This window comes from Staurois parvus, unplaced genomic scaffold (genome assembly GCF_062004578.1).
Source record: "Staurois parvus isolate SC_StPar_1 unplaced genomic scaffold, SC_StPar_1.0 ptg001879l, whole genome shotgun sequence".
In the NCBI taxonomy this organism is placed as follows: domain Eukaryota; kingdom Metazoa; phylum Chordata; class Amphibia; order Anura; family Ranidae; genus Staurois; species Staurois parvus.
The window spans coordinates 115,345-176,292 of NW_028319675.1; the positions used below are offsets into that span (position 1 = coordinate 115,345).

Here is a 60,948-nt window from a genome sequence, read left to right on the forward strand (position 1 = left end):
AAATGTTATAATGGAGTAGACCCCCCAATATTGTCCTCCATGTGTAGAGACGGTGATATCTCCATACACAGGATGAGCACAGAATACCACTGACATGACTCGTATTGTGCTATCATCTCCTTGTGTATGGAGCATGAATGGGATCAGCAGACAGTGTGAGGCCGGAATCAGCCTTGCTAGTGATTGGACGGGAGGATTGTATCTGATATTCTATTTATCTCTGCTGATCAGAGTTCTGTACTCATAGGAAGTAATGGGGATCCCGACACTGAATAGTAGATGTGTAGTAATGGGGGGATCCCCTGACACTGAATAGTAGATGTGTAGTAATGGGGGGATCCCTGACACTGAATAGTAGATGTGTAGTAATGGGGGATCTCCTGACACTGAATAGTAGATGTGTAGTAATGGGGGATCCCCTGACACTGAATAGTAGATGTGTAGTAATAGGGAGACCCCCAACACTGAATAGTAGATGTGTAGTAATGGATATCCCTTTGACACTGAATAGTAGATGTGTAGTAATGGGGGACTCCTGACACTGAATTGTAGATGTGTAGTAATGAGGGGATTCCCCCAACACTGAATAGTAGATGTGTTGTAATGAGGGGATTCCCCTGACACTGAATAGTAGATATGTAGTAATGGGGGATCCCCTGACACTGAATAGTAGATATGTAGTAATGGGGGATCCCCTGACACTGAATAGTAGATGTGTAGTGTCAAGTACCAGGAGCGCAGAGAGAGCACGCAGAGACAGATTGCACAGAACACGACATGCGGGCGTTTATTGGGGAGGTTTTTGGGGTACAGTCAATAGTTCTGTTAGTCCAGTAAAATTCTCTGGAAGGCAATATGGGACAACAGGGGGCTGATAATCTACAGGGTTCAGTAGGACAAGGGAGTGGAGGTTTCGTGAGAATTCGGGTTCCTGGGGAGAATTGGGTTAAATCTTTCGGGCAGCAAGGGGTTAGTCCACTTACTAGATGCGGAGGGTCTCTGAGGGGAAAAGAAAATCATTCCTTTCAGCTGGGGGCTCAGCCCGGGATGACCACCCACCTCACTTGGTAAGTAAACCTTTTGTCTTTTTATGACTAAAAGCTCTTTCTTGCCCTGTGTTGAGGGAAGGTCTTGAATCATTCTGTATTGTCTATATAGACCCGTGATAACCTGTAGCTGCTTTTGGTAAGCAGACTTAACTCTTTGGTAGAGTTACAAAATAGTGCACTATAAAAAAAGGTGTTTTTGGTAAACACAGATTGTTCTCTGGTAGAACACACTATTTTTTGGTAAAACAGTGAAGAGATAACTTTTGGGAAGTTATCAAGAGGTTAATAAGTCTGTGGAGCAGATTCTGGTTTATCTGTCTTTTGCTTTTTCTTTCTGTTGCGTAGAAGTATAAGATAATTTGTTGTGTGGAACAAAATAAGATTTGAAGGTAAAATTGTCTTATCCACTGTCTAAATATGGGTCAAGGAGGTAGTTACCCACCAGGTCCCCCAGAAAAGGGAGAAAATTGTAAGGATTATGTTGCTAGAGTTTGTGGAACGGACTATTATTTAATAAATCCCTGGGTGGATTGTATGGCTGGTTGGACAGAAGCTATGGGGAGTACAGACCCATTCCCAAGAAAGGGGGCAAATGATCCTTTTCATACAGACATGGTTAAGGGAGTATGTTTGGGGGACAAACAAGCCTTTCCTTGGTATGAGGGGGACCCACAATGGGACCAAGTTTATATGAAGAAAGGGGGAGAAAACTGGTTAAAATGGTCACCGTATTGGGTTGATAATAGCAAGGGAAGTTCAATTTGATTTTCTCTTTAAAACAAAAGAGGAAGTTGAAATTGGATACATTAAAAATATGCCAGGAAAAGCATCAATCTGAAAAGACATGCAGACCCAAGATTGGACTGACAACAGTTCAGACACCAATCCCACCCCCTCTGTATAATATATATCCTTCATTAAGTGGTTTTAAAAATGCTGCTGATGATGATTTTTTGATTAGTTTGGGGATGATTACTCCCCAGCCTAATGCCCCTCCAGTCCCTGCCCCTGTCCCTGTGCCACTTCCTGTCCCGGACGAGCCCACAGCTGAAAGGAATGATTTTCTTTTCCCCTCAGAGACCCCCGGTCTGTGGAGAGATTCCTGGTTTCACATTGGGACATGAAACTACCCTACACACCACACACCAAGTGTCCTTACTACTGAAAAACATACACACTCAACACATGTCAGCACAAAGGTTGAGCGGATATGAAGTGATTCTTCTATCTGATCCCAACTTGATTATTAAATATTCTTCAGCAAATTCAGGTCCTACTCCAATTTTGAATGCCCTACTGGGGCTAAAGGGGGAACAGGATGAAGTGGCACCAGAACACAATTGTATAACCCACATACAGCAAGACACTTCCCCTAGGTCCGACATGTCAGCTGTGGCTCTTGATGGGGCCCCAGATGTGTTTGTAGATGGCTCATGTTCTAGGCCAAATGATAGTACTTACCATGCAGGATACGGCATTGTGCAACTTCCTGACAAAATACTCGAGGCAAAGCCAATTCCATATCAGTCAGCCCAAGCAGCCGAACTGATTGCCCTTACAAGAGCATGTCAATTATTTGCAGGACAGGATGTCAACATTTACACAGACTCCAAGTACGCCCATGGTGCTGTACACGATTTTGGGGTCATTTGGGAGAGAAGAGGATTCATTGCTGCTGATGGCAAAACCATATCTCACTCTTCTTTGATATCTGATCTACTCAAAGCCATACAGTTACCAAAAACATCAGCCATTCTTCATTGCAGGGCACATACAAATCGCAGAGATCATATTGCTAAAGGAAATGCATTAGCAGATAAGGTAGCAAAGGAAGCCGCATTACAACAGGTGGCCAGTGAGCAGATGCCTTTGCTCACTTCAGGCGTCACAACTACCCCACATGACCAGATGTATGCAGATTTACAAAAATTTGCTACAAAAATCGATTTAGCAGACTGGAATGGTTCTGGAGCACAACTAGATCCAGCTTCTGGTCTAGTGTGCTTAGAGGGGAAACCATGCATTCCCATGTCAAGTGCCCCACTGTTCATTGCACAGTACCACGGTCTAGGACATAGAGGATGGAAAACGACATGTGAAACATTATTGCAGGATTTTTACATTACAGGCTTATCTAGGTTGGTGAAAGAATATGTTTCCAGGTGCATTACATGTATAAGGAACAATCCACAGAACCCAAAGAAATCACAACACCAGCATCTAGTGTACCCAACTACACCTTTCACCCATTTACAAATAGATTTTACCCACATGCCAAAAACAGGACAGAGGCAAGAGTTTTTGTTGGTAATGGTGGATATGTTCAGCAGATGGGTGGAAGGATTTGTCACTAATAAAGAAGACGCACAGACTGTAGTCAGAATTCTTACACAGGAGATAATACCCAGATGGGGATGTCCGCTGCAGATAAATTCTGATAACGGACCAGCTTTTGTGGCCAAGGTATGTCAAGATTTGGTAAAAGTACTTAAGATAGATTGGAAGTTTCATATTCCCTATCATCCTCAAAGTTGGGGTATAGTAGAAAGGATGAACAGGACAATTAAGGATAAGTTGAGGAAGGCCACTGGAGGAACCTATACCCACTGGAAGAAGATGTTACCTGCAATTCTAGCAGAGGTAAGAATGACACCTAATAAGACTGCAGGGTTATTTCCTTTTGAAATATTAATGGGAAGACCGTTCCCCACTCCTTGGGCTAGACAACCACTTATGTTAGAAAGAGGGGACCTTGACCTGGTACAACAAGAATATGTGAGAAAATTGATTCAAACTTTAGATCAGATTGAAAGAAATGTTGCTCGCACCTCTCCTTTATCTTTTCAGGAACCAACACATCTTTTCCAAGTGGGAGATGTCGTAGTGGTCCGCCAACTCGCTAAAGACAAGAAGCAAGGCTACCCCTTTGGACCACCTACTACGGTGATAGCGGTTACCAGAACGGCTGTTCTGGTGGAGAATTCCCAGTCCTGGATCCATGCTAGTTGAGTGAAGGTGAACCAAACACCTGAGAAATACGAAACGGAAAAAGGAGGTGAAGGACAAGTAGAAAATCCTCGAAGAGCGGGTGAAGTCGGTGAGAAAGACCCTGAAGATGACATTCCTTACTGGCCCTCATGGTGCTTTGAAACTCTGGGTCCTATTGGGCACACTGACTGTGATCTTTTTCCTGCCAGTATGGATCCTAACTAACTGTATTTATCACCCTGAGGACTTGGGCCTAATAAAAGGTATCTGTGGTCAAGGACTAGTTTTAAATGAGACCCAGATAACCAAAAGTGAAAGAAAGTCAAAAAGAAGTTTTGAAGAGAACAATCCTTTTTCAGGAAAAATGTTGATGATGCAGTTTAAATATGCTTATGCCCAAAAGTCAGGTTATGATAAATGTTGGATATGTAGTAAGTTACATCCTACCACATATGAAATTCCTCTTCTGGCCGCTCCAGTCAAAATATTTTTGTTAATAAAAGGGAATGTAAGTATTGGTTTGACCAATATTACTTCTAATGCCACCATATCTTTTCCAACTCTGGGAGTCACTCAACTCCCCGATTGGTGTTTTAGACTGGGGAATACTTCCCACAAGGGAAGGGGAATGTGCTCTCAGTCCATATTAAATATATCTGATCCTGGAAGGAGGGATGGAACTTCTGTGAAACTCTGGCAAGTAAATGGTAAAACCCTGAATGAAAGTTTAGAAGGGATACAAGATAATGTGGGGAAAACTATGTTTGGAAAACTTCTTTTTTATTTTACACTTGTTGTCACCCCTGAATTTCGCTCTGCAATACAAAAATTGCCGATCTCCTTGGGAAACAATACCTATATCTGTTGTGGTAAGATCTGTTACCCTTGGATACCGAGTAATGTCCAGGGCTGGTGCTATGTAGCCCAATTAGTGCCAATTATGGCAGCTATAGACCAAAAGGAACACCAGGTAAAAGCCAGTACATACCCAAAATACCAACTAACTCTGAGACAGAGAAGGGAAACCAAACAAGAAAAGGTAGATCTATTCTCTATAGGGGATAAGGTTTGGTCATGGTTCCCTACTTACATGGGATGGGGAATAACACTCATGAACAAAATAAATAATTACACAAACATTATTGATGATATACTGGAGAGGAACTCTAAGGACATAGGGTTGCTAAATACTGAGACCAGAGCTATTAGAAAACAGCTGGAGATGCAAGAATTAGCTATTGAAAGTATGAGTGCTGCTCTGACAGGTCTGTGTGAGATGACAGAGGATTATGAATGTTGTACTTGGATATATAATACCACAATGACTGTTCCAGATTATTATGAAATAATAAAGCAACACAGGGAACAGGTAGATGGTTTGATGGAAGAAGCTAGAGCTATAGGAAAAGATGGATGGACTCCTTTTGATTGGTTAGGATCAGGATTTGGTTCCATCTTTTCATCGATGAAAGGTATCGCTGTAAGCATAGTCATGATATTGTTTTTTGTTTTATCTTTATATCTATGTTTTAAATGCTCATTATATTGCATTGCTAGAGCTACCAAGCCGCAAAATACAAATGAAGGTTATCTGGCTATGTACAAAAAGATGAATGAAGTAAAGAATTGAGATCATGTTCATGATCTCAGAGGGGATTGAAAGGATCTAGATAACTTCCATTTTGTATTATGTACGCCATTTTAAATATTAAGTTAGTTTTTTGCAGATATATTAGAAGTTTAATGAAACTGTTTTTGGTTGTTCAAGGATGTATCAACAGAAGCTAACATGACCCTGACATTGTCTTTGTCTGGCTGTTTTCCAGAAAGTTAGCCAAAACAATTTGTACCAAGAAATGTATATGTTATGTTTCATGTAGTTAGCTCATGATGGAAAGTTACAAGTTACTGTTTTGAAACTCGCTCCCCCCTCCCTTATTATTATCTGTAGTCTATATAATCTTATTAATGTCTAATAAACTTTGAACATAAGCTGCCGTTATTCCCGTGTTCAAGGGGTGTTCCCAGAATTCTGCTGATAAACCAGGAATCTCTCCACAGACCGGGGGTCTCTGAGGGGAAAAGAAAATCATTCCTTTCAACACGGAGGGTTACAGTCCACACAGGGTCAATCCACACAGGCAGCGTTCTCACGGGGAACAAAGGGTTAAGTTTGCCAGGCTCACAGGGAATAAAGGATTAAGTCCACACAGGGAAGAAATCCAGCAGCAGGCTCACGGGGAACAAAGGGTTAAGTCTTCCAGGGGAGAGATCCAGGCAGTGGGCTCACAGGGAACAAAGGGTTAAGTCTGCACAGGGAATAGATTCAGTAGCAGGCTCACCGGGAACAAAGGGTTAACTCCTCCAGGGGAGAGATCCAGCAGCAGGCTCACAGGGGTGGGGGGGCAGCAGAAGGTTCATCCACAGTGAGGAGATCCAGGCAGCAGAGAGTTAGCCCCACACAGGGGAGGAATCCAGCAGCAGACTGGAAGGCAGGTGAGACATTGAGAATAGAGGAGGGCAGGGGGATGGAAACACAGAGGAGGATGTGACAGGAGGGAGCCTGCCTGTGGATTCCCACAGTAGGGGGGGCCAACTTTATGGCATCCAGCCATGGAAACAGGATGCTCCCTCTGCAGGGGGCCAGATTGCCGGCAACAGGGGTGAGGGGTTGCTGGGGGCTGCCTGTGTTAGGGACAAGGAGGACTAGAAGTCCCAGCATGGATGGGATAGAAGACTGAGGGTTGGGGGATGGCAGGCAGCAAACCTGGAGGATGGGGGGGGGAAAGACCAGCTCCATGACAACCAGTAATGGGGAATCCCCTGACACTGAATAGTGGACGGTTGTGTTAGGTGATAGGAAGCTCATATGAGGCTCTAATTGCCAGTGGCAGGAGCGCATAAATTAGTCCCTGGCCAGCGCCTGGGTGACATTGCACGGGCTGCAGAGACCCAAGAGCAGAACACTACTCTCATCATTCAGAGCAGTTCTTGCCGGTGACACAGGCAGCACCTTGGACAGAGTTGGGGGGATATAGGAGGTGGAGGAGGCCATTATCTTTGGAAGTGGAGCAGCTTGTTCCTGGCCATCATCGGGTGAGCAGTACTGAGTAGGTTCGTGCAAATGCAACATACAAATAATGACAGGGGTATAATGGGGGGTGGGGGCAGGGGGTGGGGGCAGGGACCCCACCCAACCCAACCCCATCACCTGTCATAGAGGGATCCAATTCTCCATCCACAGATCCACAGCTATGCCATCCTGGACATCCCAGTACACTGCACAGCAAACCTCCACTACAAGGCAGGTCTCCTCTTCCAAGCCAGGATCCATGCAGGATGAGAAGGTACTCACTTCTGCTCTCCAGTGCAGGCACCCAGAAGAGGGTGCACAATACACACATACATAATACACACATACATGATACACACACAGATGATACACACACGATATACACAACCGCTGCTGATACCACCAGTGAGGTAGCAGATATGCCTCCCAATATGTCTACTGAGGTGGATGGCTCGGGTTCCGGGTTCCTTTCCTTGAACTCTCTGAGCTGCCATCAGTGTGGACTGGTCTAAACACCTGGGCCATTACTGTATCAGACAGGTGTACATTCTCTCATTCTAGTAGAGGATGAATTCCTTTTTTCCATTCTGTCAGTATCAAAACATTTGGAACATCTGCAATACTTCTGATGTAGAGGATTCTCACTCCTTGATCAGGGATGCAGGCTGTCAGCATCTGCTCGACCCGCTCTTCAGTCCAGTCATCTCCAGGGAGGCTCAGCACCACACACTATTCTGGCATTCTGCTCCTGGCACCAGGCAGTGATCTTCATGGGTTCCATCCTTTCTTCCTGGGGTTCACAGACTCTCTGGACAGGGAAATCCCAGACAAGCCCCCACATGTAGCACTACCCCCTTAGGAGTTGCTGAATTGTTTTCTGGTTCCCTGTGGATGTGGACCCCACTCTGAAAGCCCAACCCCCGCTGACATCACAGTACACTCTTAACTGAAATAAATTACCACCAGAAAGTGAATTCTCACACCGATTGAAGTAAACTAGTAAGAGGTTTCTAGCAAATTTCAATATGGCTTGGTTACACAGCATAAACAGAATTAGAATGTGTACAATTAGAGATGAGCGAAGTATTCAAAAATTAGATTCGGCTGATTCGGCGAATTCGAGGAATAAATTTGATTCGAGTCGAATATATTCGCTGCAAATTTAACTTATAAAAAGGGTGTTTCTAGGCTTCAGAGAGCCTTTATATTAGTGCAGAACACTGTACCTTTAATTTAAATGCCCTTGGAGTCTGCTGGGGAAGAGAAATAATACTGTCAGTCAGTATGACATGCAGATGAGTGCCGTCGATCTTAGAATCACCGCACACTTCACTCATTTGGGCAGTCACGGGGCCAAAACCAGAGTGTGGAGCCACAGTGTGGCGGTGGAGGCAGCAGCAATGGGAGGCCATACAGCACCCTATGACAAAATGGAACCCACCAGCAGTGTGAGGAGACCTGAAAGTGGCACATGGCAGAGTCTGGCGATGGAGACAGCAGCAATGGGAGGCCGTACAGGGACCCATGACACACTCTGGACCTGGCAGCAGCATGAGGAGGCGGTACAGGGGCCCATGACAGATTACGGGCCTGGCAGCAGCATGAGGAGGCGGTACGGGGGCCCATGGCAGATTAGGGGCCTGGCAGCAGCAATGGGAGGCCATACAGCACCCTATGACAAAATGGAACCCACCAGCAGTGTGAGGAGACCTGAAAGTGGCACATGGCAGAGTCTGGCGATGGAGCCAGCAGCAATGGGAGGCCGTACAGGGACCCATGACACACTCTGGACCTGGCAGCAGCATGAGGAGGCGGTACAGGGGCCCATGACAGATTATGGGCCTGGCAGCAGCATGAGGAGGCGGTACGGGGGCCCATGGCAGATTAGGGGCCTGGCAGCAGCAATGGGAGGCCATACAGCACCCTATGACAAAATGGAACCCACCAGCAGTGTGAGGAGACCTGAAAGTGGCACATGGCAGAGTCTGGCGATGGAGACAGCAGCAATGGGAGGCCGTACAGGGACCCATGACACACTCTGGACCTGGCAGCAGCATGAGGAGGCGGTACAGGGGCCCATGGCAGATTACGGGCCTGGCAGCAGCATGAGGAGGCGGTACGGGGGCCCATGGCAGATTAGGGGCCTGGCAGCAGCAATGGGAGGCCATACAGCACCCTATGACAAAATGGAACCCACCAGCAGTGTGAGGAGACCTGAAAGTGGCACATGGCAGAGTCTGGCGATAGAGACAGCAGCAATGGGAGGCCGTACAGGGACCCATGACACACTCTGGACCTGGCAGCAGCATGAGGAGGCGGTACAGGGGCCCATGACAGATTACGGGCCTGGCAGCAGCATGAGGAGGCGGTAGGGGGGCCCATGGCAGATTAGGGGCCTGGCAGCAGCAATGGGAGGCCATACAGCACCCTATGACAAAATGGAACCCACCAGCAGTGTGAGGAGACCTGAAAGTGGCACATGGCAGAGTCTGGTGATGGAGACAGCAGCAATGGGTGAGTGTTTCTGCAACCATGGAAGTCCAAAGATGATGGAGCTAGAAGAGTTAGGGAGGATCAGGAGGGAGATTTCCTCATGATGAAGAGTGCCAACATGCATAGTTATAGAGGTGTAAGAAGCGTAGAGGTCCTAAGGCCAAAGTAGAGCCATCAACTGTAGATACTGATTGGGGTGTCATCAAGGGGACAAGAGGAATGAGGTTATCGATTTGGATGCTAACAGCAATCAAGTCATCCAGGGTGGTGGGTATGGTTCTTCCAGCTAGTTCGTCCTTAACCTCCCTGGCGGTATGATTATTTCAGATTTTTGGTGCTGAAAGCGGTACCATTTTTTTGCATGGAAATATGTATTTTTTTTATTGTAGGCTGTAATTTTTAGGAAAAATTCACTGAAATCTGTCCGAACAAGAGTCTAGTAAACATCCCGGGTATGATAAAATTTGAAACACAAAATCATAAATTATAATTTAATAAATAATCATAAAAATAATATAAAAATAATAAAAAATTTAATTCAATAATATAATCAAACCAAAAACACTGAAATGTGAAATAGAGCGCCAAGTTCGCACATTGCTGAGCTCAGTCGCAAAATCGTTTTCAGTGTCTGATGACGAATTTCCCCCACGAATCATTATCACTCAATTCTGCAAGTGGTTCTGATTTACTATCGCTGTTCTCTAGCTGGTCTAAACCGCTTTTGACCTAAAGGGACACTTTTTGGACGCCATGGACGTTTCTCAGTTTCCAGGCAGAAAGAACAGACAAAATGCAGGCAGGGCGCAGGACAAAGCATTAGGGACAATATGTATGTGAAATTGGTTGAGACAGCAATGTTTTACTATGTAAAATGTAAAAAAAAAAAAATGACATTTTTTAAAATTTTTAAATTTCCCGCCGGCGGCGGCGCCCGTACGTCCCGACATCACAGGGACAGGACACAGAAGCCGGATGCCGGCATCGGCCGGAGGAGATGGCCGGGGACGCTGCAGGGGACACATCGTGGGAGCACAGGGTAAGGTAAGTGAAGAATACATGCTGGAGCAGCGCCGCAGGGTAAGCCCGAGTGTAGCTCGGGGTTACCGCTTTTGGTACTGAAGTGTTTCCCCGAGCTACGCTCGGGAAATACCGCCAAGGAGGTTAATACAGTCTGCTAGACCCTGACATAGGATTGCAGAGAGAGCCTCATTATTCCATGCCAGTTCCAAAGCTAAGGTGCGAAACTGAATTGCATATTGTCCAACAGTCATGCTACCTTGACGAAGCCGAAGAAGAGCTCCTGCGGAAGACGAAGTCCTGCCGGGCACATCGAAGGTTTTACAGAAAGCTTGCAGAAAGGCTGGGAGGCTGCAAATAGTTGGATCTTGATGCTTCCACAGTGGCGAGGCCCAAGCCAGTGCTTCACCAGAAAAGAGGGAAATCATGTATGCCACCTTGGAACGGTCAGTAGAAAAATGGTGGCCTGCCAGCTCGAAGTGAATTAAGCACTGATTGATGAAGCCCTGACAATCTTTGGGATCACCAGAGAAGCGAGGCGGAGGAGGCAACTGGAGTTTCGAAGGACTGTGTTCCACTAGAGGAACAGCGGGGGTTGGAGCAGCAGGAACCGGAGCAGAAGCCAAAACAGAGGATAAGGAAGGGGACACAACCTGCAGCTGATCCAGCCGAGAGGAAAGTTCCTGCAGACACTGCATAATACGTTTCTAATAGGCCTGCTGGACATCGAATCTCTGTGCCAAACACTGGAGTTGTTCCAGGATAGGCTGCGGGGTCTCTGAGGAGCTGATGGCCTAAGCAAACTTTCAGCACCTGTGGTAGTGAGTTCTTATTGATCCTCAACTTGATGTACCCGAGGATGTGGAGTCTGGTGAACAGCCTGCTTGTTCACCAGAGCCCCTGACAGTGGGGATGAACTTGCAGCAAGCTGGGACCAGGTCGCAGCAGCTGAGGTTGAGGAGACCGCTTGCGGGAGCAGAGTACAAAGGGAGGAGACAAACGGAATCTGACAGGCAAGCCGAGGTCAGGACAGGCAGAAAACAAAGCAAGGTCAGAGAACAAAGCCGGGGTCAATACACGAGTAGTCAAAGTAGTATTCAGACTGTAATAACACACAGGAGCTCCAACAACTAGGAAGTTTCTCAGGCAAAGTGGGCTAGACTGAGCATGTCTTGAATAGACAAGCAAACTAGGAGGCAGGCCAGGAAGTGATGAAACAGAAGGAAATAAAACCAAGAGGATGGCAGACGATGCCCATAGGTGAGCACAGACAAACACACACCTCAACTCAGCCTAGCTTAGCTAGCAACTCCACAGGGTGTCTCCCTGGAGCAGTAAACCAATTTCCTCATTTGGGGAGGGAGTTGTAGATGGAGACCTCAGGCTATGACCAAAAATCCTCACATTTGATGTCGTGGCGTAGGCTACCTCCCTGGGAAGCAGCTTCCGGCTCAGGTAGAGGATGGGATGTTTCTCTCCTGCACCATCCACCTGGCTCAGGACTGCACCCAATCCATATGCAGAGGCATCCGTCTGCACTAGGAAACGGCAGGTGAAGTCTGGAGCCTGAAGGAAAGGATAGGAGAATAAGGGAAGAAAGGAAGAGATACACTTCGTGACTTATAATGTTAATGGATTAAATAGCCCTGGGAAGAGATTTAGGATATTTAAAGAGATTCAGCATAGATTGTCTTCAGTGTTTTTTTTTTTACAGGAGACACATTTGGTGTGAGAAACAAATGTGAAATTAAATTCTAGATATTATTCATTGTGGTTCTATGCAGATTCCCCAATTAGAAGAGCTAAGGGAGTCCCAATAGGTTTTGCAAAAAAATATAACGTTTACGTTAGAAGACAGATTGGTAGATCCCGTAGGGAGATTTCTGTTTCTGAAGGGAAAACTACAAGAAATAGATTGTACATTAGCAAATATTTATTGCCCGAATAAGAAACTGGAGAAATTCCTAAAAAACACTCTGAAAAAATTAATGGATTTAAAAAAAGGGAGGTCTAATTGTGGCAGGAGATTTCAATCTCTGTATGGACCCTCAGATAGACATGACGTTTCCTGTGCAGAGAGAGGAAAGTAGGTCTTTGAGATCCTTGAAAAAAATTATATTCCAATGCCAACTTGTGGATATATGGAGAATTAAGCATGTGAAGGACAGAGATTATACATTTTACTCCCTTGCACATGAGATGTATTCAAGATTGGATTATATATTGCTGGAACATCGACTTGTTGAGTCTTTGGTCAAAGCAAAAATAGAAGTGATGTCAATATCGGACCATGCTGTCACAATGCAATTATGATGGGGAAATATTATGGTGAGCTGAAAGGGGAAAAAGTATGGAGGTTAAATGAGACACTCCTCCAGGATCAAGAGACGGATCAAAAAATTAAAAAAGAAATAGAGCAATTTTTTGTGGAAAATGAGTCTGGGGTAGTGTCTGTAGCAACAGTGTGAAGCTCATAAGGCCTATATTAGAGGAATCCTGATACCAATTGGAGCAAAGAAGAAGAGGGAAAGAAGAGAAAAAAATGAATGTACTTCTTGGGGAACTCTGTGAGCTTGAGCAGACACATAAATATAGAGTAACAAAAGAGATTATGCAGAGGGTAATAAATAAAAGAGAAGAATTAAATAATTTTCTGGAAGAAGATAAGAGAAGAGTATTTAATAAAATAAGTGAGAGATATAGATGGGGAGACAGGCCAGGAAAGTATTCAATGAGGGCTTAGAGAAAAATAAATCCAGGAACTATATAGAGAAAATAAGAGATCCCAAAGGAGAATTATTGTACTCAACTAAAGATATAGCTAAAGTGTTTAAAGAATACTACAATAATTTCTATAATATTATTCCCCATATTTCTATAAATAAAGATGGAGTAGGAAAAATAGAAAAAAGGCAGTCATACTTAAAAAATGCGGGATTACCGAAAATAAGCGAGGAACAATTAAAATCCCTTGAATTAGCAATAACGCAGGAAGAAATACAACTAGCACTAAAAAGTACTGCAGCTGTCAGGGACTGCGGGTCTCTCCGCGGCGCACAGATCTGCGCATGCGCAGACTGCCTAGGCGCACCAATGTGCAGGCACTAGGACCTGGGCGTCCGCGGCGGCAGTTGTGGCCACGCATGCGCACTCGCGCGCCTGGCACCAATGATGGTGCAGGGAGCACTATTTAAACTGGCCAGGCGGTGATCAGGTTGCCGCAAGGTCTAGTTCCTGTACCTGTGTTTCTGAAGTGCGTCCCTGTTGCCGATCCTGCTTCTCCTGAATTGTGTTGACCTTCTCCTGCTCTGATCCCCGGCTCGTCTCTGAACATTCCTCTGCCTGTTGTTACTATTACTATTGGACCTCCCGTTGCTGAACCTTGCTTCGTGACCCGGTTGCTCTCTGTCTACTGCTGGGTTCCTACCTGCCTCCACCGTTACCGACCTGGCTAGTCGGACCACGCTCACTCCTGACTGTCATCCATCCATCCCGCTCGGGACCTGGACCTGTCAGTCTCTTCACATCAGGCTCACACCTGGCACATACCCTCAGCGGGACCCCTCTACCACAGTTGGGTGCACTCAGGGGTCGTGAGCTGGTTTCAGTCTTGCGCCAAGTCCATCCCCACCATCAGGGGCTCTGGTGAAAAGGCAGACTGGGACTTAGACTCCGCATCCTGGGGAATCCCGTTCTGTGGATCACTAGAGATCCCGCCGGGCGGTGCCTGATAGCAGCTGGGAAAAGTCCAGGTCCAGACGGATATACTGTGAGGTATTATAAAAAATATAAAGAACTATTAGTACCCAAACTGAGGATATATATGAATGCATTGGGGGGAGAGATGGAAATGAGGAGGGAATCCCTACAAGCACATGTAGTTGTCATACATAAGGAAAGTAGGATGTTACTCACTGCTCAAGTTATAGACCGATTTCCTTATTGAACACAGATACTAAATTATATGCAAAAGTTCTGGAAAACAGGTTGAAAGATCTAATGCTGGAATGTATACACATAAATCAAGTAGGCTTTGTCCCAGGGAGAGAAGGTAGAGACAATGGATTGAGATCTCTGTTTCTCATACAAAAAAGTAGGAAAGAGAAAACCCCTGCGGTGGTACTCTCGATTGATGCTGAAAAGGCATTTGATAGAGTAGATTGGGGATATATGATGGATACATTGGAAGTATTGGGGATAGGACATAGAATGAGAGAATGGATAAGGAAATTATATAGCCTCTGCAGCAATCATGGTTAATGGGGAATTATCAGAGTATTTTGGGATGTTAAATGGAACAAGACAGGGATGCCCTCTGTCTCCACTTCTACATGTTTTGTCATTTGAATCTCTATTGGCTACAATAAGGAATAATATAGATATAAAGGGAATATGGATAGGAGACACAGAACATAAGGTGGCAGCTTATGCAGATGATATGCTGTTTTATGTGGGAAACCCAAGGATAACATTGCCAAATTTAATAAAATCATTTAAAGAATATGGGGAGATGTCAAATTTAAAAATGAACCCAATTAAAACAGATCTTAAATATAAATCTTCCAAATAGAGAGAAAAACAGATTACAGGAGTAATTTCCCTTTGTTTGGAGACAAAAAGAAATAAAATATCTAGAGACCAAGGATGAACTAAGGAAATTAGGTGGGGGAAATATATCATGGATCGGTTGTGTAAACTTGATAAAAATGGTGATTGTTCCAAAAATTCTATACAAATTCCAAATGATAACAATTAAATTACTAGAAGCATACTTCAGAACAATTAAAAAATGTTAAATAAATTTATTTGGAGCAATGAAATTTTAAGTAGAAATAAAGAGAAAAGGCGAACTAGGAGTACCAGACTTGGAAAGATATTATAATTCAGTAATATTGGCAAGAATTTTTGACTGGACACATAATGCACATGGGAAAAGCTGGGTAAAAATTGAAAATACACTAAGTTGTACTAATTTAAGTAGAATTGTATGGATACCTCCACAATATAGAGGATTAGAAGATAGCAGAAGTTTGTTCACACTTAATGTTTTAAGAGTTTGGGATGTTTTACACAAACAGATGGAATTATTATTATTATTATTATACAGTATTTATATAGCGCTAAAAGGTTTGCTCAGCGCTGTACATTATAGTGGGGGACAGTACATGAGACAATACAGTAACAAAACAAAATACGAGGGGTTCAAGGGCCCTGCTCTTTCGAGCTTACAATCTAGGAGGGAGGGGATAGTGGTACAGGAGGAAGTGGCTGTGGGGGATGGAGTGGTAGGAGGAGTGGAGGAGATCGGCTGTTAGGTGAGGGCAGGGTAGGCTTCCCTGAAGAGATGGGTTTTCAGGGTGCGCCTAAAGGTGAGGAGGGTAGGTGACAGTCTGATGGATTGGGGTAGTGAGTTCCAGAGGATGGGGGAAGTCCTAGAGAAGTCCTGCAGTCGGGCGTGGGAGGTGGAGACCAGGGAGCTAGAAAGTAGGAGGTCTTGTGAGGAGCCAAGATTACAGGTAGGGTGGTATTTGGGTATCAGGTCGGTGAGGTAGTTTGGGGCAGCGTTATAAATGGCTTTGTATGTCTGTGTTAGTAGTTTGAATTTAATGTGTTGGGCAATCGGGAGCCAGTGGAGGGAATGACAGAGGGGGATGGCAGAAGAGGAGTGGTTGGTAAGGTGGATGAGTCTGGCCGCTGAGTTCAGGATAGACTGAAGCGGGGATAGTCTGTGATGAGGTAGGCCGGTGAAAAGGGAGTTGCAGTAGTTCAGACGTGAGATAATAAGGGAGTGAACAAGTTGTTTAGTAGTAGTGATGAAGGGTTCAGTGAGCGCTAACTAATACAGCAGCTGATACACTAAAAAGGAAAAACCATAAACCTTCAAATTGACAATATAACATAAATAGTGCAGCGCTAGATGATATATGACTGCACCAGTATTTAAGGTGGTGCACAAACCCTTGAATAAATATCAAATAGTGTAGGCCACATATATTGTATGTGACCTTCCCAAAAAGTGAAAAAATGAATGAAGTAATGACGTGTACCCCACATGGCTTCACTTCACAATAGAGACGCACAATATGAATGCACAGTAAAGAGATAGTCCAATGATAGTCTAGTAATCCAAAAAAACCACAGATAAATGTGTTTGGATAAGATCCCTGTGACGTATATAGTCCGGCGTTGTGCAGAAAAAATAAATAAATTGCGCACTCACCGGAAGCACAATTTAATTGTGTGTTTATATCTCATAAGCCAAGGATCATTCCAGCTGTGGATGGAAGGAAGCTCAGAACAGGTGATTCCGTGATGGGGAGTGCCACATCTGGGGGTCCCTTATGGTAGACCTGGCTCCAAACTGGATCAGCTGAATACTACTCTGGGCCCTGGGGTAGTCACCTGGTGGTCCTGAGGGATTAAATGCTCGATGTGCAGCAAAAAGGAATACCCATAGTGTAGTATTTAGATCAAAATTTAAACGAATTTATTGAAGATTAGAGTAAAAAACACTTAACATGAGTATGAAAGTAAAATCAATCCTTGTGCACAAAGGATGTCATGAAATACACACTGACCAGCTGGTATAGAAGAGTGGCCGCCGGACCTCCTTGATCCGGCAGCTTGACGTCACGGCTAGCAGGGGCTCCTCCTTGACGCGCGTTTCGTATCACACGTACATCATCAGAAGGAATAAGAGCCATAGCTGCCGGACGTCACAGGAGCTATATATATAATGTGCTATGTGCCTGTATTCGAGGTAATTAGGTGCCATTTTGCCGAAGTCCCGCATACAGCGCATGCGCGGGCGTTGTTTAGTAGTGTCTGGGGTTAGGAATGTACGTATTTTGGAGATGTTGCAGAGGTGGAGCCTGCACGAGTTTGCCAACGATTGGACATGGGGTTGGAAGGACAGGTTTGAGTCTAGAGTGACACCTAGGACTTTGGCTTGCAGGGTGGGACTGATGGTGGCGTTGTTGGTCGTGATGGATAGGGTGGGGGGAGGTGAGGTGGGGGGAAAATTAAGAGCTCGGTTTTGGAAAGGTTTAATTTGAGGAAATGGAGCGACATCCAGTCTGATATGTCGTTCAGTAGGTGGGTGATACGGGCGGAGACTGAAGGGGTGAGGCTAGGGGTGGAGAGGTAAATTTGCGTGTCATCGGCGTAGAGGTGATAGTTGAGATAGTTGGGAGTGTATCAATTTGCCGAGGGAGGAGCTGTAGATGGAGAAGTGAAAGGGCCCGAGGACAGAGCCTTGGGAGACCCCAACAGAGAGGGGGAGAGAGGGGAGGTGGTAGTGTTATAGGTAACGCTGAAGGAGCATTGGGAAAGATAGGAGGAGAGCCAGGAGAGAGCGGAGGGGGTGGTCAACTGTGTCGAAGGCCGCGGAAAGGTCGAGGAGTAAGAGTAGTGGCTGTTAGCTTTGGCGGTTAGCAGGTCATTAGTGATTTTGAGTAGGGCGGTTTCGGTGGAGTGTAGGAGACAGAATACAGACTGTAGTGTCGAGGAGGTTGTTGTCAGTGAGGTGGGCGCTTAGGCGATTGTAGACTAAGCGCTCAAAGAGCTTAGAAGTGAATGGCAGCAGGGAGATGGGTCTAAGGTTGTTCAGGCCGGTGGGGTCCAGGGAGGGTTTTTTTGAGTATGGGGGTGATGTGCGCGTGCTTTAGGGGGGAGGGGAATGCACTAGTAGAGAGGGAGAGATTGAAGATGTGGGTGAGGGAGCATAGGATGGAGGAGGAGGGTGACCAGAGGAGTTGTGTGGGGACAGGGTCAAGGGGGCAGGTGGTGAGGCGGGCTTCTGAGAAGACCTTAGTGACCTCCTCAGTGGTAGCAAGGCTGAAGGAGCGGAGTGTTTGGGAGGTTATAGTGTGCGGGATGTTAGGTGTGGTTGGGGGTAGGGCGGTTGCGAGGTCAGAGGAGGGGGAGAGTTAAGGGGGTTATAGTGGGAGGGAGGGTAGGTCGGAGGTAGGTTGAGCATTGGCAATGTCCTTACGGATTGTGTCGATCTTATTTTGGAAGTGATTGGCAATCTCGTGGGCGGTGAGTGAGGTACTGGGTGGGGGGGGGGGGAGATTAGGGAGTTGAAAGTGGAGAAGAGCCAGCGAGGACAGGTGGAGAGGGTGTTGATGAGGGTTATGAAGTAGGCTTGTTTGGCGGCGTGGAGGGAGGAGGAGTAGGTGAGGAAGGCGGATTTGTAGAGGGAGAATGCTCGAGGAGACCTGGTTTTGTGCCATAATCATTCCAGCACGCGACTGCGTCGTTTAAGATTTTTAGTGTGGTCGTTCTGCCAGGGTTGACGCGGTCGGGATCTAATGCTACGTGTGGTTAGAGGTGCTAAGGAGTCTAAGGCAGCTGATAGCGAGTCGTTATACGCAGTAGTGGCCGGGAGGCGTTAGAGGACGGGGAGATGGAGAACGTAATGAGGCTGTGGTCAGAGAGAGGGAAAGGGGTGTTTGTAAGGTTGTGGAGGGTGCAGAGATGGGAGAAAACGAGGTCCAGGGTGTTCCCGTCAGTGTGGGTGGAGGACTCTGTGCACTGTGTGAGTGCAAAAGAAGAGGTTAAGAGGAGGAGTTGGGATGTAGCCGGGTTGTTGACATTGATAGGGATATTGAAGTCTCCCAAGGATGATGGGGGTAGCTCAGAGTAGAGGAAGAAGGGCAGCCAGGAGGAAAAGTCGTCAAGGAAGCAGGATACGGGTCCAGGCCGCCGATAGATGACTGCAATCCTCAGAGGGGTGGGGGAGAAGAGTCGGATGCAGTGGGCCTCAAAGGAGGAGAAGAATAGAGAGGGGGGGTTTGGGAGGACCTGCAAGGTGGTCAGCTGTGACAAGAGCACGCCGACCCCACCACCTCTACAACTGCTCGGTCTGGGTGAATGGGACCAGATGAGACCTCCATAGGAGAGTGCCGCAGGGGAGGCGGAGTCAGTGGCTTGGATCCAGGTTTCAGTGACTGCTAGGAGGTTGAGGGAGCGGGAGATAAAGAGGTTATGGATGGCGGTGAACTTGTTGCAAACCGATCGGGCGTTCAGGAGTGCAACCGAGAGTGGAGGGATGGATGCGGGGAGGAGGGGGACAGGTATAAGGTTGAGGGGGTTTCGGCGGTTCGTGAGAGTAGGAGGGTGCCTAATGGGTGAGTGAGGTGGTGAGGGACCAGGGTTTGGGGATATATCCCCAGAGGTTAGGAGAAGAAGAAGGGTGAGAAAGGTGGCATGGGAGCGGGATGTACACGAGCGCACATGCCTTCCAGTCCTGGTGTTTGGGTCAGCAGGAGAGTGAAGTATCAGCAGGAGATGGTAGCAGTAAGGGTGAGATGTACAAGTTTTGGGGTGGAGCAGAGGGGTAAAGAAATGAGATTTTGGGAACGCAAGAAAGTAATATGAAAAGGAGGAGTAGAGGGGGCATATTAAAAAGGTACACAAAGTGGGGCTCAGACTTGAAAAAGATGTTTCCCAGGGTGTTTGCTCGCAGTCTGTCCAGCATGCAGTAGAGTTTCTTGCTGTTGTTGTGTCTTCCTGCTGCTTGAGTTCAACTGCTGTGTTTAACTGCTTCTTCTTAGCACTCCATCAATGCAGTACTCACGCAAAAGCAGCACCCCCACCAGAGACTGTGCCCCCCCCCCATCAGAGATCTCCCCCCATAAGCTGGTCTAAATTTATAGGGAGATGCTCACATGAGCATTCAACTCCACCCCAATTAGAAGTTGATAAGGATCACATGAATAGTGGGGGATGTTTGTCAAGGAGACCAGGAACAGATTACAGGCGTAAAACGGGTGCAGCTAGAGGTGAGAACTGGTCAACATATACACAAATATAAATACACTATTTGTGATGAATTTAACAGGAGTCAATGCATTTTCCTAGTAAGAGTGGAGATAGGAGCATTTACCCAGAGAAAAGTAGCAGGAGTCAATGCGTTTTCCTAGTAAGAGTGGAGATAGGAGATAGGTGCATTTACCTGTGGAAGCAGAGAAGGCATAATTAGTCTGCTGTGTTTAACTGCTTACGTTCTTAGCACTCCATCAACGCTGCACTCACGCAAAAGCAGCACCCCCATCAGAGACTAATTTAATTCACTGTTAATGCCTTTAGGATCCACAGTTTTTTTCCTCCAGGTAAAGAAAGTATCAATGGGAAGTGGATAAAGAAGGAAGATGTACAATTAGGAGACATAATGGTGGGAGAGGAAACACAGATTAAGTGGAGACAATTCACCCTTATGTTGGCGTAGATGTGGGGGTAGAGGTACAATGTATCACATATGGTGGGAGTGTTCTAAAATCCAAGAGTATCGGGGGAAAATAGTATGTTTGATTCAGAAAATTACGGAGGTTAATATCTCAAAAGACCCAGAGATTTGCCTTTTTCGTGGTACCAAGCTTTCAGTTTAAAAAATATAAAAAAAACTGGTTTGTTGTATTAATTGAATGCAGCGAAGGGATTGAGACCCAAATTTTGGAAGGAACAGGAGGCACCAAAAATAAAAGATTGGGTAGATAGGGTAGATCAGATATATAGATTGGAGGAACTTTACCATATGAATGAAGATAAGATGGAGAGTTTCCATATAAAATGGAAAAAATGGGAGGAATTTAAAAAAATCAAACTCAATTCTAGAGATCATGGTTGATTAATATAGGAATCGATATGGCTTTATTTCTTGATTAGGATCTCCAGAAAGAGTAGAAAAAGCAGAAAAGCAGAGCAGAGATAAGGTAGGATTGAAGGGGGGGAGGTATGTGGTTTATTGGTAGGGGGGGCTTTGGGTGGTGGGAAAAGATATAAAATATTAATGTTATTGTTTTGATATGGTGTTAGGTAAATGTGAGCGTATGTTTTGTTTATACAAACCAACCATTTAAAATAAACTGTTAATCTGAAAAATTAATAATAAAATATGTAAATTATAAAAAATCCAATAGAATAATAATAATTTCTCTGGAGAAATTTCAGAACATTTTATTATTCGTAGTTAATATTTACCCCAGACTCTTGATGTTGTGTAGAGCCGGTACAAGTTTTCTCAATCCTTCCCTCTGAATATTACATGAACATAGATTTACTTCTCTCTCTCTGCAGGATTGAAGGATAAAGGACAGCACAGAGCAGTCCAGAGGGCTGAGGGGGACACTGGAAAAGTCAATGTTGTTTGATCCAATACATTGTGACACCAGAGCCTTATTCCTGCTCTCATTGAGATAGTAGAATACATTAAGAAGATCTCTGTTGCCTCTTATGGATGTGTCAGGTCTTTGTTCTAGTAGTTTCTTCTGGATCCAGGTGATGACATGTCTGGCAGGCTGAGTAGACAATTCTCCCATGTGAGACTTTAACATGGATCTAGTAGAAGAGTCTGAGAAACCGCAGAGGAAACGGAGGAATATTTCGGCACGGCCATCTTTGTAATATTCAGCATCATCAAGTGTTTCCTGTAATCTGTCAGCATTATAGTCAATAAAATGGACTAAAGCAGCAAAAAACTCCTGAAGCGTGAGATGTAAGAAGGTGTAATCCACATCAGGGGGCTGACCAGATTCCATCAGGAAAGATGAAAAGAGATGTTTATCATTTCTCACACTGAATGACTCCAGATGACGCTCATCAAATACAATCATATGATTCATGATGCCATGTTCTGCCATCCACCCAATAGATGTCAGCAGTTCCCGGGCAGTGTGAGCACCATCTTTATTCTGGCTGTGATTGGCCAGAATGTTAGAGACAAAAGTCACAAAGAGTTGTGTCACTGTTTTGGGTAATAATGTCATCAGCTGATCGGTGATTGTTGGTTGGGCTCTGAAGCACATTGATAACACTGTACAGATGATCCAGCAGTATGCTGGGATATAACAGAAAGTGTACAGCGTGTCATTCTCCTGCACATAATGAAAAGCCTTCTCTGACCATTCCTCATTTCCAAAGAAATTATTGAAGAAGATCAGTCTGTCTCTATGGAGAAATCCCATGATCTCCGCTATTCTCTGGAAAACATTTGTATTAACTGATGCCAGTCTGGTTGGGCGGCTGGTCATCAGTACAGAGCAACCCTTAAGAAGACTCTGCCTCACCAAACTGACCACAATCTCACCAAAATGTGTTCTCTGTTTTGGATTGGACAGTTTACTTGATCTGAAATCCATTTGGTGAATACTTTCATCTAAGCCATCAAATATAAACAGAAGTCTCTCTGGATCTTGTAAAATATTTCCAATCTGACTCTCCAGATGTGGATATTGTTGAAGAATCATCTCCTCCAAGCTGACCTCTTCCAGTCTATTAAGGTCCCGGAATCTGAAGAAGAACACAAAGGCAAATCTCTGGTAGTGTTTTCCGGTCACCCAGTCATAGACAAACTTCTGCATCAGTGTGGTCTTCCCTATTCCTGGCACTCCGCTCACCATTACTGCATGTGGTACACATTGTGACTGGAGGTTCCATCGGAACAGCTTGTTGGGGGAAATATGTTCCAGTCCAGTTTGTGTATTCTTCAGGCATTCCTCATGTTTTACCCCGGTCTGTATTAGCTCATTCTGGGGACGCTGCCGGAACTGATCAGTGGAGACTACAACCAGCTTCACATAACGCTCATTGATGAGGAATCTTTGTGGTTCCAGGGTAGTTCCTGGGGGTCTATGCTCCACTAGAGTCTCAGTCTTCTTCATCAGATGATGTTTGTGCTTTTCCTGAATATCTGGGAATATAATAGAAATATTTTTTGATTCAGGTTAAAACAGTAGTTGAGAAAGTATAAGCAGTACTCCCAGTGGAAAGGGTGCTGTCAGGGGCTTCCTCTACCACCCTTCAAAGTTCAATGTGTCCCCTTGGTATCCTCCCCACATATTCCCAGTAAGTACTCTATGCTGCCTCTTCTATACTCTGTGGCTAGTGTTGGCATCTCTGGCTCCAGGATGTCTCAGGTGAGATCACACCTGATTGGAGATACTTTACTATGCAGACATTAATCAGAATAGGACCTCCAGCTAATTACAGCTCTTTTTGCAGCTCTGAGATTTCATGTTTGAATACTATAAGCTTCAAAAGAAGATGATGCTGGAAGCTGAAACGTTGTGTCACTAAAAGCCACGTTATTCAGGAACTCCCACCTTTCACCATGCCAACCAACCACAGTACTGCACTTTGTATGGTAGAAGTACAAAAAAAGCACACACCCCCATCCTCTACAATAACCTCAATATAATTTAAATTAATCAAATTAATAAAATAAAATGTGAATATACTGTAATGATATACAATGATCCAGATATATAAAATACATCTTTGACCAAGAATTTCTATGAATATAAAATAATAAAAGCAAGAATGTTGGCCACTTTCCAACTACCTAATGTATATGTGTGCCAGCGAGGAGGGTGGGCCGTATCGTCCATGCGTCACACATATGCATCTATGGTGCACCTCTGTTCTGTGCAGCAAGCACTACCAGAGTGACTGCGCAGTCACTATTTATAAATGGGAGGTGGTGGGGGTTCCTAATCATGTGACTGCTATAACAGCCAATCACAGCGATCACATTACCAGGAACTCAGCTTCTGCTTCCTGTCATTCAGAGCCCAATAAAGAGGTGTTGGTGAAAGGTTAAAGAGAATCAGTGGTCATAGGAGAATGTTGTCTTCTAATTTTTCATTTTAAGTGTATGTTACCCAAACATTTCATATTCCTGATATTTGTCTGTTGTACCATAGGCAGTACTTGTGATAAAGTCTCCTGTTCTCTTTGTATTGCTTCCTTTGTGAGAAATACCTGGTGTTCCCGCCAGTCTCTCTGCTTTATTACTTCAAACCTATTTCTTCCTCCCCAGCATTATCAGTCATAAATACTTATAATTAAAAATTATTTTTTCCTAAGGATACGCGTGTGACATACATGTGACATGAATGTACAGATTTGAGTACATAAGATTTGACCTGTAGCAATATAAAATAAAAACAGGACTATCTTGCTCAACTTGCCAGCCTACCCCAGTCTAATAATGGCTATTGTCAGCAAGGAGCATAGATAGGTATAACTTATCAAAGAGGGGGATAAGAAAGCCAGTTCAAACTGCCAGCCAGTTAGCCAACTATTAAAAACCAAATTGACCTGTCTAAGAACATGCGTTTAAAAACAGGGGTTTACAGGGTTATGTTGATTTTGGAGGTTCAGTGGGTGCATTGGACATCCTGGCTGCCTTTGTGCTACATGCTGGGTGTCAGGTGCGCTCCCATGACCTTAATGAGGGGTGGGCTCCCTCAGGTTCACCTGCCCTTGTTTCTATCCATTTAAATGCATGTGCCGCCATTGTGAGGACTCTCAAGATTTATAGAGTTAGGACCACAGATACTCAGGGTGCCGTGATGTGACTCTGTGGCTTACGTATCCATTTGCAAATGTGTGCTAACTAAACCCATTTTTAAACGCATGTTCTTAGACAGGTCAATTTGGTTTTTGATAGTTGGCTAACTGGCTGGCAGTTTGAACTGGCTTACTTATCCCCCTCTTTGATAAGTTATACCTATCTATGCTCCTTGCTGACAATAGCCATTATTATACTGGGGTAGGCTGGCAAGTTGAGCAGGATAGTCCTATTTTTATTTTATATGTGATTCCTTCCATGTTCACTGTTTAAAAAGCCAGTTATAGACCTGGGTAGGTGACCAGTTTTTTCTTTGTACCTGTAGCAATATGTAATTGTAAATGTAGATTTAGCACTCCATGTTATAATAATATAAGATGTGTTCAGAATTAAGGCAGAGGCATGTGCTCACTCAATTAACATCTGAAAAGCCTAGCTTCCTCTGGAAGTGGCACCTGGGGGCTAATAAGATTTTGTCACCTTCTGGGGAAACTTGTTGAAAGGAAATGGCTGTAGACAGGTTGTCTCCCTGACATTGGGAGCTCTAAAAAAAATATATACATCAAAGGAAATGTTTAATCTCTCATAAAAGCTAAAATATTAGTTGCAGAGAGATGAAAATACTTCCCTCTTATGGGGCACTCTGTGGGTCACACCGACATATAAAAACCATATTTGTGGATTAGGTAGAAAGCCAGGAAAATGCAGGAAATGGTTATGTGGCACAGGATCGCGACAGTCGAACAGTGATTGGTACTGTCGCGATCGGGCTGATGCGCTGGTGTTGGAAATCCAATTCCCGACTTGGTGATCCAAGCCAGTCTTGGTCCAATTGACTTTGGGCAGGTCAGCACCCAGAACATCCTGTGGGTGGGTACAGGAACACCCCCCCCAGCGTCAATTGGCTGAGGACTAATGTCCCGCCTACATCCATATCCCCATAAATTGAGTACCCGGACATTGGGACATTGTAATTCGTATGGAGCTGGTTGATCGACTAACGGATTATGGACTTTTTCTGACTTGCTCCAGTCGCAGGGTAAATCTTGGCAAAAGTTTTATTTCTGTCCTTTATTCCCTTGTGTGTCTTCTTGTATTTTTTGTATTTCTGTAACTTTTTATATTTTGTACATATTTTATGCATTGCACACTTTCGGGATATTAAATCTTAAAATTAATTAGTGACTTCTGTGTATTTAAGCACGGGCTCATATCTTCAGAGACATTAGATTGGAGAGATTAGATTGTATTGTATGTTAGTGCCTTTAAACGCTCGGTCAAGCTCATTGCCAATCTGTATGCAATTGCACTGCGTGTGGGCAGATTGCATGCAGATTGTAAAGGTAACAGATCTGCCAGACGAGAGATCTGTGTGTGTGGGATGTCTCAACAGACCGTTCTGTGGATAAACTGTTGGCTGGTGACAGTCTACCTTTTGTGGTGTGTCTGGTGTGGGGGTGTGTGGACAGTGGAAGAGTGATTAACAATGGGGTTCTAGCTGTAGGATAGCGGGAGGGACTCTAGAAGGGTGTGTGATTGCTACGCTACTCCTCAACTCTAATCAGTGCACCAGATTGTATATAATGTGTGAAATCTTTCTTCAACGACACTCTACCCAATTCTAATATCTACACCTCAAACAATTGATTAAATAAATAAATCAAGTGAATTCATAAATCAATAAATAAACCATCATTTCATAAAAAGTCCCAAAAATGTTTCTGAAATCTCCAAATGTACAAATCACTTTCTTTTCCACCTTCAAATCACATCGTGTTATGCTGTATATGATACTCGAACATGTTGTATTTCAATGTTCTTGTACCTCAAAAAAATATAAACTAAAAATAGCGTATTACCTTTTACAAACAAACGCTTGTGCAAAAATAAATGTGTCATGCACACTGCATATCATGTGTATAAAAAGTGCAAAGAGAAAAAAAAAAAAATATATATATATATATACTGTATATATATACAAAATAAATATACACAAATATGAACACACGTGAACAAAAGTGAACACTCCAAACACAATGACCGTGTTCACAGCTTAATGTGGTAGTAAACTCATTCACTGCAAAAATAAATAAAACCCAATAGTGAACTCCAAAGTGTGCAACTCAAGTGAAAACACTCCAACTGGTGCAGCAATGGGTAATTACCCTATGAAGGTAATGTCAACCTTTTCCCACACAGTAGATGCTGGCACCTCCAGGCTCCTTTATATTCCTGTTAGCGTGTTCCCATATTCCTCATAAGGCAAATCAGATATTTAGAGGCTATAAAGTGTTCAAATATAACATTTTATTCATCAACTTACATCTAAAACTCCAACAAACTGCTTCTAGCATCTGAAATATTCCAATCCGGTCTTATCCTGGCAGAAACAACATGTTCCTTAAACAAAGATGGCCACGATCGCACTTCCAGTAAAAAGTAAGTGCGTCAGACGTGCGTCGGAAGTGCGATCGCAGCCATCTTTGTTTAAGGAACATGCTATGCAGTGTGCATGACACATTTATTTTTGCACAAGCGTTTGTTTGTAAAAGGTAATACACTATTTTTAGTTTATATTTTTTTGAGGTACAAGAACATTGAAATACAACACGTTGGAGTATCATATACAGCATAACACGATGTGATTTGAAGGTGGAAAAGAAAATGATTTGTACATTTGGAGATTTCAGAGACATTTTTGGGACTTTTTATGAATTTATGGTTTATTTATTGATTTATGAATTTATTCACTTGATTTATTTATTTAATCAATTGTTTGAGGTGTAGATATTAGAATTGGGTAGAGTGTCGTTGAAGAAAGATTTCACACATTATATCACTTTCAAGGGTGAAAGTTTTTTCTTTTCTTCTGGGTCAGGAATGTTATAGTTTTAGTTGGGACTGTGCACAGCTATTGGTTTCAGATTGTATATAAGATTTGTATTTGCCAGTGTGTGGTCAGCCAGCTGGATTGGAGTGGAGGCTCCCTCCGGTGGTGGCCAAAAGGTAGTACAGGCTGTGAAAGGATATCACGGTTGATCTTATATACAGTTTTATATATTAAAAGTTAAGTCCTCTTTATTCCCTCTTACCAGGGGCGGACTGACCATTTGGAAACTTGGGCATTGCCCAAAGGCCCGGGGTCAGTAGGGGGCCCCATTAGATGCCCCTGGTACCTTTTTCATAGGCTTTTTTGAGTTTGGGCAAGGACACAGGCCCCATGATCCCCTATTGCCCGGGGGCCCCATGAGTTGTCAGTCCACCCCTGCCTCTTACCCCAAGTCACAGCCGCACGTGCCTCGGTTAGCTAGTCGCTGTAAGCGTGGCATGTGGGTGACCCGTGACAGAGCATCTTTCAATGTATGAATTTTTTTTAACCTAAATTTGTGTTCTTACTTGTTCTGTGTCTGCTGTTCTGTTGAATGATAGGGAGAGATTTACTAAAACTGGAACACGCAGAATCTGGTGCAGCTGTGCATGGGAGCCAATCAGCTTCTAACTTCAGCTTGATCAGTTAAAGGATAAGTTCACCTTTTGGACAAAAATAACAAATGCACAATTTTTTGCAGGTAAAAAAATGTGCATTTATTATTAATGTCCAAAGGAGCCTGGAAAGCATTACACCGGCGATCAGTAGATCTCTGATATCATGCAGGTCTCCTGCAGACCTGTCAAAATATGTGCTTGGCCATACGGGATGGTACTGGGTGTACGGGATGGTACGGGGTATAAGGGATTTACTGGATGTATGATGTGTACAGGATGTATGGGATGTACGGGGTGTACGGGATTTATGTGGTGTACTGCATGTACAGGATGTACAGGGTGTACTGGATGTACGGGGTGGAATGGGATGTACGGGGATATAGGAGATGTACAAGATGTAGGGGATGTACTGTGTGTAGGGATGTATGGGGTGTAGGGATGTACGGAGTGTACTGGATGTAGGGGATGTATGGGATGTAAGGGATGTACGGGGTGTACCAAATGTAGGGAATGTACAGGGTGTACTGGATGTACGGGGTGGAATGGGATGTACGGGGATATAGGAGATGTACAGGATGTAGGGGATGAACTGTGTGTAGGGATGTATGGGGTGTAGGGATGTACGGAGTGTACTGGATGTAGGGGATGTATGGGATGTAAGGGATGTACGGGGTGTACCAAATGTAGGGAATGTACAGGGTGTACTGGATGTATGGGGTGCACTAGATGTACGGGGTGGTATGGGATGTACGGGGATATAGGAGATGTACAGGATGTAGGGGATGTATAGTGTGTAGGGATGTATGGGTTGTACTGGATGTACGGAGTGTACTGGATGTACGGGGTGTATGGGATGTACAGGCATGTACAGGGTGTATGGGCTGTACAGGCATGTATGGGGCATATGGAATGTATGGGATGTACGGGATGTAGGGGATGTATGGGGTGTACAGGATTTAGGGGATGTATGGGGTGTACTGGATTTAGGGGATGTATGGGGTGTACTGGATTTAGGGGATGTATGGGGTGTACGGAATGAATTGTGGAGCGTCGTGGTAGTTCACTGAACACTACAAGCCCATGGCCGCTAAGGCTGTTGGGACTTGCAGTTCATTCATTCATTCCGAGAATCCAGCAGAATCTGATCCCGTGTTTTATAAGATATAATGTATAATGTGTTTTGGTTTTTTTACCTATCAGCTCCGGAGTCAGCGAGTGTCCGAGTTCATCCAGCAGAATCTGACCCACCAGACGATCACCTATACAGAGGAATAGAAGATGACGGGTCTGAGGCATGTATGATTGAAGCTGACCTTTCACAAACTACACATTAGATTTATGTCCAAACAAAAGAAAATACATTAAAGGTGATCTCGGGGATAAGGAAATATTGTGTGAATATATTCATCCTGTGTATTGTTCCTTGAATCTTGGTATGCTTTGTGTTCTTCCAGATCTGTGCAGTAATCAGTGTGAGACTTTAGTCTGTGCAGGAGTTTTCTGTAATAAAGACCGCTCACTGCTGCTCCCTCTCCTCTGAGCCGGCCATACACGGGTTGAACTTCGAAAGAATTTTCTCTTCAAAACATTTTCTAAGAGTTTATATTCTAATTTCGTACCATAGTGGGCCACAGAAATGCCCGATTTTTGTGCCACCATCAGCTTTGAGTTCTCGGGCATGTTGGAAATTTTTTGAAAAATGAACGAATTTCTAATCAATGATAGGAGAATCAAAAAATAAATTAAGCCGGCCATACACAGGTCAATTTACAAAATAATTTTCTAAGAATTTTCATACGAAATTCGCACCATTTGTGGGGCCACAGAAACAGCAGATTTTCTTGCGACCATTTGAGTGGCCGAATAAAATTTGAGTGATCGGGCATGTTGGAAATGTTTTTGAAAAATGAACAAATTTCTCATTAATGATGGGAGAATCGTGTGAGAAATATAATCGAAAAAGAAACGAACATGAGCTGTGATCTTGAAAGAAAAGAAAATGAGGTGAAATTGAAGGCTTGATTGGTCGAATTGTGAAATCAGTGGTGGCACCATCGGATTACAAAATGCATGAAATTTCTGATTTTCTAAAAAAAATTTGTTCGGAATTTGACCCGTGTATGGCCTGCATAGCATCAATTGTCACAGTGAAATATTTTAGTAGTGTTGTGTTACACTATTTGATTCATTATTACTTCTTTGTGACCATCAATTGTTTATTATTGCTCTGTGTCTTTAACGGCTCCAATACCGGGCAATTTTACACCTTCCTGCCCAGGCCATTTTTCAGGTTTCAGCGCTCTCACACTTTGAATGACAATTGCGCAGTCATACAATATTGTACCCAAACTTAAATTTTATAATTTTCTTCACACAACTAGAGCTTTCTTTTGGTGGTATTTAATCACCGCAGGGATTTTTATTTTTTGCTAAATTAACAAAAAAAGACCAAAAATTTTGAAAATAAAAAAACATTTTTCTTTGTTTCTGTTATAAAAGTTTGCAAATAAATAATTGTTCTTCATAAATTTAGGCCGAGATGTATTTTGCTACGTCTTTGGTGAAAATAACCCAAATTAGGATGTATTATTTAGTTTGTAGGAAAGTTATAGAGTTCACAAACTATGGGATATATCTGAATATTGATCAATCCTGAAGTACTGACGGCCATTCTAATATTTTCAGGTCCAAGAATGTCAGGACAGGACAGATATCCCCCAAATGACCCCTTTTTGCAAAGTAGACAGTCCGGCCTATTTCATAACAGGCATGCCAAGTTTTTTGAAGTTGTAATTTTTTGTCATAATTTTTCGGAAAATGAAAAAAATTATTTTCACTATTTTTTTTTACATACTGTCACCAGTGCAGTACATCGTCATCATATAACTGGCATGGACAGTGATCAGGGACACTGACTGGTGACAGTATGAAAAAAAAAATTATAATTTTTTTTTTTTTATTATTATTAGTTTTCATTTTTTATTACATTTTTTCTCTTTTTTTAAGATTTTTTTTTTCATATTTCACTATGACCAAAGTAGTATAATGTTACCATAGTAACATTGTACTACTTTGGGGAAGTGATCAGTATTTTTCTTTTTTTACACAATTTGCTTATAGCAAAGAATTACTTTGCTATAAGCAAGCATTTACCTTAATGAAATCGATTCATTCAGGGGGTTTTTTTTGTGGTTAGCTGTGATTTGGCCACGGCTAATCACATGACACAGCTGGGCTGTGATTAGCCCAGCTTGAGCATGTGATTGCTGTGACCATTCACAGCTAGACAGACACACTAGTATACAATGGATGGCATGAAAGGAAACCGTCCATTGTATACAACTGTCATGTGACCTGCTGTGATTGGTCACAGCAGGTCACATGGTGCTGGAAACAGGGCCGGTACACAGATCTATCATCGGCCGTGTCCGAGGTACACGGCCAATGACAGATTGCGCCACAGAGCGGCCCTGCGCATGACTGAAAGGATGCCATATGGCGTCCACCCGGAGGGACGAGCTGCTCGCCCGGCCGCCTTTGTACTATTGGCCGGGCGGGAACCGGTTAAACTGCCTCCTCCTGTCTAAGCGGAGCTCTTTCTCTCACCATACTTGTGTATACTCCTCCCTCCTGCCTCTCTCTAGTAATCATTCCACTGTATCCTGTCTTCCTGAATGCATCTTCCATAAGACTTACGACGTTAACATTTTTCTACCTATGGTTATTCTCTATTAAACGGAACATTCAAATGGGTTTCCTCATCTGACTTCCTCAACGTGTAAGTTTATTCATTGGGTTCAACTGTCTGACCCGATGCAAGAGATATATTCAACACCATGTGGTACAGCTGTATACATCGTTGGAGATAAAGTTTATCATCCTGTAGTCGAGTCAGAACAAGTAGTGAGGAGACCAAACAAGCTTTTCAGAAGATAGAGGTTTAGGAGTAATGTGTGCACATAGTTTACATTCCACAAAAAAAATATTGGTAGAAAGTCTGTCTATCATGGCCGTGGATGGGGGGGTACCACCAGTCCTCCTGTACGGGGCCCAAGCCAGCTGGGGGGCCCAAGCAGCTGGGTGAATCGGATGTGGGCAGAGAGGGGGGGCAATTACTTGAACCAATCCCCTGCATGGCTCTCAGGGCTGGGACAAGGGGTGGGCAAGAGGGGCGGCTGCCCTGGGCACAGTGGTTCTCTGTAGGGATGGGGGCACCTTCCATCAGTTACAAGCCTGACAGGAGTAGTGGCAGTGATTTTAACAAGTGTGTGACAGCTGGGCATAGGATCCTTTAAGCTTACACATAAACTGCGGGGGAGGGGGGGGCGCATTTTGGCCTGCCCTCTTCTTCTCTACCTTCTGCTGGCTTTCAGCTGCTGCACAGAGAGCCATATAGGGGATTGGTTCTAGTAATTGCCTTCTGCTGCACCCAATGATCACCTTCTCTGTGCACCATACATTGCCCCCTGCTGGCCAGGCCCCCCCGTGTGCCCCACCCCCGCAGTGCTGCCGGCTTCCCTCCTATTCTTCCCACCGGTAGCTGCAACACACAATAGGATCCTTCAGGATCAGGGAGGATTTGATTTAAATCACTAGTGAAAAGGCTAGTACATAAAATATCATGTAATAATAATCGAGCCTTTTCACTAGTGACAGCGAGGTTTTCTGTATGGAAATGGGAAGGAGAGAAACTCTGTCAGAGAGGAAAAGAGGAGAACAATGACAGTGTAGTTTGCCAACAATGGAGTTACACTTGGCATAATTGGTGTCAGTTATTATTTTAGGGTAACTGGTGTCGATCATTATTTTGGGGTAATTGGTGTCAATCATTATTTTGGGGTAATTGGTGTCAATCATTATTTTGGGGTAATTGGGGTCAGTCATTATTTTGGGGTAATTGGTGTCAATCATTATTTTGGGGTAATTGGTGTCAGTCATTATTTTGGGGTAATTGGTGTCGATCATTATTTTATCACAATGTTGACTGACAACATAAAGTCTTGTTACCTCTCTGTGTGATCTCATCCAGAACGGCCAATAAATTTGGATGACGACGATCTTTCTTTAACATATAGAGACATTCCCAGAGTCCAATCACAGCTTCTCTTCCCCGATCCTGAATGTCTTGTAACAAGGTATGAGAGAAGGAAGAGCGATCTTTTTCCATTGACAGGTATTTCTGCAAAAAGACATCTTATGATTGTTCCATTACCACATTTAGAAATGTAATTTCAATATATTGTGTTTTATTAGGTAAAACATAAAAAATAATTCTGGTTGCTCTGACCGCTCTGTTCAGAAACGTAAATTCTGTCATAGTGAAGCTATACTGCCTGAACTCTGCCTGACTTTTGTGTGCTTTTCAGAATGGCTCCTCCTTCTAACACCAGTTGATGTAATAGGATCAGGACTGTCAGCGAGAACGCGGGGGAGCGCAATTCCGGTACCTCTAGCACTTAAAGTGTTACTAAACCCCGGACCCTGCATTCACTATATCCGCTCTCCCCGGACCCCATATTCACTATATCCGCTCTCCCCGGACCCTGCATTCACTATATCCGCTCTCCCCGGACCCTGCATTCACTATATCCGCTCTCCCCGGACCCTGCATTCACTATATCCGCTCTCCCCAGACCCTGCATTCACTATATCCGCTCTCCCCCGACCCCGCATTCACTATATCTGCTCTCCCCGGACCCCGCATTCACTATATCCGCTCTCCCCGGACCCCGCATTCACTATATCCGCTCTCCCCGGACCCCGCATTCACTATATCCGCTCTCCCCGGACCCCGCATTCACTATATCTGCTCTCCCCAGACCTGCATTCACTATATCTGCTCTCCCCGGACCCTGCATTCACTATATCTGCTCTCCCTGGACCCTGCATTCACTATATCTGCTCTCCCGGACCCTGCATTCACTATATCTGCTCTCCCCAGACCCTGCATTCACTATATCTGCTCTCCCCAGACCTGCATTTACCATATCAGGTTTCAGAAATCAGAGAATTCTGAACATGGAGGTGATTATCTCACTTCTTATTCACTTTTACACGGAGTTGATTATAAAGCATGTGGTCAGCAGGTCAAGCAAAGACATAATGATCACTCGGCTGACTTTTTTTTTTATACCTTTTTTGTATATTTTAACCACTTCATTCCCGGGCACTTTTACCCCCTTCCTGCCCAGGCCAATTTTCAGGTTTCAGCACTATCATAGTTTGAATGACAATTGCGCGGTCATACAACATTGTACCCAAACTAAAATTTTAACATTTTCTTCACACAACTAGAGCTTTCTTTTGGTGGTATTTAATCACCGCTGGGGTTTCTATTTTTTGCTAAAATAACAAAAAAAGACCGAAAATTTTGAAAAACAAAAAAACACAGTTTTCTTTATTTCTTTCATAGAAGTTTGCAAATAAATAATTGTTCTTCATAAATTTAGGCCAAGATGTATTCTGCTACATGTCTTTGGTGAAAATACCCCAAATCAGTATTTATTATTAAGTCTGTAGGAAGTTATAGAGTTCACAAACTATGGGATATATCTGAAAATTGATCAATCCTGAAGTACTGACAGCCAATCTAATTTCTTGAGGTCCAAGAATGTCAGAACAGCACAGATATCCCCCAAATGAGCCCTTTTTCAGAGTAGACAGTCCGACATATTTCATAACAGGCATGGCGAGTTTTTTGAAGTTGTAATTTTGTCATAATTTTTCGGAAAATGAAGAAATTAAAAAAATGATTTTCACTATTTTTTTTTACATACTGTCACCAGTGCAGTACAGCATCATCATATAACTGGCATGGCGGTGATCAGGGACACTGACTGGTGACAGTATGAAAAAAAAAAAATTGATAATTTTTTTTAATTGTTTTATTATTTTTAATTTTTAATTATATTTTTCTTTTTTTTAAGATTTTTTTTCATATTTCACGATGACCAAAGTAGTATAATGTTACCATAGTAACATTGTACTACTTTGGGGAAATGATCGGTATTTTTGTTATGTTACACAATTTGCTTATAGCAAAGAATTACTTTGCTATAAGCAAGCATTTACCTGAATGAAAGTGATTCATTCAGGATTTTTTTTTTCTTAATTGTGATTTGGCAACAGCTAATCACATGACACAGCTGGGCTGTGATTGGCCCAGCTTGTGCATGTGATCGCTGTGACCATTCACAGCTAGACACACTTGTATACAATGGATGGCATGAAATGAAGCCATCCATTGTATACAACTGTCATATGACCTGTTGTGATTGGTCACAGCAGGTCACATGGTACTGGCAACGGGGCCGGTACACAGATCTGTAATCGGCCGTGTCCGAGGTACACGGCCGGTGACAGATTGCGCTGCAGTGCGGCCCTTCGGACATGCGCGTTCCTGTAAGGATGACATATGGCATCCACCCGGAGGGATAAGCTGTTCACCCGGCCGCCATCTGGCTATAGTTAACCTCTTGCCGCCCTGCCACTGTATATATACGTGTGCAGGGCGGCACTGGGGCGCAAAACCACGGTTTAAACCGGGTTCCGCGCTCCCGACGTTTTCGCTGGCAGGGGGAGCGCGCGGCGCGCTCCCGCCGACTCGCAGGTGACACCATTTGATCCCGGAAGGATCAATCATTAGATTTCAGCCAGTGATGTCTGGCTGAAATCAGATGATCGGTCCCCGTCCTATCCTGTCCTGTGTTGACATTTACACAGGACAGGATATGATGTCATTCTTCTCTGCCTGGACACATTCCGTTCCAGACAGAGAAGAAGACATACTAACAGTGAGTAAAACAGCAAATACCCACAGTTAGAACACACCTAGGACACATTTAACCCCCTGACCCCCCCCCCCAGTTAACCCCTTCACTGCCCTGTCACCAGTGTCACTGATCAGTGAATCGATTTTTACTGATCACTGTATCAGTGTCGCTGGCGACTTCCGATAGTGTTAGCGCCCCTCCCAGATAGCGCCAGTTTGCCCGCCAGTACACCAGTAATCCCATTTAACCCCTTGATCGCCCCCCACCCCCCCCAGTTAACCCCTTCACTGCCCTGTCACCAGTGTCATTGATTACAGTGAACAGATTTTTACTGATCACTGTATTAGTGTCACTGGTGACTTCCGATAGTGTTAGCGCCCCTCCCATATAGCGCCAGTTTGCCCGCTAATGCACGGGATTTTTTTTACCAAAAACATGTAGCAGAATACATTTTGGCTTAAATTTATGACTAACTTTGAGTTTACAATATATTTTTTATAGCTGAAAGTAGAAAATATTGTTTTTTTTCAAAATTTTGTGTTTTTTTTGTTTATAGCGCAAAAAATAAAAAGCGCACAGATGATAAAATACCATCAAAAGAAAGCTCTATTTGTGTGAAAAAAAGGACGTAAATTTCGTTTGGGTACAGCATTGCATGACCGCGCAATTATCATTTGAATTAGTGCAGCGCCATACAGCAAAAAAAGGCCTGGTCATTAAGGGGGGTAAATCCTCAGGAGCTCAAGTGGGTAAATTACATTTTTGTTTCTTTTTCTAATTTTTTAAAAGCTTTATATTCTAGATGCTACAAAACATCCATTCATTGTTGCCAGGCCAAACGTGGATGTGTGAGACACAAATGCCAGTCATGCTCATAGCTTTCAAAAGAAACATTTTTAATTTTTTTTTTATAATTTTGAGACAATTTTTGATAAAATTTCGCAGCAAAAGTTAGCCGATATTTGCTGCTCGGCCCCAATAAACATGCAGAGAGCGATAGGAAGAGGTATCATCCACATGGAAGAAAAATATATTTGAAATATATTTTAAAAATATTCTTCCCAAATATATTGACATATATTTGAAATATTACAATTTTGGCCGTATTCAGTATGTATTTCAAAATATATTTCAATACATATATGTATATTGCAAAGTAATATTATAAAAGCGCCACACTCTTATCACTCTAAAGCAGCAAATTCCTACTTCAAAAAACTCACATGAATCTCTTGATGGTACAAATAGAAAAAAAAAGGAATGCGCTAAACAGTCATCTACACAAAACTATATGTGAATAAATGAAAAGTGTCCATAAATAAATGTCCAAAAATTGTCTCAAATTCAAGTGATATCAAAAAACACCGTGCCAAATCCACCACCAAAGAAAGTTGGGTCACTCACCAGAGCTCAATGCTGATCAACATATGGACCAGCAAAAACGCTTCTGCTCTGGGAGCAAATAAATACTGATCCAGTTCTTAGATGCGATGTTCTGCAACCACGCAATAGCCCATAGAGTAGATAGTCACCATTCAATATATGCGTAGATTCCAGGGATATTATGTCACCTTTTTATTATATATCTCCAAAGGGACCATATTTAAAAGTAAAAGAAAAAGATCATGGTGCAGCCAGTTTAAAAACCATCAAACACTTTAATGTATAAATTGCACTCACAAGTAGGGTGTCTACACCGACACCAGTATATAGGCATAAACTCAGGCAGAAGGTATCTCGATACACTGCTCACCGCCACTCACTGCAGTTCCCCCGCTCAAAACTCAGAGCTGTTCACAGACGTCGGCATCCAGCAGGCCACGCCCTACGCGTTTCATCACTAACGGCGTCCTCACGGGGCGGTCTGGATATGGACGTCAGATCAGTGTAACATATACCACCCGCAATCTGCATCGCGGCACAGCTCAACCAATCACAATGTTGTAAATCTTAATATGCATCTCGGGTCATCAAGCATAGAAACAAAGTATCCAGTTCCCCAAAATAAAACTGAACACTCCGTTCTATTATATATAGCGCTTTCAATATATGGTTGCTTGTTTCTTGTTGCTGGTTTCATTGAAAGCGCTATATATAATAGAACGGAGTGTTCAGTTTTATTTTGGGGAACTGGATACTTTGTTTCTATGCTTGATGACCAGAGATGCATATTAAGATTTCCCTGCTGCCACTCACTTCCAAGGTCCTTGAGCGCTTAGTCTACGACCGCCTAAGCGCCCACCTAACTGACATCAACCTCCTTGATCCACTACAGTCCGACTTCCGTCCCCTACACACCACCGAAACCGCCCTCCTCAAAATCACCAACGACCTACTAACCACCAAAGCCAAAGGCGACTACTCTGTCCTCCTTCTCCTGGACCTCTCCGCGGCCTTTGACACAGTTGACCACCCCCTCCTCCTTAATAAACTACTCTCCCTTGGCATCAGAGACTCCTCTCTCTCCTGGTTCTCCTCTTACCTATCCCGACGCTCCTTCAGCGTTTCCTACAATGGTGCCACCTCCCCTTCCCTCCCCCTCTCTGTTGGGGTCCCCCAGGGCTCTGTCCTTGGACCCCTTCTCTTCTCCATCTACACCTCCTCCCTTGGCAAACTCATACACTCCCACAGCTTCAACTACCACCTCTACGCTGATGACACTCAAATTTACCTCTCCACCCCTCACCTCACCCCCACATTCTCCGCCCGCATCACTCACCTCCTAAACAACATCTCTGACTGGATGTCGCTCCATTTCCTCAAGCTTAACCTCCCCAAAACCGAGCTTCTCATCTTTCCCTCTCCCCGCACCCCCCCCATCCTATCCATCACTACCAACAACACCACCATCAATCCCGCCCCGCAAGCCAAAGTCCTTGGCGTCTTTCTGGACTCAAACCTTTCCTTCCAACCTCATGTCAAATCGCTTACAAACACATTCAGGCTCCACCTCCGGAACATCGCCAAAGTACGCTCCTTCCTTACCCCAGACACCACTAAACTACTCGTACACTCCCTGATTATCTCACGCCTCGACTACTGCAACTCCCTCCTCACCGGCCTACCCCAGTGCAAGCTCTCCCCGCTTCAGACCATCGTGAACTCAGCGGCCAGACTCATCCACCTCACCAGCCGCTTCACCTCTGCCACCCCTCTCTGCCTCTCCCTCCACTGGCTCCCTATTGCCCAACGCATCAAATTCAAACTGCTCACTCTGACCAACAAAGCCATTCACAACACTGCCCCTAACTACCTTACCATACTGATTCCCAAGTACCACCCTACCCGTAACCTTCGCTCTTCACAGGACCTCCTATCTTGCTCCCTGGTCTCCTCCTCCCATGCACGATTGCAAGACTTCTCCAGGTCCTCCCCCATCCTCTAGAACTCACTACCCCAATCCATCAGACTGCCACCTTCCCTCCTCACCTTCAGGCGCTCCCTGAAAACCCACCTCTTCAGGGAAGCCTACCCCACCCTCACCTAACAGCCGCTGCCCTTCCCTCCTCCTACCACTCCATCCCCCACAGCCACTTCCTCCTGTACCACTACCCCCTCCCTCCTAGATTGTAAGCTCGAAAGAGTAGGGCCCTCGAACGCCTCGTGTGCTGTTTGTTGTTGCTGTACTGTTTCATGTATTGTCCCCCCCCTCTATTGTACAGCGCTGAGCAAACCCTTTGGCGCTATATAAACTCGATGTAATAATAATAATAATAATAATAATAATTTGAGAGACAATTTTTGGACATTTATTTATTTATGGACACTTTTCATTTATTCACATATAGTTTTGTGTAGATGACTGTTTAGTGCATTCCTTTTTTTTTCTATATATGTATACTGCATGTTGAAATTCATTTTTTATATATTACAAAATATATGAAATATATTTTTAAAAATATATATTTTTTAAATATTTTCTTCAGATTTTTTTTACATATTAAAAAGTCATTTTAACATAGATTTGTAAATGCATTCCAAAAATGTAGATTAAATGTATTTTTAAAGACATACAGTATATTTGAAAATGTATTTTTAAAAATAGTTTTCATATATTTTGTAGTAAAAACGCATTTCAACATGCAATATATTTATATATTTATTGAAATATATTTTGAAATATATTGAATATGGACAAAATTGTAGTATTTCAAATATAAGTCAATATATTTGGGAAGAATATTTTTAAAACATATTTAAAATATATTTTTATTCCATATGGGCATGTCTAACATGTATATGGAGATATGGATGTGAGGCTTTTGTGATGTGAAAAGAAACTACATAACACCGCGGATAACGTACTCACACAGCCATCTTTGCGGTTTAACCTCCCTGGCGGTATTCCCGAGTGTAGCTCGGGGTAAAGTTTCAGAACCACAAGCGATAACCCCCCCGAGCTACACTAGAGAATACCGTGCAGAGTTGCTCCGAAATCCCTCGATCACTTACCTTGTCCTGCACTCCCGCGATGTCACCCCTGCAGTGTCCCCGGCAATGTAATCCGGCAGATGACGTCATCTGGGTTCCGTCCCCTGCGAGCGTTGGGACGTATGGGGGACGGAACGGCGGGAAATTTGAAAATGACAAAAAGTGACATTCACTAAAATCACTTAGTAAAACATTACTGTATCAAATCATTTCACATACATTTTGTCCCGAGTGCTTTGTCCGGTGCCCTGCCTGCATTTTTACTGTTCTTTCTGCCTGGAAACTGAGAAACGTCCATGGCGTCCAAAAAGCGTCCCTTTAGGTCAGACACGGTTTTAGACCGGCTAGAGAACAGCGATAGTAAATTAGAACCACTTGCAGAATTGAGTGATAATGATTCGTGGGGGAAATTCATAAGACACTGAAGACGATTCTGCGACTTTGCTCAGTGATGTGTGAACTTGGCGCTCTATTTCACATTTCAGTGTTTTTGGTTTGATTATATTATTGAATTACATTTATTATTATTATTATATTATTATTTTTTCTGAGTATTTATTAAATTATAATTTATGATTTCGCATTTCAAATTTTAACATACCCAGGATGTTTACTAGACTCTTGCTTGGACAGATTTCAGTGAGTTATTCCTAAAAATTACAGGTCTATAATATAAAATGCCAACTTTCCATGCAAAATAATGGTACCGCTTTCAGCACCAAAAATCTGAAATAATCATACCGCCAGGGAGGTTAAAAAAAAAAAAAATAATTACCGCATTTTTTGCTCCATAAGACACACTTTTTTCCCCCAAAAAAAGGGGGGGAAATGTCAGTGCGTCTTATGGAGCGAATATGGAGCGGCCGGTCCGGTATTTCCGCCGCCACCGTGTCAGAATACCGGGCCGGCTGCTCAGCTCTCCTCTGCAGCAGGACCTTACCTGTTCCTCGGTCCAGCGCTGTGCAGTCTTCCCGCACCGGCAACTTTAGTGTGAGCACCCGGCTGTGACAACCGGGTGTCCACTGCGCATGCACAAGAAGCGCTGTGCTTTGTGAATGGTCCGGCGTCTTCTGGGACACATGACAGATCAACTCCATGGGCCATTTACAAAGTGCAGCACTTCTCGTGCCCGCGCAGTGGAAACCTGGCGCAGCCAGGTGCCTGCACTAAAGAGGACAACTGCGCGGAAGTGGAAGCGGGTACCTGTCAAATTCAGGTACCCGCTCCCCCTTCCTCCCCAAAGGTCCACAGTCTCTTGGTCATCCCTGTACTGTCTGCAATCTCTTGGTCATCCCTGTACTGTCTGCAGTCTCTGGTCATCCCTGTACTGTCTGCAGTCTCTGGTCATCCCTGTACTGTCTGCAGTCTCTGGTCATCCCTGTACTGTCTGCAGTCTCTGGTCATCCCTGTACTGTCTGCAGTCTCTGGTCATCTCCTGTACTGTGTCCGCAGTCTCTGGTCATCCCCTGTACTGTGTCCGCAGTCTCTGGTCATCCCCTGTACTGTGTCCGCAGTCTCTGTTCATCCCCTGTACTGTGTCGGCAGTCTCTATTCATCCCCTATGCTGTGTCCGCAGTCTCTGGTCATCCCCTGTACTGTGTCCGCAGTCTCTATTCATCCCCTGTGCTGTGTCCGCAGTCTCTATTCATCCCCTGTGCTGTGTCCGCAGTCTCTATTCATCCCCTGTACTGTGTCCGCAGTCTCTGGTCATCCCCTGTACTGTGTCCGCAGTCTCTATTCATCCCCTGTACTGTGTCCGCAGTCTCTGGTCATCTCCTGTACTGTGTCTGCAGTCTCTGGTCATCTCCTGTACTGTGTCTGCAGTCTCTGGTCATCTCCTGTACTGTGTCCGCAGTCTCTGGTCATCTCCTGTACCATGTCCACATACTCTGGTCATCTCCTGTAGTATGTCTGCAGTCTCTGGTCATCTCCTGTACTGTGTCCGCAGTCTCTGGTCATCTCCTGTACTGTGTCCGCAGTCTCTGGTCATCTCCTGTACTATGTCCACATAATCTGGTCATCTCCTGTAGTATGTCTGCAGTCTCTGGTCATCTCCTGTACTGTGTCCGCAGTCTCTGGTCATCTCCTGTACCATGCCCGCATACTCTGGTCATCTCCTGTAGTATGTCTGCAGTCTCTGGTCATCTCCTGTACTGTGTCCGCAGTCTCTGGTCATCTCCTGTACTGTGTCTGCAGTCTCTGGTCATCTCCTGTACTATGTCTGCAGTCTCTGGTCATCTCCTGTACTGTGTCCGCAGTCTCTGGTCATCTCCTGTACTATGTCTGCAGTCTCTGGTCACCCCCTGTACTATGTCCGCAGTCTCTGGTCATCTCCTGTACTGTCTGCAGTCTCTGGTCATCCCCTGTACTATGTCCGCAGTCTCTGGTCATCTCCTGTACTGTGTCTGCAGTCCATTGGTTCAGAATGTTTTTTTTCTCCTCTAAAACCTAGGTGCGTCTTATGGTCAGGTGCGTCTTATGGAGCAAAAAATACGGTATATTCTGGTGGCAACAGTTGTGTAAATGGCTTTAAAAGTTGTATGCGGGATGTAATGAAGTGCTGATATGATCACATTTATCTTGTGGATTTATTATAAAGTTCAGTTATTTATGATCAGTATGGAGTGATTTGGTGTACAATTATAAAGGATTGGGTGTTTTATATGGAGCTCCCCTGTACCACACATACTGTATTTTACTGTATGAAATGTAGAAATATCTTACATCCGTGTTTAAAACTTCCCGAGATTGTAGTTCTACCAGGATGGAATGAGGGTTCATGTTCTCCAGGATGCAGGTCAGATCATCTCTGTAATACTCGTGTATCCTCCTCAGTGATGGATCGTCATACACAGACAGCTGACGGCGGAAGTTTCTGATGTCATCTAGAAAAGCAGAGAGAATCACATTTTCTGGCCTTCCTAAAACCAGCTTTATAAATGCTGTGAATTTACTTCCACCACAAACTTTTACTTCTATGCTGGATCAATGCTCTGCAATTGGAGGGATGTAACAAATAGTAGGCCCGGAGCAAAAAAAAAAAAAAAAAGCGCAGGGAGGACATGACTAGGGGGAATAGAGGGACAACAGAGGGTTAAATGATGGGTAGGAAGTTTTTGGGGATTATGGCTTACTTTATTGGATGAGGGATGTTGGGGAGGGTCTCCCAGGGAGTAAAAGGAGTGTCTGACCTCAGGAAGTCCAGTGGGGGAATTTTGGAAGAAGAAGAAGCTTCTCACCCTCCCTCCCTCCCCTTCGTGCTTTGGCTTGGATTGCCACGGCAGCCTTGGCGGTGGTTGGTCTTTGGAGGAGGAAAGAATTCTGGATGGAGACAGATTCGGGACCCATTAGTGGTATGGGGACCTCGGTACATTCCAAGTGGTTGACTCGGAATAGGTAAAATGGTGGTCACTGCGGATAAGTAGGGTTAACTCAAAGCCGGTGTGTTGCGGCTGGGGAGAAGTAGGATTGTCCCTGAGCCGGTGGGTTGCGGCTGGGGATAAGTAGGGTTTTCCCCGAGCCGGTGGGTTGCGGCTGGGTATAAGTAGGATTGTCCCTGAGCCGGTGGGTTGAGGCTGGGGATAAGTAGGATTGTCCCCGAGCCGGTGGGTTGCGGCTGGAGATGAGTAGAATTGTCCCCAAGCCGGTGGGTTGCGACTGGAGATGAGTAGAATTGTCCCCAAGCCGGTGGGTTGCGGCTGGAGATAAGTAGGGTTTTTCTCCGAGCCAGTGGGTTGCGGCTGGGTATAAGTAGGATTGTCCCTGAGCCGGTGGGTTGAGGCTGGGGATAAGTAGGATTGTCCCCGAGCCGGTGGGTTGCGGCTGGAGATGAGTAGAATTGTCCCCAAGCCGGTGGGTTGCGGCTGGAGATAAGTAGGGTTTCCCCAAGCCAGTGGGTTGCGGCTGGGTATAAGTAGGATTGTCCCTGAGCCGGTGGGTTGCGGCTGGAGATGAGTAGAATTGTCCCCAAGCCGGTGGGTTGCGGCTGGAGATAAGTAGGATTGTCCCCGAGCCGGTGGGTTGCGGCTGGGGATATGTAAGATTGTCCTGGAGCCGGTGGGTTGCGGTTGGGGATAAGTAAGTTTGTACCCGAGCCAGTATGTTGCAGCTGGGGGCCTAAGTTGAAGGAATGTTTTCCGCAAAAGTGAAGTTGGATTTATGGCCCTCAAATGACCACCACATTTTTCCTCTGTTTATAATTTGGAATGTTATTTATGTTGAAATCATTTATTGGTTAATAAAAGGCTGCTGTGGCTATTTTGACTCCAAAATCTTGGTTTGTGTATTTTGTATATCTGGGTCGGTGGAGGGTGGGGCCTAGCAGGCTGGGTTAGGTTGGAAGGCGTATATTCTACCCTTGTCATGACATTTCTATAAGGAGCACAGGAGGTGGGGATCACTATAAGGACCATTACATGAATTGCCCTGTGATTGGGGATTTATATTTGTACATCCCAAGCCAACCAACTATGAATCCTTACTGATCTACGGTTATGCTTACCATGATTATGAAAAAAATAATTGTGTGAGACTAAGGCAAGAAACATCTGGAAATTGCAAGAATGGAAACAATGTTGTATATAAAAAGTTTAATTTGTGTATATTTGATCAAAATTGTCTTTATGAAACCGTTTGTTCTGTTTTTGTTTTTCAGGGTGAGCATAGGTGGCGGTGAAAGGGACAGTGTGAAGGGATTGGATAGGAGAACTATGTTGGTGTAGGGAGAGTTATTGTAGGGGTAGTTTGAAGTCTGAGAATGAAGGTGGATTCGGGATTTTCTGTATATGTTAAATTTTACTTAACCGCTTCCTGTCTGCCTTATAGTAGAAGTACTGCTACAGGGCGGCATGGGTGCGCAAAATCACGTATATATGTGATTTTGCATTCCCGGGTAGGGGGCACGTGCAAATGCTGCGAGCAACCTACCCGTGCCCCCATTTTCGGTCTCGGCTGTCAATCACCAGGTCCTGCCCTGTGATTACTCGTCGGCGCCCGGTGATTGCCGAGTATCTCCGACGGGGGAGAACTGTTTGTACACAAAACAGTTCTCTACCCTGTCAGCTCCTGCACACTGCTTTGCATGGCTCTGCATAGCACAGCCATACAAAGCAGTGTGCTTACAGTAAAGCACACACACAGAGCAGTATTTAAAACAGCACACAGTTAACCCTTTGATCGCCCCAGATGTTAACCCCTTCCTGCCCAGTGCCATTAGTACAGTGTCAGTGCTTTTTATTAGCGCTGATCACTGTATTGGTGTCACTGGGGATTTCAGTGACACCAAGTAAGTTCCCCCCAGTGTCAGAATGCCCGCTGCAGTCCTGCTATAAGTTGGGATTTGCAGGCTGGCTTGCAAGTTAGAGCTGGGAATTTTTTTAGCAGTGGTGGGCTTCCTGTATTGGTGTCACTGGGGATGTCAGTGACACCAAGTAAGTTCCCCCCAGTGTCAGAATGCCCGACGCAGTCCCGCTATAAGTTGGGATTTGCAGGCTGCCTGGCAAGTTAGAGCTGGGAATTTTTTTTAGGAGGGGTGGGCTCCCTCAGGTCCACATGACCTTTAGATGAGTTTTAGATATGGACATTTGTAGAGAGGGTTCCCTGAGACCGAACATTATTTCAAGGGTTCCTCTGTGTTTAAAAGGTTGAGAAAGGCTGATATATATATAAAAGGCAAACCGTGACTGATCTCTTGATTATCAGGAGCGATGCCTCTTCTCTGGCATCTCCAACTCTCCGCCATCTTTTTTTATTACTCTTAGTTTGTTTTACAGCCGAATTCCAGTCATGCCACGGAACACCTAGACACAGAGATACATTGTGACTAATGGCTACTAGGTTGTCCAGATCCCCCACAAGAAGTAAGATGTCTGAGACTTCATTTCCTGATGCAGATTAAAATGTCTATGGAACTTTTTTTTTTTTTAATATATATATCCAAAACTAAAAACCGGAGACAAACCGCTTTTTCCAAACTCCAGGCAGCTATAGTAGACAGAAAAAAATAAAGCTTTGTAGTTATTAACACTCGTCCATCATTAAATGAACATTTTAAATGCAAGCAATGTTGTAAGAATTGAAACAAAACATGAAATTTGGACTCTTCAAACACTAAAAAAAAGATTTCATATCTCTGTACTAATAGACTCCTGATGTGTCACTCCTGCTGTGCTATGATAGCAATAAAGATAGATAAAAACAAATAAAAAAATTTAACCACTTGCCCTCCTGAGGATTTCCCCCCCTTCCTGACCAGGCCATTGTTTATGGCGCTGCGTTACTTTAACTGACAATTGCGTGGTCATACAACACTGCACCTGAATTAAATTTAAGTCCCTTTTTGACCCTTAAAAAAAAAACCCTATATTTTTTGACTTTTTGCTGTTAAATATGTCCAGTTAAAAAAATGTAAAAGATGAAATTATACATGTTGATCATATCCCTTATGTATTATACATGGAGATCATATCCCCCCTTATATATTATACATGGAGATCATATCCCCCCCTTATGTATTATACATGGAGATCATATCCCCCTTATGTATTATACATGGAGATCATATCCCCCCTTATGTATTATACATGGAGATCATATCCCCCTTATGTATTATACATTGTGATCATATCCCCCCTTATGTATTATACATGGAGATCATATCCCCCCTTATGTATTATACATGGTGATCATATCCCCCTTATGTATTATACATGGATATCATATCCCCCCTTATATATTATACATGGAGATCATATCCCCCCTTATGTATTATACATGGAGATCATATCCCCCTTATGTATTATACATGGAGATCATATCCCCCTTATGTATTATACATGGAGATCATATCCCCCTTATGTATTATACATGGAGATCATATCCCCCCTTATGTATTATACATGGAGATCATATCCCCCCTTATGTATTATACATGGAGATCATATCCCCCCCTTATGTATTATACATGGAGATCATATCCACCCTTATATATTATACATGATGATCATATCCCCCCCCTTATGTAATATACATGAAGATCATATCCCCCTTATGTATTATACATGGAGATCATATCCCCCCTTATATATTATACATGATGATCATATCCCCCCCTTATGTAATATACATGAAGATCATATCCCCCTTATGTATTATACATGGAGATCATATCCCCCCTTATGTATTATACATGGAGATCATATCCCCCTTATGTATTATACATGGAGATCATATCCCCCCTTATGTATTATACATGATGATCATATCCCCCTTATATATTATACATGATTATCATATCCCCCCCTTATATATTATACATGAATATCATATCCCCCCTTATGTATTATACATGATGATCATATCCCCCTTATGTATTATACATGATGATCATATCCCCCATTATGTATTATACATGGAGATCATATCCCCCCCCCTTATGTATTATACATGGTGATCATATCCTCCCCTTATATATTATACATGATTATCATATCCCCCCTTATATATTATACATGATGATCATATCCCCCCTTATATATTATACATGATGATCATATCCCCCCCTTATATATTATACATGGTGATCATATCCTCCCCTTATATATTATACATGATGATCATATCCCCCCCTTATATATTATACATGATGATCATATCCCCCCCTTATATATTATACATGATGATCATATCCCCCCCTTATATATTATACATGGTGATCATATCCCCCTTATGTATTATACATGAAGATCATATCCCCCCTTATGTATTATACATGAAGATCATATCCCCCCTTATGTATTATACATGGTGATCATATCCCCCCTTATGTATTATACATGGAGATCATATCCGCCCCTTATGTATTATACATGGAGATCATATCCCCCCTTATATATTATACATGGAGATCATATCCCCCCTTATGTATTATACATGGTGATCATATTCCCCCTTATGTATTATACATGGTGATCATATCCCCCCTTATGTATTATACATGGTGATCATATCCGCCCCTTATGTATTATACATGGAGATCATATCCCCCCTTATGTATTATACATGGTGATCATATTCCCCCTTATGTATTATACATGGTGATCATATCCCCCCCTTATGTATTATACATGGTGATCATATCCCCCCCTTATGTATTATACATGGAGATCATATCCCCCCTTATGTATTATACATGGAGATCATATCCCCCCTTATGTATTATACATGGAGATCATATCCCCCTTATGTATTATACATGGAGATCATATCCCCCCTTATGTATTATACATGGAGATCATATCCCCCCTTATGTATTATACATGGAGATCATATCTCCCCCTTATGTATTATACATGGAGATCATATCTCCCCCTTATGTATTATACATGGAGATCATATCCCCCCCTTATGTATTATACATGGAGATCATATCCCCCCTTATATATTATACATGGAGATCATATCCCCCTTATGTATTATACATGGAGATCATATCCCCCCTTTATGTATTATACATGGTGATCATATCCCCCCTTATGTATTATACATGGAGATCATATCCCCCCTTATGTATTATACATGGAGATCATATCCCCCCTTATGTATTATACATGGTGATCATATCCCCCCTTATCTATTATACATGGAGATCATATCCCCCCTTATGCATTATACATGGAGATCATATCCCCCCCCTTTATGTATTATACATGGAGATCATATCCCCCCTTATGTATTATACATGGTGATCATACCCCCCCTTATGTATTATACATGGAGATCATATCCCCCCTTAATCTCCTCTTCTCAGAGAGGATACTTTCAGTTCCTCTAACCTTTCCTCATATCTCAGCCGCTCCATGCATCTTATCCGTTTAGTTGCCCTTCTCTGTACTTTCTCCAGTTCCCCAATGTTCTTTTTGTGTATTGGAGCCCAAAACTGAACTGCATATTCCAGATGAGGTCTTACTAATGATTTGTACGGGGGGGGGGGATGATATCTCTCTCTGGAGTCTATACCTCTCCTAATACAAGAGAGGATTTTTCTTGCATTAGAACCCGCAGCTTGGCATTGCATGCCATTATTAAGCTTGTGATCTACCAGAATCCCCAGATCCTTCTCCACCATTGACCCCCCAGTTGTACCCCCCCCTAGTATGTATGATGCATGCATAATCTTAGCCCCCAAGTGCAGAACCTTACATTTATCAACATTAAACCTCATTTTCTGCATAGTTGCCCAATTACACAGAGCATTGAGGTCGGCTTGTAAGTTGGAGACATCCTGTGAGGACGTTATTCCCCGGCACAGCTTGGTGTCATCTGCAAAGACTTAAATGGGATTTATAATCCCAGACCCTATATTGGTTATAAATATATTGGCTCCTGCTGCTGCCAATCAAATTCTGTAATAAGGGAGCATGGGGTGGGGCCGTGCCACGCTATCAATGTCAATATTTGCTGGCAGGGTGGCTCAGGAGCGAGCCTTCACAAGTGCTTCCATAGAGAGCAGCTTTCTATGGGGGGCAACCACCAAACAGTAGGAGCCAGGAGCACAGCGGGGAACCCTAAAAGAGGAAAATGGGGCCTGCTTCGTGCAAAACCATTACACAGAGCAGGTAAGTATGACATGTTAGCTATTTTATTTTAAGAAATTACATTTTTACAATCACTTTAATTACTTCCCGCCGTAGGTTGTCATCTCGGTATCAAAGTTTGCATCTGGCGATAGGCTTTTATGTAGATGTAAGGCTATCGAGCCACTCGATTACTTCTACAGGTAGCAGAAGGGGTTCCTCCCCAGAGGTGGGCTCTCCCATCTTATCAAGGAGCCCAGTAAGGTGACATTGGCTTCCAGGCTGATGTTGTTCCTCCCACTGTGTGATGTCAGAAAGCGGAAGAGACAAGGAATTGCCACTTCCAGTCTCAGTGTGATCAGATGCTTTGGAGGGCAGAGGAGAGATCTGGGGTCTAATAGACTCCAGATCTATCCATAAAGAGGACCTGTCACAGCCCATTCTGTCACAAGGGATGTGTAAATTAAAAATTAAATAAAATGTAAATAAAAAATACATTTGAAAGCACCCCAATACCCCTGTGCTCATGTGCAAAGGCATCGGTCCCACATGTATATGTAAACATCAATTACACCACACATGTGGGGTATCACAGCGAACGTCGGAGCGAGAGCAATAATTCTAGGGCCTGACCTCCTGAGTAACTCTAATTTGGCAACCTCTAAAGGCTATTAAATCATTGAGTATGGATAATATAATGTACCGTAGTTTGTCGCCGTTCCATGGGCATGCACGACTTTAAAGCGTGACATGTTTGGTATCTATTTACTTGGCATAACATCATATTTTATATTTTACAAAAAAAAAAAAACGGATAATATCTTGTTTTTGTGTGCACTGAAATTCATAAAAGTGTAATTTTTCAAAATAAAAATTGTGTTTGAAAAACTGCTGCACAAATACCATGTGACATAAAAAATTGTAACAGTCACAATTGGTCTGGGCAGCAAGTGGTTAGGATATGTTCTTATTTACTAAACAAGAACATCGAGTAAATAGAAAATGTAAAATCTTTCTTTCTCTCTTTCGTTCTTCTTTCAACCTTGCGGGCACTGCAGGATTTCAGTCCTTGTCGGCGTAGTGTGTTACCAATTGTTTTCTTGGTGACTGTGGTTCCAGCTGCCTGGAGATCATTGACAAGATCCTCACGTGTAGTTCTGGGATGATTCCTCACTGTTCTCATGATCATTGACACTCCACGAGGTGAGATCTTGCATGGTGCACCAGACTTAGGGAGACTGTCAGTTGTTTTGTGTTTCTTCCATTTGTGAATGATTGCACCAACTGTTGTCACCTTCTCACCAAGCTGCTTGGCCATAGTTTGGTAGCCCAGTCCAGCCTTGTGTAGGTCTACAATCTTGTCCCTGACATCCTTGGACAGCTCTTTGGTCTTTGCCATGATGGAGAGTTTGGAATCTGATGGTTTGATTGCTCCTGTGGACAGGTGTCTTTTATACAGGTAACAAAATGAGATTAGCAGCACTCCCTTTAAGAGACTGCTTCTAATCTCAGCTTGTTACCTGTATGAAAGACACCTGGTAGCCATAAATCCTGATGAATGATAGGGGATCAAATACTTATTTCCATCATGAACATGCAGATCAGTCATCATTTGTTAGATGCATTTCTGCTGAATTTGTTTTTGCTATTCTGTCTCTCAGTGTTACAATACACCTATCAGGGGCAGACTGACAACTCATGGGGCCCCCTCCCCCGGGCAATAGGGGATCATGGGGCCCCTGTGTCCTTGCCCACACTCAAAAAAGCCTACCAGGGGCCAAGGGCATTTCATGGGGCCCTCTACTGCCCCCGGGCCCTCGGGCATTGCCAGAGTTCTCGAATGGTCAGTCCGCCCCTGACACCTACCATTCGATTTTTAGACCGATCATTTTTTTGTGAGTGGGCAAACATTCAAAATCAGCAGGGGAGAAAATACGCATTTCCTTCACTGTATATGAAACAAGATGCATCAAATACATGGTGTATATACTGTATATATGCACACACATATATATACACACACATGGCATCGTTAATGCTAATGCGCACAGAGTGATTAGGGTGTGCCCAGGCACAATCGACACACCCTCCTGCGCACTCCTATGATTATCCCCCTACATGTCCAAAGTCTGAGTCTTATCTCAGTGTCTTCAATAAAATGCAATTAGAGCTGTTTCTGGACATTCTCCCAGTTCATGGTACAGCTTAGTATCATCATCTGGTTAAATGTTTCTTTGTGACTTCGGTAAGTCACAATTAAAGGAGTATTAAAGTCATGTTCATTACATTAAAGTAGAACTTTAGGCAAAACTCTTTTTTTTCTTTTTGGATAGAGTAAGCGAAAGTTATAACCCCGGTCAGATTTTTATTTTTTTTTGCCCCATTGTAGAGATTTCCCTTCACTTCCTGTGCGATAGTCCAAAAGGAAGTGAGAGTAAATCCCCTGCAGATTAATTGAATTTCTTGAGGACCCCCAGGTCACCAGAATTAGTGTCCCCATTGATTTCCCCTCTATTATTTTTCTGGGGACAAGCCAAAATTTGGAATTTTCTTTTACTTTCAATGATAATGGTAAACGGGACAAATAGAGGGAGAATCTCCTTAACAGGGGAACAGACAGCAATAAAACTGACAGGGGTTCTAATCCATCTCTAAAAAAAAAAGTTTTGCCTTTAGAAGATCCCGCCCCCCCTTCCTGACCAGGCCATTTTTTGCGATACGGCGCTGCGTTACTTAAACTGACAATTGCGTGGTCATACAACGCTGCACCCAAATGAAATTTACGTCCTTTTTTTCCCTCACAAATAGAGCTTATGGTATTTGATCGCCTCTGCGGTTTTTATTTTTTGTGCTATAAACAAAAAAAGAGCAACAATTTTGAGTTAAAAAAAAATTATTTTGATGTTTTGCTATAAAATATGTCCAGTTTAAAAATGTAAAAAATCAAATTACGTCATAAATTTAGGCCGAAATGTATTCTGCTCCATGTCTTTGCTAAAAAATATCCCAATACGTGTAAATGAATTGGTTGAAAGTTAGAGCGTTTACAAATGGCGGTATATACAGTGGGATTTTTTTTTTTTATACTAGTCATGCCGGCAATCAGTGACTTATAGTGGGACTGCAGTGGACATTCTGACACTGGGGGGGGGGACTGACTAACTGCCACTGACACCAATACAGTGATATAAAATATGGACCTTGCTTTGTGCACTGGTGTGCAGTCATGTTGGAACAGGAAGGGGACATCCCCAAACTCTTCCCACAAAGTTGGGAGCATGAAATTGTCCAAAATGTCTTGGTATGCTGACAACTTAAGAGTTCCCTTCACTGGAACTAGGGGGCCAAGCCCAACCCCTGAAGATGGACCCCACACCATAATCCTCCCTCCACCAAACTTTACACTTGGCACAATGCCATCAGGCAAGTACCGTTCTCATGGCAACCACCAAACCCAGACACGTCCATTGGATTGCCAGACAGAGAAGTGTGATTGGTCCCTCGAGAGAACACGTCTCCACTGCTCTAGAGTCCAGTGGCGGCGTGCTTTACACCACGGCATCTGACGCTTTGCATTGCACTTGGTGATGGAAGGCTTGGATGCAGCTGCTCGGCCATGGAAACCCATTCCGTGAAGCTCTCTACGCACTGTTGTGCTCATCTGAAGGCCACACCAAGTTTGGAGGCCTTTAGTTATTGACTCTGCAGACAGTTGGTGACTTCTGCGCACTGTGCGCTTCAGCATGCGCTGACCCCGCTCTGTCATGTGACGTGGCCTACCACTTGGTGGCTGAGTTGCTGTTGTTCCCAGTTGCTTCCACTTTGTTATAATCCCACTAACAGTTGAGTGTGGAATATTTAGTAGCCAGGAAAAGTCACGGATGGACTTATTGCACAGGTGGCCACCTTTAATGGGACCACGCTTGGAGTCACTGAGCTCCTGAGAGCGACCCATTCTTTCACCAATGTTTGTAGAAGCAGTCTGCATGCCTAGGGGCTTGATTGTATACACCTGTGGCCATGGAGGGGATTGGAACACCTGAATCCAATGATTTGGAGGACTGGCCCAATACTTTTGGCAAAATAGTGTATACATATACAATAATAATCTGTATATCAGAAGAGTGAGAACTATTCCTACCTGTTGGATCAGCTCCAGGACGCAGACGGAGGAGGATACGGAAGAGAGCGGTGACTGATTACTATGGAAAACAAAGTCATAAACCGCCTACAAGGTGAACCTTGCTCTCTAAGAGTGAGAGATGGATTCAGTCTTCTTCTGTAGAAACGAAAACAAAAGAAACGTCTAAAATTTACACAAATTTACACAAATTGATTCTCTGAACTGCGTAACAACAATTTGTTCATGGATAAACACACTAAAGAGTCTGTGGTATAGCAGCAATTATTGCAATTGGAGATGAATGGTAGAGGGGTGGATGAAGAGTTGGATGGAACGTGGTTCACCTCTGCAGCTCCTGTCAGATCTGGGCAGGATCACCTCATAAAGCGAAAAACACTTTTATTGAAAGCATCATACTAAGGCCCCTTTCACACTGACGGTCCAATCAGGTCCGCCTGTTAGTTTTTTAGGTGAACCCGATCGGACCATCCATAGCTCTCCATTCATAGAGCCCTTTTCATAGGTGGAAGCTAATGTGCAGCTTCTATGAATGAAGGAGCTGGTGGAAAGGGCAGGTATGGTCAGAACTCTTGATGAGCGTCTATGAAAGGTCCAATCAATTGTATTAACTCCCACATCACTGGAAGATTACTGCTGGGTGGATCTTCATGGGGTGCAGAGGAATGAAAATTTCAACTAAGAGCAGCACAAGGGACACTTCTCATTTAAGTATTTACCTTATGCTGATTGAAAGAAAAAAATAACTAAACTTTGGCTTTAAAGTTGTGAGGACCCTCCAGCTTGTTCCCAGACAGGTTTAGTGTCCGCATTGTCGGGTTATTTCTTATTCCAGATGCCAAGTGGGGGCAGGAACTGTCTGTCAGCAGATTACTCTTCAATCTGTAGAAGAGAAGAACAGGGATGTTCAATTCCTATCGCCCGACCCCTGGGACATGTAGTTCCGGGCACCAGGCAGGTAGTTGTTATCCTCCTTTAGCCCTGCTGCAGGCAAGCAGCGAACTCATCTGTCAGGTGAAGCCATCGATGGCAGCGCTGCCGCCAATTGCTTTCATACAGTGCCAGCCTCTCCATGCCCCGGGTGTGAGGTTTCCCAGGCTCCGCTTGCCTATCTGCAGGCCCGGCTCGCCGACAGCTAGAGGGGAAGGAGAAGCCCACAGTGTCAGCCTCTCCCCCGCTATATGTCCCGGCTCCACTTGCCCATCTGCGGACCCGAGACTGGTTTGGTGGGTGCCGCGGGATGTGGTATAGGGGAGGGAGGAGGAGAGCGGACACATCCGCTCCACTCCCCTCCCCTCCTTCTCCTGATCCGGAGGTGATGTGACATCACTTCCGGTTCCCCGTTCGACAGATTCCCAGTCTTTGAGGCCGGGAAAGAATGTAGTGCAGTGCGATGTGCACCACATTACATTAAGTGTAGTACAGGGGAGACATGCAGGGTCTTTTAGAACCTGGATGTCTCAAACAAGAGAACCTGTCACCAAAAATTATCACAAAGGGGACCTTTTGTCCCGTATGTGATTTAAGAAAAAAAAGTTAATTAAACTTTTTTTTTTTTAATGGAAGTTACACCCAAGCATACAACACCCCCAAATGTTTCAAGGCCCCCCCACCCCACATATATACGCAAACACGAACGTAAAAGCACATGCTTGGACGCCTACACTACACATGAAAACGATGATTGCAATACACGTTGCATATCGCCGCACACGCCAGAATGAGAGCAATAATTCTAGCACCAGACCTCCTCCATACACTATACTGATGACCTATAAGGGGCTTTAAAAGTGTTGCCTATAGAAAATAAAGGGTACTAAAATTTGCTGCCGTTTCACGAGTGCACGCAAATTTAAGGTTTGACATGTTGGATATCTATTTACTCGCTGTAACCTCATCTTTTATAAAGACATTGGGGAATGTATTGCTTTTTGTGCCCTAAAATTAACTTAAGTGTATTTTTTACTGAAATTTTGTGTTTCGTGGGACATAAAAAATTGGAGCTATCGCTACCATATTCTCTAGGATCTCTGATTTCAGAGAATATATCATGTTTGGAGGGTTTGTGTAATCTTTAGGCCTAAGATTATTTTTTGAATGTGAGCAAATAACACAAAAACAGCTCTGGCAGTGAAATGGATAAAGGATAAGTCTGACACGCCCCTTTCCTGACAAGCAGCTAATCGGTGCTCATCACACTGCAAGGTCTCTCCTTTCCCTGCTAGTCCCCAGGTGCGGTGCTGGAGAGAGGCAGGGAGGGGAGGAGGAGATAAACAGCGCAATGTTAAAAATATTAAACATTTAGGTCGCCATAAAGCCCCATTTGTTTATAAAAGCCCCCGACATTCCTAAAATCACCTCCGATTTAAATACAGTTTTGGTTAAAAAAAAAAACTTATTTTATCTGGACAAGTAGATTGGGGCCCCGATTTAGTCCCTGGATAAGTAGTTTTTTCAAAAATTTCCACACCCCTGGAAGAATGTTACCAGAAATATTTCCTCTCCAACCAATTAGTATAGTTATTATCTATATAAATAGAGCTTATTTTATTTATTGTTATTGTGTATTTTAGTTTATTTTATAGAGTGACAGAAATGAGACAAACGTACCTTGGTTCAGTTTAACCACCTCCCGTCCGGCCGTTGTATATAAACAGCCGTACGGTGGCATTGTACGATCATTGTACAGGACCTCTGTACGAGGTCCCGATCATGTGATCACTGATTGGCCAATCAGTGATCACATGCAGAGTAGTAAGCAAGATCTCATTTCTGACATCATTGCTTACTACGGGTGAAATCCGTGAATGATCACAGAGGTCACATGGTACATGAGTATTCACAACAGCCTTGTACCATGTGACAAGCTGTGACCAACCACAGCTCACACAGTATTTCTCAATGGCTGCAAGAATGCAGCCAGAGAGAAAGAGAAATGATTGCTTTTACAGCCTTTATGGGTGTAAAAACAATCAGTCTAAAAAAAAAAAAAAATCTTTATCAGCCCCCACAAGTAGTACAGTGTCACCATGGTGACACTGTACTGCTAGGATGACAGTATGTAAAAAAAAATAAAAAACAAATAATATAAAAAAATAAAATAAAAATAAAAAAAAAAATAATTTTTTAATTATATTTTTTGATTATAAACTAGTTTGGGTTATTTTGTTTACTAAAAAGATAACTGAATACATTTTGGCCAAGTTTTTAAATATATTATTTATTTGCAAAATTTTATAAGAAAAACACTTTTTAAAAAAAAATGTTTGGACTTTTTCATTTATATAGCAAAAAAAATAAAAATCAAGTGGTGAATAAATACCACCAAAATAAAGCTTTATCTGTGTCAAATAAATGCTAAAAAATTCATATGGGTACAGTGTTGCATGACCGCACAATTGTCATTCAAAGTGTGATAGCGCTGAAAGCTGAAAATTGGCCTGGACAGGAAGGGGGTGAAAGTGTGGAAGTGGTTAAGGCTTGTTTGCTGAAACCAAGCTCCATTGCCGTCAATGTGGAGATGAATCTGAGAAATCTGTAATGGCCATTTTCTAGGCTAATAGGTAAGAGATGGTAAATGAGAGGGGTGCACAGAAGAGGCCTAATGACTAATGAGGGCGGTAGTACAGCCCTGGCCAAAAGTTTTTAAAATGACACAAATATTAATTTTCACAAAGTCTGCTGCCTCCGTCTTTCTGATGGCAATTTTCCATATACTGTACTCCAGAATGTTATGAAGAGCGATCAGATGAGTAGCAATTATTTGCAAAGCCCCCCTTTGCCATGAAAATAAACTTAATCCAAAATAACTATTTCCACTGCATTTCAGCCCTGCCACAAAAGGACCACCTGACATCATGTCAGTGATTCTCTCATTAACACAGGTGTCATTGTTGAAGAGGACAAGACTGGAGATTGTTCTGTCTTGCTGACTGAGTTAGAATACCAGACTGGAAGCTTTAAAAGGAGGGTGATGCTTGAAATCATTGTTCTTCCTCTGTCAACCATGGTTACCTGCAAGGAAACACGTGCAGTCATCATTGATTTGCACAAAAAGGAATTCACAGGCAAGGATATTGCTGTTATCAAGATTGCACCTAGATCAACCATTTATTGGTTTATCAAGAACTTCAAGGAGAACGGTTCAATTGTTGAGAGGAATGCTTCAGGGCGCCCAAGAAAGTCCAGCAAGCGCCAGGACTATCTCTTAAAATTGATTCAGCTGCAGTATCAGAACATCACTAGTGCAAAGCTTGCTCAGGAATGATGGCAGGCAGGTGTGAGTCCATCTGCATGCACAGTGAGGCGAAGACTTTTGGAAGATGGCCTGGCGTCAAGAAAGGCAGCAAAAACGCCACTTCTCTCCAGAAAATACATCAGGAACAGATTGATATTGAGCAAAAGGTACAGGGATTGGACTGCTGAGGACTAGGGGAAAGTCATTTTGTCTGTTGAATCCACCTTCCAATTGTTTGGGACATGTGGAAAAAACCTTGTCCGCAGAAGAAAAAGTGAGAACTACCATTAGTCCCGTGTCATGCCAACAGTAAGGCATCCTGAGACCATTCATGTGTGGGGTTGCTTTTCAGCCAAGGGAGTGGGCTCACTCACAATTCTGCCTAAGAACACAGCCATGAATAAAGAATGGTCCAAAAACATCCTCCGAGAGTAACTTCTCCCAACCATCCAAGAACAGTTTGGTGAGGAACAATGCCTTTTTCTGCATGATGGAGCACCTTGCCATAAGGCAAAAGTCATAACTAAGTGGCTTGGGGAACAAACCATTGAAATTTTGGGTCCATGGCCAGGAAACTCCCCAGACCTCAGTCCCATTGAGAACTTGCAGTTAAACCTCAAGAGGCGGGTGTACAAAAAACCCCTCAAATTCTGACAAACTCCAAGCATTGGTTATTCAAGACTGGGCTGCCATCAGTCAGGATGTGGCCCAGAAGTTGATTGACAGCATACCAGGGCGAATTGCAGAAATCTTGAAAAAGAAGGGTCAACACTGCAAATATTGACTCTAAGGCCCTGATTTACTAATGTACATAGACAGCATCTAGGTGCATTTCCGTAGGCTAAAGTCTACTTTTCATTGGAATCCGTCTACTTTTAGACGGCAAAGACATTTACTGAAGAAAGCGTCTAACAAACAGACTCAAAAATGAATTTACTAATCGACACAATAAAGGAATCCGTCTAAAAACACCAGACGTCCTAGAAGCACGCCTAAAGGAATGAAAAAAATCGCTGTAGAAACATGTTCACATTGAAATTTGCTTTCCCACATATCTGGACTTCATTTAGCCGTCTACCGTGGGTGCTTTTCTTTTAGACGGTGTTTAATAGTAAATCTCTGTGTGGAGTCCTCTGGAAGACGGCAATCGTGAACGTCAACTGAGTTTCACAAACAGCACTATTTGTAGCTGGCGTCTAACACCCCGGTCACATCTAAGCCGATTTTGAAATCGCACGACTTACACCCCGTTCACATCAAGCCCGACTTTGAAATCATGTGACTTACAGTGAAGTCGCATGATTTCAAAGTTGGGGGACCCACTGATTTCAAGTGCGATGTGCAAGAAGACATCTGACACATATGTCTAAGCATATCGCACGAAAAGTAGTGCATTCACTACTTTAGAAATCGGTGCGGCTCCGACCAATTCAGAACCGCACCAATATGACCGCTTTAATAGCGGTCACATCGGGTGCGCCTTGGCATGCGATTTGCAAATCATATGTCAAGTCGCACCCTATTGTTCGCTATTAGAGTGGTCATATTGGTGCGTTTCCGACTTGATCAGAAAGTTTTAATAAACAATCACATAGTTACAGCAAGGCAACGTTTCGAAGTCTCACAGGACCCCTTCATCAGGTATGTGACCATGCCTGATGAAGGGGTCCTGCGAGACTTCGAAACGTTGCTTTGCTGTAACTATGTGATCGTTTATTAAAATTTTTGGACCCAGATTGGTGATCCTTGGTGTGCTGGTGACATTTTTTCCTTGCTGATTTTGTTCGGTTCCAGCCGACCGTCACTGCAGCACCCACTTATACACACAGCCATTTTTAATGCAGCAACGTGTGCATTTGGATTATACACTTGCATTCCGACTTGGACAGAGCCGCACGATTTCTAAAGTAGTACATGTACTACTTTTGTGGAGATTTGCATAGACATCTATGGCAGATGTCTTACAAATGGCATGGAAATCGGCATCTCATCCGATTTTGAAATCGTGCGACTTTCACTGTAAGTCGCACAATTTCCGTGTCGGCTCTGATGTGACCGGGGTGTAAGGTCTTTTTATGTTGGATTTCCCAAATGTTTTTCCGATTTATGGGAAATACCGCATACTAACAAAAGTAAATTGACATTTTCAGTATCGCATGAGAGATGTGGTCATGTGACTGACTTAACTCATGCGATAATCTGGAGTGAATTGTGCCCATAGTGCCAATAAATGTTGCCATGGGGTTCCCCTTCACATCCCTGTTCAATGTTCTGTTGCATACTGCACAGGTACACTTGTTATACTGTTGCTTTCTTTCTGGCCATGCTAATGG

At 43.6% G+C, this 60,948-nt stretch overlaps 1 protein-coding gene across 1 annotated transcript; it reads right to left on the reverse strand.

Moving 5' to 3' along the window:
- Positions 1–21,566: 21,566 nt before the first annotated feature.
- Positions 21,567–54,508, reverse strand: LOC149433902 (NACHT, LRR and PYD domains-containing protein 3-like). Its single transcript, XM_089664292.1, has 6 exons — positions 54,379–54,508; positions 46,342–46,463; positions 43,390–43,550; positions 33,470–33,641; positions 29,656–29,721; positions 21,567–23,314 (listed from the first exon to the last, which is right to left on the reverse strand). Exons 2-6 carry the CDS (start codon positions 46,403–46,405, stop codon positions 21,603–21,605), a joined length of 2,175 nt encoding a protein of 724 aa, XP_089520418.1. The 5' UTR covers positions 46,406–46,463; positions 54,379–54,508; the 3' UTR covers positions 21,567–21,602.
- Between the last annotated feature and the right edge of the window lie 6,440 nt (positions 54,509–60,948).

Excerpts from the sequence above, each read along its gene's own strand:
- LOC149433902 (XM_089664292.1), bottom strand. The coding sequence starts at position 46,405 with ATGGCGGAGAGTTGGAGATGCCAGAGAAGAGGCATCGCTCCTGATAAT. Across the intron at positions 33,642-43,389 it reads GGGAAGTTTTAAACACGGAT|AAATACCTGTCAATGGAAAA; the intron begins GTAAGATATTTC and ends GTCTTTTTGCAG. Across the intron at positions 29,722-33,469 it reads GGATGAGATCACACAGAGAG|GTGATCGTCTGGTGGGTCAG; the intron begins GTAACAAGACTT and ends TCCTCTGTATAG.